Source organism: Stenella coeruleoalba, assembly GCF_951394435.1.
Source record: "Stenella coeruleoalba genome assembly, chromosome: 4".
Classification (NCBI taxonomy): Eukaryota; Metazoa; Chordata; class Mammalia; order Artiodactyla; family Delphinidae; genus Stenella; species Stenella coeruleoalba.
Window position 1 is genome coordinate 124,983,001 of NC_137149.1, and position 72,089 is coordinate 125,055,089.

At 41.8% G+C, this 72,089-nt stretch overlaps 1 protein-coding gene across 2 annotated transcripts; it reads right to left on the reverse strand.

Moving 5' to 3' along the window:
- Positions 1-17,334: 17,334 nt before the first annotated feature.
- On the reverse strand, positions 17,335-46,560 carry LSM6 (LSM6 homolog, U6 small nuclear RNA and mRNA degradation associated). 2 transcript variants are annotated; one of them, XM_079920660.1, is made up of 5 exons: positions 46,397-46,560; positions 44,890-44,992; positions 33,111-33,226; positions 23,662-23,775; positions 17,335-21,151 (listed from the first exon to the last, which is right to left on the reverse strand). In XM_079920660.1, the coding sequence occupies exons 3-5, from the start codon at positions 33,202-33,204 to the stop codon at positions 21,117-21,119; spliced, it is 243 nt and encodes an 80-aa protein (XP_079776786.1). In that variant the 5' UTR covers positions 33,205-33,226; positions 44,890-44,992; positions 46,397-46,560; the 3' UTR covers positions 17,335-21,116. The 2 variants fall into 2 exon arrangements, with proteins under 2 accessions (XP_079776786.1, XP_079776785.1); XM_079920659.1 differs by lacking the exon at positions 44,890-44,992.
- Between the last annotated feature and the right edge of the window lie 25,529 nt (positions 46,561-72,089).

Genomic DNA, 72,089 nt, shown 5'->3' on the forward strand with positions numbered 1-72,089 from the left:
GGGGCCCTTGTGGATGGCGGAAGCTGGTCTCCTCCTCACAGAGGCAGCTTGAACACAGATGCCTATGGAGGAAGCGGGGTGAGGGCCACATGCCGCAGATCACCACCGAAGCCATAAATTTCATCCTCCCCCCCCCCCTTAGATCTCGAAGTTTCTTACCCACCGGCACTTTGTTGTCTACCTGAACCAGAAAAAACATCCACTTACCGAGGAATACACTTTCCTCCAGGATTGATGCAACAGTTTCCACTCTCAGAGCTGCAGAGACACATCCTTTCAACAAGTCCTTTCTTCCCCCTTCAGTTTCTCCTCCAATGGGCAGGATAACAGCTGTTACCGCTAACCCTCAGCGTCCCCAGGAACTTTTCTTCGGAGTCCAAATCCAGCCTTAATCGCACTGGTTTCTTTAAGATCAGAGACACATCCTCATGTACAGTTTCCACATCATCATTGTTCAAGCCTGTGTGAAGAACGAGAAAGAACTGGGACTGGTTTTGCATACGACTTCCTTCGGCATTCTCAGCAGGAGCCGGACGCCTTCATCTTGGTCCCCCTGCCACGGGGAGAATGATCGAATCAAACAGATCTCAGAGATCTCTGCTTCTGGGTCAACGTGGGCTGAAGAAGCTGTCCCGGGTGAAGTGGGATTGAGGTCATGGCCAGGGTGCAAGCACACTCCCTCCCCATCAGTCGCACTTAAGCTGGAATTCACACCTGCGCATGCGTACAAAGATCGTTGGAGACGACCCTAGCGCAGAGCCGTAGATCGGCGGATCTCAAAGTGGGATCCCCAGAGCACAACACTGGCATCACCTGGAAACTTGTTAGAAGTGCGAACTCTTAGACCTCACTGCAGACCCACTGAAAAAGAAACTCTGGAGTGGGACCGTGCAATCTGTGACTCAGGTGATTCTGACATGAGCATAATTTGAGAAGCTCCCCAGGTTTCTTTCCAGACCTGTGAAATCAGACTGTGCAGGAAAGAGTTCTGGAAATCCATATTTTTACTACACACCCAGGAGACAGGAGATTCTTTGACCAGGCAAGTTAGGCAAACACTGAGTTGAAGAATCACCACCAAACCTCTAGAGGTTCCATCCCACCTGGAGGTTTATTAATAAAGAGTCAGGCTTCTGAAAAGACACTGGACTCACTACAAGCATCATGCATGCATATGGGTTATCTGAACTCTAACTTGGCGTTAGGCACTTATTTAGTCAAAAATGAAGATGAATCAGACACGAATCCCAATCCATAGATATAGCAAAACGGAGGAGACTCACAGGCTACGGAGTGCATGATTCTATTTTATAACATTCTGAAAAAGGCAAAATTGTAGAACAGAAACAGGTCAGTGGTGGCCAGGGGCTGGGGTCAGTGGGGAGGGGTGACTCCAAAGGGCAGCAGGAGAGAACCTTCTGGGGGATGGAACTACTGTGAATCTGAATCAGTTGTGGTGGTAGTTATACAACTGTACCACCTTGTTAAAACTCACAGACTGTGTACCCAAAAAAGTGGATTTTACTGTATGTACATTAAAAAAAGTAGAATAAGCAAAAACGAACGTGACAAATATACACAAGTAACTATTAGGCAAATGACACATGGGATTCCAGAAAGGACTTATGAGATTAACTCTAGGAGAACCCAACATCCCTGTAAACCTTACATTTGAACTGCACCTTAAACAGTGAGCAAAATGTTTCCTGCCAACAAAGAATGGAGAACATTCTAGAATAAGAAGGATGTACTGAATACTGTTTATTGCCTCTCCTGACTACATCCTATTGTAGAGTCTCACTGTTCAAAGTGTGGTCCATGGACCAGAAGCACCAGTGTCACCTGTGAGCCTGTGAGAAATGCAGAGCCACTGAGTCGGTTTCTGCATTTTCACAGGCTTCCCAGAGAACCTGCCAGATCTCAGCCCTTGGCAGAGACCCTTTATACTGTATGACGTTGCCCCCTCCCTACCATGACTGATTGGTCAGAGGCAGTCACTTTACCCAAGATGAGTCAATCACTGATGGGGAAGCAACCAACCAGGCTGCCTTGAGAATCCAGACTTTTCAAGAAACACATCATCTGAGCTAAAAGGATACAGAAAGTGAGCACTGGAACAGGTGACATGCCCAGCCCAACCAAATTTCACTTCTGAGAGCTCTCTCTCTGTCCCGTCCTCCTTCCCCTTTACTGCACTATGTGAGAGCGCTTTCGTGTGTTTGCTTGTTTGTCTTTGTTTTTCCGCCTCTGAGACTTGACCGTGGAGTCCTGAGAAGGGCTTGGCATGTTTGAGTCATGCCCAGAAAGAAGGTTCTGAGGGAGAGGAAAGCAAGGCTGAGAACTGTGGTAGCAACCAAACGCTGAAGGGATTTGCACGTCATAGTATTAGGAGGTTCAACCGTATTCAGTGGGAAGTAAGGAACTTCCATGGCTGTTTAAGCAGTAGAGTTTCAGGCAGGCAGTGGGGTCCCTTAAGACAACTTGGGAACAGAAGAGAGCCCAGGGGCTGTGGAGGAGGCCACTGTATTGCAGGTCAGTCAGAAAGGGTGAGGTGAACAGTGACAGTGGAGATAACGAGAGGGAGGGACTCAGGACACCATTTGGAGACAGACTTGGTAGCATCTGGTGACCGAATGAATGCAGGGTGTCCTACATAGAGAACAGACTTGTGGTTGCCAAGGGGGAGGTTGGATGCGGGAGGGATGGATTGAGAGTTCGGGGTTAGCAGATGCAAACTGTTATACACAGGCTGGATAAACCACAAGGTCCTACTGTATAGCCCAGGGAACTATATTCAATATCCTGTGATAAACTATAATGGAAAAGAATATGAAAAAGAATATATATATGTATAAATGAGTCACTTTGCTGTACAGCAGAAATGAACACAACAATCTAAACCAACTACACTTCAATAAAGTTTATTTTAAAAAATTAAAAAAAAATAAATGCAGGATGTCCTAGAGAGCATCCTAGCACCGGCGGTGCCAGGTAACAGGAAGTAGGGCTCCAGGAAGGGCAGCAGTTGGACCGTTAGGCCTAGTCTCCGCTCCAGGCAATGAAGTGAGTGACTTCATGGGCAAAGCACCAACTCGAAGACCACAGTTCCAGGCCCGTAATGTCGGTTTGGGGGCCAAGTTGCTCAGGCCGTCACGGCAAGTGCAAGACCGTCTGCCCTGCAGACGCCAGAGGAGGTCGAGCTCCCTCGGCCAGGACGCCGGTGCTCCCTGTGCAGGGTGAAATCACGTTGATAGAATCTGACTTCTCCAAGCCTCTGTCCCACCAGGAAGGAGGAAATCTCAATCTTCTGTTAAGTCAGCAGAGACTCTGGGGGGCTCAGAAACCTAGGGTGAGGGTCTTCCATCGCCGCTGCTCACAAGGTCATTTGAAGGCTCTGGCTCAGATGCTCTGGTGCAAAGAAAGTCTCAAGTCTCCAGCCAGGCTGGGCTTTGACCTCCCCAGATGCACCGTGTGTCCTTTGCCCTCTGAGGGTCTCCCACCCCCTCTGCCGGGTCCCCCGTGAGTGGGGCACAGATTCCTGCTGCTAGGAAAGACTTCTTCACCCCACTCCCTTCCTAGTCTGGGGATAACTGACTATCTCCCCTCCCCAGGCCCCTCCCCACTATCTCCAGCCAACTCCCCACCCCGGTCACCTGGTATAATCTACCTGCCACAGAGAGAGGGGTAAGGTGCCAACACTTCTGCTTTAGCCCCGTAACAAATATGCCCTCTGATGCAGTGATTCTCAAAAGGACAGCAGCCCCCAGGTTAGAGAGGGGCTGGCAAGCAGCTGGAGAGAACCCACACACGGCTCAGTAAATAATCCTGCCTTTCACCCAGGTACTAAGTGTTCCTGTTGGTGGAAACCAGGAGGACACCTTATCCAAGGCATGACCTTCATTGCCTGCCTCACTCACAGCCTCCGCTGGGTTGGCAGGACTCCCTGTGCCACATTCTGGGCATTTAGCCAGTTAGCTCACGAACACTCACACCACCGGAGGGCCGTACTACTGTTAGCCCATTTTACAGGGGAGGAAACTGAGCCCCTGTGTCTAACTTCTAAAGGTTCTAGAGCTTCCAGGCTGTGATAGACGCAGTCTCTCCCCACAGCTCTGCCACTGACCCCCTTTATAACCTCCTCCAAACATGAGGACAACCATCCTTCTTGCACCTGCATCCCCCTGTTCTGTGAGGTTTCAGTGAGGTGATAAAGAGTAAGCAGGGAGCCGTCGGCCCGGGTTGGACACAAAGGAAGGGCTCAGAGCACGTTCGTTTGCGGAAGGGCTGAGCTGCGGAGGAGAGGCTTCCTGCCAGGCAGCCCTCGGGGGGTGGGGGTGTGAGGGGTGTGACAGTGAGGAAGAGAGCCAGAGTGGGGCTAAGAAAGAGGGTATCCAGCATCTGGGCTCCGGGGTGCACAGGGAAAGCAAGAAAACATTGCTTTCTGTTTGAATCTGCTGGAGTCATTTCACACTGGCAATCTGGCTGGACTTGATACATTAAGTGACTAAGTGGTTACATTAACATCCCATGGCCCCCCAACTAGAAGAGTTACATTAACATCACACACAAGAAAATTCTCTTTCATGGTGGGTTTTATGGTTATAAATCGGCAGCTCTGTGTCCTTCGGTAAATCACTTAACTTCTCTGTGTTGCCTCCGGTATAAAATAAAAGGTTTGAATTAAATGATCCCTCAGATTTCTTCCAGCTAGAAAATTATACATATGTTTACTTTTATTTTAGTCATGAAGGCATAGAATGAGCTACCCTCAGAGCATCTTGGGATGACATGGACCAAGTCTGGCACGTGATGATGCCACGACCACACCACCTGCATCCTCCAGGTACGGGAGCAGCCTTGGAAAAGTGTTTCCCAACCTCCATGGAATCCTCAGAGATGAAGGACCTGCCAACTTCACCAGCCCAGTCCCATCCCTGGGACATTTTCTTCATGTTTAGAGGCTTCTGAAAGGGAGAAATGGAGAATGTGCCTTTGGTAACTTATTTTTTTTAATATTTATTTAGGCTGCGCCGGGTCTTAGTCGTGGCATGAGGGATCTTTTAGTTGCAGCATGTGGGCTCATAGTTGCAGCATGAGGACTCTTAGTTGTGGCACACGAACTCTTAGTTGTGGCATGCATGCGGGATCTAGTTCCCCGACCAGGGATCGAACCTGGTTCCCCTGCATTGCGAGCGTGGAGTCTTACCCACTAGACCACCAGGGAAGGCCCTGCCTTTGGCAACTTATTAACACCCTTTGTCCCTTTTTCATGCCTTGGTCGTGAATTTCCATCGACATTGATTGGTGTTTGTAGGTAGATATGGCTATGCTAGTATCGTTATTGTGGTGAGCATTGCAATATTCAGAAATAAAAATTTTATTAAAACTACAGATTTCTGGAGTTCTGGGACCATCAGTGTAAGAAAAGAGAAAAATTTTCACAATTTTCTTTGAACTCGACTTTAATTTACTTAAAAATGGGAAATTGATGGACATTTATGTAAATGTCGCAGGCTTGTCGACTTGCTTCCTTCTCCATGCTGCCATGCACTTTCTTCCATTGGAAAAAAAGAATCTTTTGGTGCTTTTTTCCTACCCAATTATCCCCTCCTATATTCTCCCTGTTAGAGAACAATACAGACGAACAGGACTTTAAAACAAATCAATAGTTGCTTACTATTTGCAAAAAAAGTACTTACAGAGAGTTGGCTAATGTGAGAAAGTGGCAGCAGTATCTCTTCTCTCTAGGAGTTAACGTTTTACTTGGGGTGGGGTGGCAGGATGTAGAAGAAAGAAATCAGACGGCAAGTTAGTTGTGTGGCCTTGGCAAGTTAATTAATGTTGGTGAACCTCAGTTTTCCCATCTGTGAGATGGGGAGATGATTAGATTTCTCACAAGGATACTGTAAGGACTAGGTGTCCTTGTATCATGATGCATAGCAGTAAATCACAGCTGTTATCAGAAGGGAGATTAAAGCCAGGCTACCAGAATTTAGAGCAGAGAGAGGTATTTCAACTAGAAATAGATGGTGGATCTTAGAGGTTAGGTGGGGTCTGGGTAGATAGAGAAGGGTAGTAGAACATTTAAAGCCAGAGAAAGAGATTGCACAATGGTGTGAAAGTGGGAAAAAACGGATCGCGTTAGTTGTAATTATCCGGAAATAAAATGAGGCATGCCTGATGTAGGGTGTTGGAGCGAGTGATGTTGTTGGGAGGAAATGGAAGTAAAGGGAAGAGCCAGGAAGATCTGGAGACTGTCTGTATGGAGACAAAGGAGGGGTTTTTAAAAATTGGTATTTAGAAAGCCTGAACGAAAAATATAACCTATATCTGAAATAGGGGAGATAGCGTTCAATCTTAGACATGCTGAAAACGCCCTCTTAGCATCATCCACTCCTCAGCCAACCTCTCCTAAATGCCTACTAAGTGCAGGCCATGTACACAGGGCTGGGCTATCAAGATGAATAACACAACATCTGCCTTTGTCATGCTGGAGATGGAGACCAAAGCATCAGCAGATAATCACAAAACTATGGGATAAATGATCAGCGGAGATAGACTCACATACGACTATGGAAGTACAGAGGAGGAGTATCTGGGGGTTGGTTAAGAATTTCCTTTTCCCTTTTCAAAAAACCCAAACACTCACATCTTGTGATTGGATGCCGAAAATCAGTCTCAAAGATCAGTCTTCAAGTAATGCGTTTATGACTGTTCTGTAGCCTTTTTTAAGTATCCTACACCATGTTTACTCTTTATCCTCATGTGGCCACTTGGTCCCCCTCCCTGCCCTGCATGGCACCTGACCGGTGTTGTGTGCTTATCTTCTCTACCACCCAAGCGCTAAACCCCTGGAGGGCAGGATTCATCTTAAAGTCGCTAAGCTCCAGTACAGAGCCCAGTACCATGCTTATTGTGAGGCTATCTGTTCAATAATTGAGCACAGACAGAAGCGAAGGTGCATGCGTCTCTGTGTTCAGAACTCTATGTGTTTCATTTATTTTAAACATCCTCTTCCAACCTTCCCAGGGAAGGAGGAGTAATAGCTCCCAATTGTTGAGTTCTCACTATGTGCTAGGCACACATCTAACTCTTGTATGTGCTCATCTAATCTTCACAACGACCCTATAAACTATGTATTAATCCTCTCCCGCTTTACAGCCTGAGGCATAGAAAGATTAGGACAACTTGTCTGAGGTCACATTGCTCCTAAGCGGAGGAGCTCTGGAACCTGTGGCCCAACCCCTGTGCTGTTACAGCTGCCATCGATGTTCCAGAAAACTGAAGTACACAGAGAGTGCGGGTTGTGAGGGTTCTAAAGAGTACATTAGGGGTGGCAGCGAGACTTCCATTTTCTGCTTCTTGGACCAGGGTTTGGAAGGCCCTCTGGGTAAGTAGGACACCCCGTGAGAACTTCCCCTCAGGGAGGAACTCGCATCCTGAACTTGCAAACCTAACATAAATGGGCAAATCCACTCCTTCAGAGGATGCAGGTAAAAAGCCCACAGCATAACTGCAGGTAAGGGCGCCTCAGTACTGCACATTGTCAAATGTTTTCCATCCTTCCATCCACGGCAGATGTTCTCAAATTAAAGAAATTTTAAAATTCTAAGGATGTATTTTCTTTTTCCCTTTTTTCTCTCCCTCTTTTCAAAATAAAGAACAAGCTTATTCTAGTACCTAAATATCATCCTTCCCTTTCTCGTCCTTCACACTGCCTTTTTCTGTCACATCACGGAAGCAGTCCTGACAAGGAGGGTTCTCTAAGTTTCCCCCTTACGGAAGTGATCCAAACCTCTTATCCAGCCTGCATCAAAAAGAAGCAGATTGTTTGATTAGCACCCTCCACCCCGCCCTCCCTTGCCAATGGAGAATACCAGGATCTTTGAACGTGAAAGCCCTTCATCAAAATTGAGAAAATTTAAAAAAACATTTTTCAAGGCACCTACAAAGACCAAACTCCAAAGACGATTCTCTGGTTCACTTTTTATAAGCAATTTCTGAAGGACAAATTCCTTCTTTGGCTTTATGACCCTCAACTCCGGAGCCGGGTCCAAATTCCCCCCAGACCCACTGGAGTTCTGTCACATTCTGTTAACACAGCCCTTTCTTCTACAAAACGGGCACCTGAAACGGACAGGCCTCGTTCACTGGCCTCCCGTTAAATCACAGTAGAAGTCAGCCTCTAGGGCAGTGCCGCACAGCCGCTAAGACTACACCTGCACTTGCTACCGGGAGACTGGCCAGTGTCTTTACCGAATCACTGACGTCCTCTGCACACACCTCTAAGACGTGAGGGGGGCCCACGTCTGCATGAGTCTGAGGCATCTTAGAGAAATGTGCTCATTTGCTTCCGAGCAGGAAAGCTGGAAGGAGAAACACCAGCCTTCCCGATTCCTAGGCCAGCACTTAATTCTCTCTTCACATGAAAACATTGCTGAAGGGGACAAAATCCATGTAGCAACAGCACCCTTCAGTTTAATGAAAGGTCTACCTTGAGCTGCGCCAACAATACCACCTTAACGCCATCATTTCACTAAATCTCCTGCTGACCTGTTTGCTTATCTCACAGGGTAAGATGGCGCATCAGTACGAATTCCTCCACCAAAGCACCTCTATCTCCCTCCCAAAGCCAAATTCACACGTGTGTTACCGAAGGATCTGTAGTTAAGCAGAAACTATTCATTATTCGAACATAGTTTTTGTCTAAACAAAATTCAAATATGGCCGCTCCTTTAGTGTTTTGCTTTTCTGCACCATGTGTATAAAAATAACTCTATTTGAAATATACAAGATAGGAACAGTCCCAAGTGGGATTTATATAGCCAGATTCTTTTAAATTACATATATTATAGAAGTACATCATTTAAAAACAAAAGCTTTTTACCACATATGTTATTAGTTTATTTCTATCAATTTTGAACGGCTTAGACCCATTGAAAATGGATCATTGGCCCAGGCTCTGAGCTTCCTAGAAGCTAAGTAAGAAAGGTAAGTATAACCAGTTGCCTACTTATTATCTTTATGGACCATAAGGAGAAAAAAGGATAACTAGAGAGACGATAAACTGGCTGCAGGATCTCCGAAAGGATACTTATTGTCGTCTCCTTCATGTCACCTGGCGAGGGGCTCCCTGTGGCCCCTTCCCCCAGTGCTGAGGGAGGGAGGTGTGGCGGGCATGTGACTCTGGCCTGTAGGTGACCAGCCCTGGGATGAGCAGGCAGACAACCCCACGACAGAATAATAATGAAAAACGATCTTGACAGGCCGGAGCAATGAGCTGAATCTAACAAGATGAAATTAAACAAGGACAAATGTTAAGTGCTTTTCTTAGGTCAGAAAAAAACCAATGGTACCAATCCAAGATGGAAGAGATATGGTTCCCCAGCAGGCATAAGAAACAAAACAAAACAAACAAAAAAACTTTAGAGGTTTAAACTACAAGCATGTCACTAAAAACAACCCAAAACTTCTTAGTGCAATTTTGTCTTTTGAACAAGAATATGTTCTTCATATTCTGAGATCACTAGTCTACATTTGGAATTAGATTCTGGGCACCCTGCTTTATTTCTGTGGAAGATGGGTCTAAACTAACATTAAGAAAAATTTTGATATCGTAAAGCAATTAAAATCCAATAAAGATGTTATAAAAAAAAATTTTGAAGCAGCAAAGTCGTTGTCCATAAGTTCCTTCACCCAACACGGCTATGTTCATTGCTTGCATGTCTCTTTTCATGTTGCATACTTACTTTAAAATGAGTATACAGAAGAAAATAAATAAAACAGAATAAACATATGCAAACTGGAGTGCATTTAGAAGAGAGTGGCCGGAGTGGCTTGTGGACTCTGAACCTGCATTTCCGAAGTGCAGTTGGATGGACGGGGAAGAAGATTTATAAGAGGTGTTTTCAAATAGCTGAAGGGTTGACAAGAAGAGATTAGGTTTGTCCAAGGTAAACTTAAGGATTATGAAGAAGAAGAGCGTTTAATCCAAGATATTTGGATATCTTGGATTAAAGACATAAAATGGTTTGAGCAAAGACCTTCTGGCCAGTATGTGGCAGGGCTGAGAGACAACGAATGTGCTCGAGCTCAGAACAAATTTAAATTCAATATTAATAGAAAAAATCCTCCTATGAGTCAAATCTGTACAAATACAAAGTAGAAGTCTGCAGATTTCATGTAGATAGTGTCTTACTTATGAAGCAATGAAAGAAAGGTATTTAAGAATGGGCCATAGCAGTGGCTTTCAAATTTTCAACCACAATATTCAGAAAATTATATATATATATATATATATATATATAATACATAGTATATGTATAATGTATATGTTATACATAGTATATATAATACACTGTTTATTAAATATTATACATAGTATATATTATAGTATATACATATAGTAGATAATATATTTTATATCACCACCATATACATGCATACGTGATTGAGAATAAAATGGAAACAAAAGTCTAACTACTACTACTACTAATTGCTATGATGCACTTTGGGTTTTTCTTCCTATTTTACTTTTTTAAAAAAATCTATTTATTTACTTATTTTGGCTGTACCAGGTCTTAGTTGAGGCATGCGTGCGTGATCTAGTTCCTCGACCAGGGATCGAACCCAGTCCCCCTGCATTGGGAGTGGGGAATCTTAGCCACTGGACCACCAGGGAAGTCCCTCTATTTTACTTTTTTTAAATGCTGCACTTCATCCACTAAATTGATTTCATCTCCAGTGCCATATCACGCGGACTGAAAAACATTGGCCTGGAGAACTATTGAGTGGGCTGCTTGGGTGAGCTAGAGAGCCAACAATTCCTTCCTACAATGAGATTCAATCATTCAATAATACAAACTGTGTTATGTAGCTTAAAAAAAACCCAAACCCTAATTGAACTGCTTTTTGTTTCCAGTTTATTGCTTTCCTTCTCTTATTCTAGATTATTAAGCTTTTCAATTCTTGATTCTATTTCTATTATCTGTTCCTGCTTATACTACATCATCTGAAAAATCTTTGATCCTTTTACCTGAGTAACTGATGAAATTATGAAACTGTATAGAACCAAGAACAGAAGATTGCAACTCATTTTAAGTGCAGTTGCTCACCCAGGTGTGTTTATTTATGTAGTTTCTTTTCCAAGAATCAGTTACACATCCTTCAAGCATACCAACAACTTCTCTATTTTATTTTTGTCCACAAGGTTGAGAAATTTTGTTCAGTGTGGTAAGATTAAGAGACCACGGAAAGACAAATACCATATAATATCACTTATATATGGAATCTAAAATACGACACAAATGAACATACCTACGAAACAGAAACAGACTCACAGACATAGAGAACAGACTTGTGGTTGCCAGGGGGAGGGCAGGTGGGGAAAGGAAGGAGTGGGAGTTTGGGGTCGGCAGATGCAAACTATTATATAAAGAATGGATAAACAACAAGGTCCTACTGTATAGCACAGGGAACTATATTCAATATCCTGTAATAAACCATAATGGAAAAGAATATGAAAATATATATATATGTATAACCGAAATCACTTTGCTGTAGAGCAGAAATTAACACAACATTGTAAATCAACTACACTTTAATAAAATATATTTTAAAAAAGAAAGAGAGAGAGAGAGAGAGAGAGAGAGAGAGAGAGAGAGACCGTGGCTATGCCATAGGGTGGTTGGTTCTGAGGATGAAATGAGGTGATGTAAGCCGGGTGCTCCAGACAGTGCCTGGCTGGATGGCCGTTAGCTGGGATGACATCGATGGTGATGATGGTGGTGTCACAGTGATCTTCCTCCAGTGTAGCTGCTCAAAACCATACTCATGTGGTCTTGGCATGCTTCCTTCAAGTGAACCCAAAGGGCCTCCTAAAAATCACCCCTTTTTTTCCTCTTTTTCTATTTTGAGTAACCTCAGAAGAATTTGAAAGGTTGTAACCTCAAGTCACAGATCCGTTGTTTTCCTAACCTTTTCTTCCTTTTTTAAAACCAGGGCACTTGCTCGCCTCTTGTTTTCTTGGATCTCACAGACTCCTAACAGTGTTTCCTCAAGGTCACCAGCAAGTTGTTCTGTGCGGGGGGACATAATTCAGTGAGCTAACTTGGACGAGCTACAGCCTCCTGTATCTTGGTGGATTCTCTTTCTCTCCTAGGAATGTTTCCAGCTTGGAGAGTTGTGTTTTTTTTTTTTGAAGAATAAAGAGTAGCCTGGTCTTCTTACCACCTGGTAGCACCCCGTTAACAAGTGGCCTGTCCCTTGGTGGTTCACTTTATTCTGAAAAGCCTCAGCTCATTTGTGGTTTGGGCTTCTTGACATATTCAGGTGGTAGGTTAGAGTCTTTGAAATCAACGGCTGGGTGGAAATCCCACCCCTGCCACTTACTAGCTGGGTGAGGCCGAGCAAGTACCTCTTTGTGATCAACTTGCTCATGTGCAAAAGGAAGAATAATGTCTATCTCGTGGGGTTGCTGTGAGCTTAGAACAGTGGCCAGCATGAAATCAGCTGCCGTTGGTATCGGTATCACGGGGAACTCTCTGAAGGCTGATCCTTCACTTTCTCTTTGGAGTTTCTGTACCGGAAAAAACTTTACGAAGGTTTCTAACCTTCTGGAGTCTCCTCTCACAAGATGATGTTTTCTCTGAACTTTTGGCTATCTGCCTTCCTAAAGGCTGGGCTACACGTCTGACTACATTCATGTTTATTTTATGTGACAAAGTCACTCTCCCCAGTTCCCATCACTTCTCTGTCAGTGAGCATTTCCTCCTCTGAGCCCAGTATCGACCCTCCTTGGTGTTTCTTCTGATTTCTAAGGGATGAAACTGTCACCCAGGCAAGCCAAAGATGTGTCAGATGACCTCCTTGTAGCGGGATGAGCTGCCAGCCAATGTTAGGAAATGAAGGAATAGCACCGTACCCTGCCTTTGCCAGTGTTTTCAAACTTCCCAATAATATATAATAGTGGGCCTGATGGTGAGGATGAGAGCATGTCTATCTGGAAGCAAAAAGGCCTGCCAACGACCCAGGTAAATTATTTAAGGGCGTCAGGACTGTGTTTCTGTGTGGTTACTTGTCATCAGGAAGACAGCAAACAAACACCAAAGAGCCAGACACTTTCAGGCACTGGAAATACAAAGCCAAACACAGCCCTACCTGCAAGGAGCCTCCAGTCTACGATGGCTCTAAAATCCATCCAGTCTCCTCGCTGTTTTCTGTCTAAACTGGAGTGGTGTGTCTCTCATGCCTCCACACGCGCCAGAGAGGAACTTCTTTCTTCATGTTTTGTTAAATTCCTAAAGCACCCACGTCAGTGACACTCACCCACCAGCCCCCCAAGGGGTCACCACCTGTGGGATGGGTCCTTCCTCCACTGAAGGTCAGCCGTGACCGCGGCACATCTCCTCCCCCTGCGCGGAAAGCTCGAGGTAGGGTCAGCTTGTTCGAAAAATACAGAAATCGACATGACGTACAGAAGAAGGGCAACTTGGAGAGAAAGGATGCCTGTATAAGCTGGGAGGGGTGATGTCAGGAACAGGAACTGTAGTCTCAAGGCTGGTCTTTCCCACAACACAGGGGAGATGGTGCAAGAAGAGAAGAGAACGCCTTAGTTTGGAGTTAAGTTTCACTCCGTTAAAGGGGAATGAATGACAATAATAAAAGGAATCATATTAAGAGTCTGTTCTGGGTTTTATTCAATAATAAAAAGAACGGTTTTTAAATTCTCTGTCTGATGGCTTGATTATTTACCCTAGTTTTCCTCTTCAGTTAAAACAATACTTTCATTTCTCTGAACGGGCAAAACAGGTTCATTTGGGAAAACACTGTTCTAATCAGGGGAAAAGCACCTATTCTCACTCAGCCTCTCACCCATTCTTAAGAAGTATTTTAAATAGTTCTTAACATAGATGTTTCTCTTTTTCTCCAAAATGCAAACACAATAGGACATTTTGATGGAGGCCTGCTACATCTCTCGACATCCTGGACTTTTCCATCACAATTCTCAGTGATCAGCTTCAGTGAAAAGTGTGTTTTTTTTTTTTAAGTTATATAATAAAGTGAAAGATGGTAAGGAGAACAGCAAAAGAGGAGTCATCAGTAAACTTGTCAAGTAAAATGTATCTAACAGGAAACACAACATGACCCGGTTGGATTCTGAGCCCCATGTGTTGGGTGTGGCGGTTTCATGGGGTGGGTCTTGCTTCAAGGGGTGGGGGGCGAGGGACCCCTAAGCTCACACTGTGGGTGTGACAGGGTGCAGAGGAGGGTGGTCAAGCAGCACGGCAAATCTCACTCTAGAAAGGGCACCAAACTGTTTCAGTCTGTATTTGACATCTGAGCACGTGTACCTGTGACCAAGGACAATGGATGCAGCCAGAGTTGGGTTGGGGAGGAAAAGGAGATCCCATTGCACACTGTCTGTTTCCATCTCTCTCATGTACTTACTGGGTCCGACAATGCAGCTTCTAACGTGAAGATGCAGCAAAGGGCTGCTGGGAAACAGCCTGGCGTGTAGAAATTAGGATTCAGGAGACTCCGGGGGCGGGCGGGGGGAACAAATTCTAAAAGACAGTCATGTCAAAAAACTCAAGATGCAGCACCTGCAGACACAGCCCCAGGGCAGCTTGTACATCGGCCGGGGTGTAAAGGGCTGTTGGCTGCCTATTGATCTTTCCTGTCACACCCAAGCGGAGCACCAACAAATCACTGTCAGCAACATCATCTTTGAACGCAGAGGACCGCACACACCTTGGGGCCTTCTTATTGCGACTACTGGGACGATGAGTAAAGAGAACATTGATTTATTGATTAAACGTACAATCAACAGAGAAATCGACGGAACTCAGCACTTAAGAGCTTGATCACATCTTGTTTATCCATTCATCCGATGATGGACACTTACAATGGAATATTACTCAGCCATAAAAAGAAACGAAATTGAGATATTTGTAGTGAGGTGGATGGACCTAGAGTCTGTCCTACATAGTCAAGTCAGAAAGAGAAAAACAAATACCGTATGCTAACACATATATATGGAATCTAAGAAGAAAAAAAAAAGGTCATGAAGAACCTAGGGGTAAGACGGGAATAAAGACACAAACCTACTAGAGCATGGACTTGAGGATATGGGAAGGGGGAAGGGTAAGCTGGGACAAAGTGAGAGAGTGGCATGGACATATATACACTACCAAACGTAAGGTAGATAGCTAGTGGGAAGCAGCCGCATAGCACAGGGAGATCAGCTCGGTGCTTTGTGACCTCCTAGAGGGGTGGGATAGGGAGGGTGGGAGGGAGAGAGACACAAGAGGGAAGAGATATGGGAACATATGTATATGTATAACCGATTCACTTTGTTATACAGCAGAAACTAACACACCATTGTAAAGCAATTATACTCCAATAAAGATGTAAAAAAAAAAAAGAGCCGATCAAATAGTGGGAACTGTTATTCTAGTCGCAGCCACTCCCCAAGTGACCCAGGCAAGTCTCGGAACTTCTTTGCTTCAGGCTTCAGCGTCTGGGAAAGGCGACTGCCTTGTTCAGTGACCACAGAGGGAGACTGCGAGGACTTGCCCAGTCGGTTCCTGAGGTCAGGGCGGAGGTGTGATCCCGCACTCCCAAGGTGGGGACATCATCCCAGAAATCTCTGCATCTGTGCTCGTGCCAGAGAGACTGGGAAGAGGGTGTGAGGCAGGCTTGCTCAGCTCAAAGGTCAGGTCCTACCAACAGGACAAATAGGAAGCACATTCGCTTTCTCAGGATAAAGATACTTAAAATGGGTTTCAAATATACTGAAAGTGAGAGCCATACCAACCTGTTTGAAAAGTGATGAGGTTCAGTTTTAGATGTAATATACCCTGTGCCTCTGAGACACAGCTGACACAGGGTATGGCTGTGATGTACATGAAAGGCTCCACGGCTCTCCACAATATGTGGACAGAAAACATGTGTCTGGCTTGGGATCATGTTTACCTGCTCCACGGAAAGGATTTTCTTACCTTTTGCATTTTCTTTTAAATCCAGAAATATAGGGAACTTTTAAGTTATCCTGCAACAAAACCAAACCAACCTATCCACACCCAGCTTCAGAAACTATGGAAGGAACGATCACTACTTTCCTTTGGAATCTAGTGAAGAAGTAGTTAAGGCACTAGGAACACAGGTCCCTCGACCCCTGTCAACGAAAAAAGGATTTTTTTCAAGGCAATAAAAATCTGAGACTTTTTGCAGTCTGTAAGAAAAATGTATAATGCAAAGGATGTAGTTAACATTCTGGGATGGCTAATTTTATGAGTCAACTTGGCTAGGCCATGGTACTGAAGTTTTTGGTCAAATATTCTAGATGTTTTTGTGAGGGTATTTTTTAGATGAGGTTAACATTTAAATCAGCAGACTCTGAGTAATGCAAAATTACCCTCCATAATGTGGCCAGACTTCATCTAATCAGTTGAAGACCTTAATAGAAAAAAACCTGACCTCCCCAGAAGAAATTCTGCCAGACTGCCTTTGGACTCGAACTGCAATTCCTCCCCAGGTCTCCAGCCTACCCTGTAAATTTTGAAATACCGAGCCTCCACAACTGTGTGAGCCAGTCCTTTAAAATAAATGTCCCCTCCCTGCCCCCCATGGACGGATGGACAGATATACACACCCCCCCACTGGTTCTGTTTCTATGGAGAACCCTAATACACATACTGTAATAAATATGAACATTGTTCACCGATATTTCTGGTCTCTTCCCCGTCTAGGTCCATGAAAAGATTATACTTTACTGAAAACTTAAGGTAAACCACGGCCATGTAACCTCCTTTGGCTAATAAGATGGGAGTGGGAGTGACTGGTGTCACTTCTAAGCAGAAGCATTTAAGAGCCAGGGCGTGATGCTTTGCGCTCTTCTGCCAGGGCACCAAGCCTTGAGTCACGCTGAGACGCTAGAAGCATAAGGTGCTGCCTCCCTCTGCCTGGGCCCCCAGGTGACCACATGAGCAGAGTCCTACCTACAAGCCCCTGTGGATGTACAGCATGAGTGAAAATCATTTGTTTCAAACCACTGAGATTTGGGAGTTGTTTATGACTGACACACCACCTGGAAAAAAAAAAAAGTTGTCCGGTATCCTAGCAACATCCACTCAACGTGCCGATTACAAATTTTTTATTTTTTCTTTATTACAAGTTCAGTAGGACTTCTATTTGATGTAAACACTGAATAGTAATTTGGAATGCTGCACATGATGGCAGTAAAACAGTTTCTCTAAAATTATTTTATGTAAACTTTTCACAAACTGGCCTCGCCTTTAATCCAAATTATTGGTAGAATATTTTGCTAAACCCTCCAGCATCCATTCCATCATGAAACTTGGAAGAAATGGAGTCCATATGGATTTGAACATTTTGTAAACAAGACCTATCTTGTTTACAAAATGTTCTATCTCAACTGCTCCAGTGTTTTATGATTTTATGAAGGTCCTAGAATATGTCCACCTTCTATTTGCTATAACTCCCAAATTACTACTAAGAAGAGATAATCTTTCAATAAGACAGATGAATCGAAACCAAAAATCTGGCTTTTGCTAGATGGAAAAAAAAAAAGTGTATAAAGATGCGAGTTTGAACCATATGGGCGTGTGAGGAAATGGGATAAACAGATGGGGACAATCAGATTTCAAAATTATCTAGTCCTGAGGTTATCTCGAATTGCAAGATATGAACATACAGTTGAGATGATCAAATCCACCTAAAGGGTTCAGATTTTTAAAGGAATTCTCAAAATTTGTCTCAATTAAAAAAAAAAAAAAGGATGACACCATTTTCTCCCACAAACACCTAAACCTGCACACTTTGTATGGAGAGCGTGAACAGGGTCACACTTACTTTACTCTCTCCACAGGACCTAGCACAGTGCCTTCCTACTGTTATCATTCCCTAAATGTGAAACTGATTTCTGCTACCACTTCCTCAAATCCCACTGCCTGGCCCCCTCCCCCATCCCCTAAACCAGGGAAGCAGGCTGAGAGAGGCGCAGAGCAAGTGTCAGGGTCACATCCACTGTCCCGCCACTTGGCATGTGCCACTCTTGCCCACCCACTTCTGTGGTCTCATCCCCACTTTGGCTAACTGGACTCCAACTGGTGAGTCAAAGCTGGTCGGTCAACAACGGAGACATGCGTGAGTGCCGCACGTCTGCTGTGTGCTGCTGTGTACTGGTACAAACTGGAATAAAAGTAGCTGCTGGATATTCAGATCCCAGAAGTCAAGCCGAACTCTCAGGTGGAGTTTAGCTCAACAACGATGGGGGCAATCTTAGTAAAGGTAGTCAGAGCCATGCTGTTGAGTGCAGGCCCTCCAGAAACAAGGTCACGGGAGATAAAAACTGGAGTTTGTTTTCCTTTCACCAACAATTTCTTTTCGTGGAGAGAAAAAGGATGGTTAATGCAGTTTGGCTGTGGAGACTAGTCCTGGCCACAGAATGGGCCAGGATTTGCCTCTGAATAGAAGAGCTAGCCAATACTTTGAGGATCATTTTCTATGAGGACAAAGGTCAGTGTCAGCCCACGGTAAGAGGACAGACTGACCCTTCGGCCTGGAATGCTGTACTAAGGTCACTTGTGAGTCAGTGTGATTATCGAAGACAATGTTTCCCCCCAGAGGTCACTTTTATTCTTATAGATTATTATAGCCTCCCAGGTGATAAACCATACACGCAAGTCATCGCCGCTGAGTTCTCAGACCTTATGGAAACCCCTTAAACACTGACTATTTGTCACGTAATGAAGCACTCCCAGCATGCACTCCACATTGCCCTGGATAAAAAAGCTGAAGATGTAAACCATCTCTCAATAGCATTCCCTTCCTGAATGCTGAGATGTGAATGTGGAAATCACAGCACATGTCTGCCATCTGTATTTGTACTTGTCAACAGCTCTGTTTTGGGATAAACAGTTTTGAAGTAAGAATCAATTCGACTTGTTGGAAGATTAACCAAGGAACAGCTCAGAAGACCAAAACAGAACATGAAGTCAGATAGTCTAAAAAAAAAAAAAAAGAAAAATCAAGCACAATTTTCTGTTTCTCGCTAAACACTGTTTTGTCACAGCCCAAGAGACAGAGCCTGGTGGCCAGAGTTTGGGGGCAGAGAGACAGGGAAAAATGTATTTACTCAAGTGAAAAATTCTTCAACCCAGAACAAATGTCTTTGCTACAGTGCAATTGGAAATCATTCACTGACCTCTAGGAGACTCCAGTTAAGAAAAAAAGTAATTTTAGCTTTTATACTTTGTTTCACCGTTCTACTATGTGAAGGTATACACAGGGGACAACTTGCATTGGTACAAGTGAATAATACAGTCCTTTATTACCATAAAAATGGTAGCACTTCCCAAAGTTGATCATGATTAAAAGTAGTTCCATGGTTGAAAACACTACTCCACCACACAGATATCAGAACAGAGAGACAGCAAGGGGAAAATAGACACATACCGAAAGGGAGGTCAGGGGAAAAGTTAGTAAAAACAGGATGCTACAGATTGGTGGGAGATAACAGTGGAACTGCTTTTAGAAGCGGCTGATGTGAGTAAATGAAGGGATGCAGTAACCTGGCAGCCCCATATTCTACAAAACAAATGAGAACATGTATGCTCCACTTGGAGGGACATCCACTTTCCCCTTAGAAGAAGTCATTTATAAAAGAGCAAATTGGTGATTTGTACTTACAGACTGGACCCTTTTCAAGCCTCTGTCAAGGAGTGATAAATTATTGAAGCATAGTTTTATTTTTGGTGTGCAGTAATACCTTGTGAAATGTTTCTGTTCACCTTTCCTAAGTTATTAATTAAAAAATAATTGTTTCCAATTACTCTGTGACCTTTAAGCTAAAACCAGACAAAATACCACACATGCCTCTCCAGACCCAGCACCGCCCCTTCCCTCCCCTCCTTCCCCATCCTGCCCGCACATCCTTCAACCAGGAAACTGTTGAAACTCACACGGCGCTCCTGGAACAGGACTGCTGCTTAGAAGGGGGAGGGGCAGAAGAGGAAGGCCAACACGATGGTCACACAATTGTCTGGTGTTCGTTCAACCGCAGTGCCCAGATGTGTTTGTTGTTCCGAGAGAAAGCGTGAACTGTTCAGGGAATACAGCAGGACTGTGGAAACGTCATGAATAGAGTGGGAAACCCTCTCGGCAGGAGCCACATGACACAGAGAGGCTGCCTCGTGCCAAGCAACATGGACACTTGTGCTCTGATGAGATCACATCAAACCCAGCTGGGACTGGAGAGAAAGGCTTCCCGGGAGCCCCTCCCTAAGCCAGAGCACAGAGAAATTCTTCCAGTCATAGCAGAGCAACTGGAACCTGAATGAGTTTACAAACTCCAGGCCTCGCTTTCCACCGTGTTCACAAAGTGAGAGGACGGCGTGGATGGCCCGGACTCCATCACCCACCGCGTGAACCACCCGGGGGAGATGTAAGATGAGTGCGCACAGACTTGGCTTAAAAGGAACGTTTACACCTACACCTAGCATGTTGGAACCTTTAGAATCTCTCCCCCAGCTCAATTCGGATTCCCACTCCTTTTGCAGAAGTGCCACGGTTAGACGCCCAATTCTATTTCCTATCAAGATAATGGAAACAGAGGCTGAGCATCTGGTCTCAGGGAACCTTTTCAGCCTGAGACTGAAACTGGATGCCTCGTGGAACATTTTCCCTCAAGCATTTTGTACGGTGAACAGAGCAGGAGAGAGGAAGCCGTCTCTACAAATGTTTTAATTGTCCTCACGTCCATCATTTCAGTCAGTCCCACAAGCAAAGCAGGCAAATCAAATGGTGTTGTTTGAGACTTCAGTTACAAATCATGTAGGGAGAAAAAGATTTTCTCTTTTTTGAAAATTCTTTTTGCTTTCTGCTCACTGACATAGAGGTAAAAGAAAATGAATGCAACTTAAATATGAAAGAACTCTTTACAATTAAATCCACAATTTTATACATTTATCTCACTCACGTGTCAGTGAAAAATCACCAACTATGACAAAATAGGACAAATTATATGACAGAAGAACCAAAAAACTTAATAAAAAACATATCCGAGTGTGAAAAGTATGGCACTCTAGGTGTCTTCACATCCTCCTCTTCTGTGTACTTATGTACAACACTGAAAAGAAAAAATGAACAAATTGAAAAAAACTTTTCTAAGTATCATAATAGCAAGTTTTAAAAGCAAGCAGATTTTAGTCTGACACCTCTGCATATTTCAAAGGATTTTCAAACCACACAATAAATTCTAGAACTATTATAAGACTAATTTTATGACTCTAGACCTGGGTTTGATGTCTTAGAGGACTGTGTTCTGATCTTAGCTATACATCTGACTGGATTTGCAAATCGCAACCAAGGGGATAAAATAAAATGTGAAAGTCTCTGGAATCTTCGAATGTTTTATAATTCTAGGTATAACAATTATGATTGGTGGTTAAAGCAAATTAGTAAATCTACCAGGCCAGACTTCAGATTCAAAATAAAGAATAAATAAAAAATAAATATTTTCATCCATCTCCTCGATATAATCACTAAACTTCCTGTTTACTTTTTTAATTGCATCAGGATAAACAAGAGCTGAGGAGTTTGTTATTTTGTCTTATTCTGAATTCCCTGTAAAGTATCAGCCTTTGGTTTATCCGAAGTTTTGCTCAGCTAGTCCTCTCGTGACCACCCACATGAACTCTTCAGGGTATACTGAACATGTAGTACATGAGAATCAGACCACATCTAATGTCTTGGTCACTAGAGACCAAGCTTTCCCCAGAGGTGTACCTCCCCTCCTACTACCCACGCCTACTCACACTCTGACAGGTTTGTGCAAAGTGAACATTAAGAGACATCCTGATCAAAGGACATAGCACAGATTAATTAAATAAGCCAGGATCCTCTTTAAGAGCCTAGGATGTGAATTATGGAGCCGATTACCCCATGGAAAAAGTTATATAAAGGAAAGCATCAGAATGACAGTAAAAACATCCCTAGGAAACTGGCCAAGTCCAAGATGTAGTCTGTACATGACAAGATGCATCCTATCACCTCTCACAGAACCTGCTGCTAGCTGACTGCTGTTATCAGCTGTACTGAGATGGGGAAAGATCATTAACATTTCTTAGTAAATGGAGAGAGTCAAACAAGAACAATATTAAAAATAAGAAAAGAAATTCTACACATTGGAAGGACTAAAAAGGTATATATATAAAGATATGATGTGACCCCAATGTTCACAGCAGCACTATTTACAATAGCCAAGACATAGAAGCAACCTTGGTGTCCACTGACAGAGGAATGGATAAAGATGTGGTACATATATACAATGGAATATTACTCAGCCATAAAAAAGAATAAAATAATGCCATTTGCAGCAACACAGATGGACCTAGAGATTATCCTACTAAGTGAAATAAGTCAGACAAAGACTAATATCGCTAAATGATATCGCTTATAGGTGGAATCTAAAAAAATGATACAAATGAACGTATTTACAAAGCAGAAATAAACTCACAGACAAAGAAAACCAACTTATGGTTACCAAAGAGGAAGTGGGGGGAGGAATAAATTAGGAGTTTGGGATTAGCAGATATAAACTACTATATATAAAATAGATAAACAACAAGGTCCTACTATATAGTACAGGGAACTGTATTCAGTATCTTACAATAAACTATAATGGAAAAGAATCTGAAAAGAATATATATAGTCAGTTATATATGCACACATATATGACTGAATCACTTTGCTGCACACCGCAAACTAATACAACACTGTAACTCAACTATACTTTAATAAAAAAATTTTAAATAAAATAAAATGAAGATATAATGTGAAGCAGCAATATGGTATTGTAAGGACAGGAGGTAGAATAACTACAATGAAAGTCAGGATGTTTAGTTCACAGCAAAGAGATCCAAGGGTTATGGGGGCTGAAGAAGTTATCCGAACTAAAGAATACACATCAATAAAAAACCCCGAATCAAGAGTCACAGAGCTCCATTTGGGGGATGGGACCAAAAAGTGGGGATGAATCAAGGGATAATTCCCCCAGTTTTGATGTCTTCCCCGCCCCCACCCCAAAATTCAAATATGACTTTACTGATAATGTGTTTTTAAACCAAGTACTTGAAAGTAACCATAATAATCATATCAATAATAAGTTGTTAAAAAAGCTGGGTAACTTCAGAACCATATTTCCTCTTTTGTCATTTCTGCCAAACTAAAGGATGCAAATCTCCCACAGAAAAAAAGCATCTGAATGCTTAATAGAGAAACAAGACAAGCTAACTGCCAAACCAAAGGTAGCAGGGAAATAGTGGCCATTCTCAGAGCACCAACCGCCAGTGTGAGAGGCCGTGTTGGGGGAATATAACACACTGTATTCGAGAACAGAGCTCTGGGTCAGTGTACCGAGGCCCCTCAATTCACCATCAGCAAAGGGAGGGAAGAAGAGAATTTCTAGTTCCAAAATGCCATGAAGCATCCAAAAAAGAACTAGCCACACCGAAGATCTGAGATGTAATAAGAATTTAAAAACAAAGCAAAACTAAAACTGAACTTTTAAGTCATCTAGAAAACATGCTGGTGATCCTGTTTTGGATGCGATATAACTGTAGAGTGGAGGGCTGTTACCATTGTTTCCTCGGATAAATGCATCCCCGTACTTATTCTTCAGCTGTCCATTTACATACTCCTCTGTCTGCTCCAAGGCTATATTCATATAGCCATCCAGGCAAGCCAGGACCCCTGGAGATGGATTCAGACAAAGAGAAGACATACAAAGCAAAGAGTTGAAAATTACAGGGTATACCTTAGAGCTGACAATCTCTTTACTCATTAGCTCTTACATGCTTAATATAAAAACTCACACCGTAAATGAAATTCAATAGAGCAAAGCACAAAAGTCTTTGCTCTCTGCCCGTCTGAATGAAAGGCTAAGACGCGTACAGCACGAAGGCCGTCATGCACCCACTGCTGGCAGGGAAAACAATGGGCTGCCGCCTCCCTCATTGCATGTGTGGCAACAATGGCAACTTTTAAAGCCTTCACAAAAGTAACACGGTAAGAATATTCCAAGTACGACACCATTCTTTGAGCGCTAAAGACAGGAGTGGGCAATTATGCAGGAACAAATGATCCCTAGCCATGACTCCTCATGCCCAGTGGCATTTCTGACTTTGGGCACTAAGTGAAATACGGGTCTGGCAGATTGATCTCGTTCTTTCACAACATCTCCTGCAGCGGATGAATGTACTACTCCAAGGTTAAGAGGAAGGCTCCACAATCTGTCAGAATAATGGAAAAGAGGAAACAGCAGGTGCTCCTGAAAGAACATCTTAAAGCTGTGACTCCCAGTGAGGAAGAGCTTGAGAACACGGGCACCATATTGCTTTATAGCACATGCCTCTCTGCGCTGTTCCAGTTAGAATATTTGCAGAACCACACTAATAAGAAAAACAGTAAACGTTCCAGGCAGCTTTCGAGGAAACTGTTCAAGTGAACCTTTTTAATTGTGTTAAGATGGTATCAATTCTGCAAAATTGGACCTGATGATCCTTTTTTAAAAAAGACGAAGATATGTAAACCATTAACTCTGAGCCTCTAACTTCAAGTGGTATTTTCTAGATAGACAACTTAAGTAAAAACAAATACTACAAATGTGATTCAATTAACCAAGTCGATAGCCCCATGTAGTCTCAACTTCATTAATATGCTTCTCACTCCCTGCCTCTGCCCCCATTATCCTCTCAACAAAAGTTTCTTTTCAAAATTTTGTGTGTGTGTAATGAGAGCTCAAGACAGTAAGCTAACAAAATTCTGCTAGAAGCTGCAAACTTTCGAAGCATCAGAATGCATTGTGAATAATAATAATTGTTTCCTATCAAAAGAAAGCTGAAGCCACAACTTTAGTTTCATTCCTGCTGTATTACTTTATATCTAAACCACAATCATAAATGAGCAAGAAACTTCTGAGACATGATATGCAAATGTTTGAAAATTAATTAAATGCATTTAAAAGTGAAATGTTCCCTTCTAATAAAAATATTCTCATAGCAAAGGTTTTTTAACAAAAAAGGTTCTTGGAGGTTGGGATTATAACCCCCTCCCTTCTCTAAGGGATTAAATTACAATGAATAACAGAAAACAAGTTTCTTCAAACTTGAAGGGAAATTGCTACAGAGAACTGGGCTGTTTCCTTGTTTGTTTTTATTTAATCACATTCTTTATAGTATGCTCTCAATAGTGTACAACGTTTTGCTTTAATAGTATAGAAGCCATGGCCAGACAATCATAAACGGAGAAAAATTAGGGTTACTACTACCCATGTGAAAGGTTGTTGAAACTTACTAGTAAACAAGGAAATATAAATTAAATGAGATATTACTTGTTGCCAATTAGAATGGAAAAGTTGACATTAAAGGCTAACACAAGGGTTGATGAGAACGTAGAGATGAATGAGCCACCCGCCCTGATGCAGGGTCATCTACACCCTCTTTGACTCTGAAACCGTACCCCAGGGAATTTATTATAAAGAGACACTTGGACAAGGGCTTGAGATACATGTTAAAGGAGCAGTCATTTACATTAGAAAAAAGATTGGTAAACACCTAAATGTCCATTAATAGGACACTGGTTACAAACAAAAACAAAACTGTGGTCCATCCACTCATGGTATTCCTATGTAGCCATTAAACACTCCATGTTGTCAGAAAACTGAATGCATTTAATGTTAAAAAAAAATCAGAATGCATGTACAATTAACTGATCCCACTTATGTAAAATTATGCTTATACAGAGACAGATCTAAATGGGTAAGGGTGATTATCTCTGGATGGTAGAATTTGGGGAAGATTTACCTTTCTTCTATATACTTTTCTCCATTATTTGCTTTGAAATTTCTTAAAAAAATATATATATGTGTATATATATTTCCTTTGAAAATAGAAAATGTTCCCCTAAAGAGTAGGCTGGTGGATCTCCTCAATGAAGGGGGTACTGAGAAGATACTGAACACATGTCGCCACCCTAATCAGCTGCTGGATATTCTCTACGAATCTATTACCTCCTCTGGGCCCATCAAAAGCCCAGGGGTGAGAAGCGGCACACAGAGATGTTATAATATCTCAGTATTCAGTATAAATCCATTGATTCCACTGTAAAAGTCAAATTAAACTGGAGCTACATTATTAATGTCAAGAAACTAAAGCAGTACATAAAAAGCAGAGTATTTTTTAGGAAGGCTTTTGAAGCAAGCTTGAGTTTGAGTCCTAGCTCCTCCCTTACTAGGTGGAGATAATCAACAGAGATCTCAAAGGATTTATGTGAAGAGAAAATGAAAATTAAAGTGATTCATGCACACGGGACCCACAGTAAGCTCTCAATAAAATTAAATTTGCACATGTGGAAAGTGGAAAAATCTCAAGAGATTTCGATCATCACTCAGGAAAGAGACCAAGAATTATTCAGGAAAGAGGCCAAAAAAGGCTTTAAAACTTTGCTAATCAATTAGTTATCCATACCTGTGAAATATTCCCAGTAATTTAACATATCTTAATTTTGGAAAATTAGGAATTTAGTTACTTCAAAAAAATGGAATTGGATACCATTCCTTACACGAAGTTAGTTTCAGTAGTGTCAAGCCTCTTAAAAAGAGCATTTAATTTTCTACAAGACCAGAAAGGTGTCTTTGGATACCCTACATATTATATGAGTGAGAAGTTTATGCTGAAAAATGATACTGTCTAAATAGTTGCTTGCCAATCTATTTTTTAACACTTTAATTACAGTATAACTGCTTTACAATGGTGTGCTAGTTTCTGCTGTATAACAAAGTAAATCAGCTATACATATGCATATATCCCCATTTCTCCTCGCACTTGGGTCTCCCTCCCACCCCACTAGGTGGTCACAAAGCACCCAGCTGATCTCCCTGTGCTTCCCGCTAGCTATCTATTTTACATTTGGTAGTGTATATATGTCCATGTCACTCCCTCACTTCGTCCCACCTTACCTTTCACCCTCCCCGTGGCCTCAACTACATTCTCTACATCTGCGTCTTTATTCCTGTCTTACCCCTAGGTTCTTCAGAACCATTTTTTTTTTTTTTTTTAGATTCCATATGTATGTGTTAGCATACGGTATTTGTTTTTCTCTTTCTGACTTACTTCACTCTGTATGACAGTCTCTAGGTACATCTGCCTGACTACAAATAACTCAATTTCATCTCTTTTTATTGCTAAGCAATATTCCATTGTATATATGTGCCACATCTTCTTTATCCATTCATCTGTTGATGGACACATAGATTGCTTCCACGTCCTGGCTATTGTAAAAAGAGCTGCAATGAACACTGTGGTACATGACTCTTTTTGAATTATGGTTTTCTCAGGGTATATGCCCAGTAGTGGCATTGCTGGGTTGAATGGTGGTTCTATTTTTAGTTTTTTAAGGAACCTCCATACAGTTCTCCATAGTGGCTGTATCAATTTACATTCCCACCAGCAGTGCAAGAGGGTTCCCTTTTCTCCACACCCTCTACAGCATTTATTCTCTGTAGATTTTTTGATGATGGCCATTCTGACCAGTGTGAGGTAATTCCTCATTGTAGTTTTGATTTGCATTTCTCTAGTGATTACTGACGTTGAGCATCCTTTCATGTGTTTATTGGCAATCTGTATATCTTCTTTGGAGAAATGTCTATTTAGGTCTTCTGCCCATTTTTGGATTGGGTTGTTTGTTTTTTTGGTATTGAGCTGCATGAGCTTATTCTATATTTTGGAGATTAATTGTTTGTCAGTTGCTTCATTTGCAAATATTTTCTCCCATTCTGAGCATTGTCTTTTTGTCTTGTTTATGGTTTCCTCTGCTGTGGAAAAGCTTTTAAGTTTCATTAGGTCCTATTTGTTTATTTTTGTTTTTATTTTAATTTCTCTAGGAGGTGGGTCAAAAGGGATCTTGCTGTGATTTATGTCACAGAGTGTTCTCTCTATGTTTTCCTCTAAGAGTTTGATAGTGTCTAGCCTTACATTTAGGCCTTTAATCCATTTTGAGTTTATTTTTGGTTATGGTGTTAGGGAGTGTTCTAATTTCATTCTTTTATATGTAGTTGTCCAGTTGTCCCAGCACCACTTTTTGAAGAGGCTGTCTTTTCTCCATTGTATATTCTTGCCTCCTTTATCAAAAATAAGGTGACCATATGTGCATAGGTTTACCTCTGGGCTTTCTATCCCATTCCATTGATCTATATTTCTGTTTTTGTGCCAGTACCATACTGTCTTCATTACTGTAGCTTTGTAGTATAGTCTGAAATCAGGAAGCCTGATTCCACCAGCTCCATTTATCTTTCTCAAGACTGCTTAGGCTATTCGGGGTATTTTGTGTTTCCATACAAATTGTGAAATTTTTTGCTCTAGTTCTGCAAAAAATGCCACTGGTAGGTTGATAGGTATTGCACTGAATCTGTAGATTGCTTTGGGTAGTATAGTCATTTTCAGAATGTTATTTCTTCCAATCCAAAAATGTGGTATATCTCTCCAACTGTTTAATTTCTCTCATCAGTGTCTTATAGGTTTCTGCATACAGGTCTTTTGTCTCCCTATATAGGTAAATTCCTAGGTATTTTATTCTTTCTGTTGCAGCGGTAAATGGGAGTGCTTCCTTAATTTCTCTTTCAGATTTTTCATTATTTGTGTATAGGAATGCAAGAGATTTCTGTGCATTAATTTTCCATCCTGCAACTTTACCAAATTCATTGATTAGCTCTAGCAGTTTTCTGGTAGAGTCTTTAGGATTCTCTATGTACAGTATCATGTCATCTGCAAACAGTGACAGCTTTACTTCTTCTTTGCCGATTTGGATTCCTTTTATTTCTTTTTCTTCTTTGATTGCTGTGGCTAAAACTTCCAACACTATGTTGAATAATAGTGGTGAGAGTGGGCAACCTTGTCTTCTTCCTGATCTTAGTGGAAATGGTTTCAGTTTTTCACCATTGAGAATGATGTTGGCTGTGGGTTTATCATATATGGCCTTAATTAGGTTGAGGTAAGTTCCCTCTATACCTACTTTCTGGCAGGTTTTTATCATAAATGTGTTGAATTTTTTTGAAAGATTTTTCTGCATCTATTGAGATGATCATACGATTTTTCTCCTTCAATTTGTTAATATGGTGTATCACATTGATTGATTTGTGTATATTGAAGAATCCTTGCATTCCTGGGATACACCCTACTTGATCATTGTGTATGATCCTTTTAATGTGCTGTTGGATTCTATTTGCTCGTATTTTTTGAGGATATTTGCATGTATGTTCATCAGTGATATTGGCCAGTATTTTCTTTCTTTGTGACATCTTTGTCTGGTTTTGGTATCAGGGTGATGGAGGCCTCGTAGTATGAGTTTGGGAGTGTTCCTCCCTCTGCTATATTTTGGAAGAGTTTGAGAAGGATAGGTGTTAGCTCTTCTCTAAATGTTTGATAGAATTCGCCTGTGAAGCCATCTGGTCTTCGGCTTTTGTTTGTTGGCAGATTTTTATTCACAGTCTCAATTTCAGTGCTTGTGATTGGTCTGTTTATATTTTCTATATCCTCCTGGTTCAGTCTTGGAAGGTTGTGCTTTTCTAAGAATTTGTCCATTTCTTCCAGGTTGTCCATTTTATTGGCATATAACTGCTTGTAGTAATCTCTCATGATCCTTTATACTTCTGCAGTGTCTGTTCTTATTCCTCCTTTTTCATTTTTAATTCTATTGATTCGCGTCTTCTCCCTTTTTTTCTTGATGAGTCCGGCTAATGGTTTATCAATATTGTTTATCTTCTCAAACAACCAGCTTTTAGTTTTATAGATCTTTGCTCTTGTTTCCTTCATTTTTTTTCATTTATTTCTCAAATGATCTTTATGATTTCTTTCCTTCTGCTAATTTTGGGTTTTTTTTGGTTCTTCTTTCTCTAATTGCTTTAGGTGTAAGGTTAGGTTGTTTATTTGAGATTTTTTCTGTTTCTTGAGGTAGGATTGTATTGCTATAAACTTCCCTCTTAGAACTGCCTTTGCTGCTTCCCATAGGTTTTGGGTCGTTGTGTTTTCACTGTCATTTGTTTCTAGGTATTTGATGATTCCCTCTTTGATTTCTCCAGTGATCTCTTGGGTATTTAAGAGTGTACTGTTTAGCCTCCATCTGTTTGTATTTTTTACAGATTCTTTTCCTGTAATTGATATCTAGTCTCATAATGTTGTGGTCGGAAAAGATACTTGATACAATTTCAGTTTTCTTAAATTTACCAAGGCTTCATTTGTGACCCAAGATATGATCTATATACTGGAGAACATTCCATGAGCACTTGAGAAGAAAATGTACTCTGTTGATTTTGGATGGAATGTCCTAAAAATATCAATTAAGTCCACCTTGTTTAATGTGTCATTTAAAGCTTGTGTTTCCTTATTTATTTTCATTTTGGATGATCTGTCCATTAGTGAAAGTGGGGTGTTAACATCCCTTACTATGATTGTGTTCCTGTCGATTTCCCCTTTTATGGCTGTTAGCATTTGCCTTATATATTGAGGTGCTCCTATGTTGGGTGCATAAAGATTTACAACTGTTATATCTTCTTCTTCGATTGATCCCTTGATCATTATGTAGTGTCCTTGTTGCTTGTAATAGTCTTTATTTTAAAGTCTATTTTGTCTCATCTGAGAATTGCTACTCCAGCTTGCTTTTGATTTCCATTCGCATGGAATAACTTTTTCCATTCTCTCACTTTCAGTCTATATATGTCCCTAGGTCTGAAGTGGGTCTCTTGTAGACAGAATGTATATGGGTCTTGTTTTTGTATCCATTCAGCCAGTCAGTGTCTTTTGGTTAGAGCATTTAAGCCATTTACATTTAAGGTAGTTTTCAATATGTATGTTCCTATTACCATTTTCTTAACTGTTTAGGTTTGTTATTGTAGGTCTTTTCCTTCTCTTGTGTTTCCTGCCTAGAGAAGTTCCTTTAGAATTTGTTGTAAAGCTGGTTTCCTGGTGCTAAATTCTCTTAGCTTTTGCTTGTCTGTAAAGGTTTTAATTTCTCTGTCTAATCTGAATGAAATCCTTGCTGGGTAGAGTAATCTTGTTTGTAGTTTTTTCCCTTTCATCACTTTAAATATGTCCTGCCACTCCCTTCTGGCTTGCAGGGTTTCTGCTGAGAGATCAGCCGTTAATCTTATGGGGATTCCCTTGTATGTTATTTGTTGTTTTTCCCTTGCTGCTCTTAATATTTTTTCTTTGTATTGAATTTTTGATAGTTTGATTAATATGTTTCTTGTGTTTCTCCTTGGATTTATCCTGTATGGGACTCTCTGCACTTCCTGGACTTGATTATCTATTTCCTTTCCCATATTAGGGAAGTTTTCAACTATAATCTCTTCAAATATTTTCTCAGTCCATTTCTTTTTCTCTTCTTCAGGGAGCCCTATAATTCGAATGTTGGTGTGTTTAATGTTGTCCCAGAGGTCTCTGAGACTGTCCTCAATTCTTTTCATTCTTTTTTCTTTATTCTACTCTGCAGTAGTTATTTCCACTATTGGACCTTCCAGGTCACTTATCTGTTCTTCTGCCTCAGTTATTCTGCTATTGATTCCTTCTAGAGCATTTTTAACCTCACTTACTGTGTTGTTCATCACTGTTTTTTCCTCCTTAGTATTTCTAGGTCCTTGGTAAATGTTTCTTGTATTTTCTCCATTCTATTTCTAAGACTTGGGATCATCTTTACTATCATTACTCTGAATTCTATTTCAGGTAGACTGCCTATTTCCTCTTCATTTGTTTGGTCTGGTGGATTTTTACTTTGCTCCTTCATCTGCTGTGTATTTCTCTGTCTTCTCATTTTGCTTAACTGCAGCCTGCAGGTTCATATTTCCCATTGTTTTTGGTGTCTGCCCCCAGTGGCTAAGGTTGGTTCAGTGGGTTATATAGTCTTCTTGGTGGAGGGGACAGGCGCCTGTGCCTGTGTCCTGGTGGATGAGGCTGGTTCTTTTCTTTTTCGTGGGCAGGTCCGCATATGGTGGTGTGCTTTGGGGTGTCTGTGAACGTGTTATGATTTTAGGCAGCCTCTCTGCTAATGGGTGGGGCTGTGTTCCTGTCTTGCTAGTTGTTTGTCATAGGGTGTCCAGCACTGTAGCTTGCTGGCTGTTGAGTGGAGCTGGGTCTTAGCGTTGAGATGGGGACCTCTGGGAGCGCTTTCGCTATTTGATAGTACGTGGGACCAGGAGGTCTCTGGTGGTCCAATGTCCTGAACTTGGCTCTTCCACCTAAGAGGCTCAGGCCTGACACCTGGCTGGAGCACCAAGACCCTGTCAGACACTCAGCCAGGTACGTGGGGAGTTTCTTGCCTTTTGGGAAGTCTGAGGTATTCTGCCAGCGTTCAGTAGGTGTTCTGTAGCAGTTGTTCCACATGTAGATGTATTCTTCATGTATTTGTGGGGAAGAAGGTGATCTGCACATCCTACTCCTCTGCCGTCTTGAAGGTCCCTCCCGTTGCTTGCCAATCTTGACTGCTTCCACAAAAACAAATGCTGCTGGGCCAAGGAGTTCTTTAGTATCCAGTTATTCAAGCCTGGCTGTCACCAGGGGATGCAGGCACACCAATCTCAAAGCAAAGACAGGAGACAGGAGCCCCAGATCACGCAAGTCAGAGGAACAGCTCTGCTGTCAGAGTTGTCTCTAAAATGAACCATCTCAGAAGTAGAAAAAGAAATGGGTATAGGGGCATCCCTGGTTGCGCAGTGGTTGAGAGTCCGCCTGCCAATGCAGGGGACACGGGTTCGTGCCCCAGTCCGGGAAGATCCCACATGCCACGGAGCGGCTGGGCCCGTGAGCCATGGCCGCTGAGCCTGCGTGTTCGGAGCCTGTGCTCCACAACGGGAGAGGCCACAGCAGTGAGAGGCCCACGTACCGCAAAAAAAAAAAGAAAAAAAAGGAATGGGTATAGAAACTGTTGACAACCAACGCTTTTTTGGTCTACTGGGTACTTCAAAGAGGTTAATAAAAAGCAGTTAAGTCACCTTTATTTCTTTAGTGAACACCAGTAAGGATGAAGCATGTAAATCTTACCTCGGTAATCCACTCCGGAATTTAATTTTACCACGACTGGTCGTCCGATGATTTGCTTCAGGAAGTCACTGGGTGTTTGCTTCCGCAGACTCATTTTAACAATCCTGATCAGAAATCTGAAAGGGAGAAATAAAGGTAAAGACAAAAGTTAATTATTCAACAAAAAAGCCTGGAAGCCCTTAATGTACTTATAGGAAATCAAGTGTCAAAGGACAACGTGCAAAGAGCCAACACTGCTCCACCACCACACCCAGAGCACGGCAGCTAACGTGATTCCAGTTCTTACCTGGAGCCAGATACTAAGCTAAGCGTTTGACACACGTTACCTCATTAGGCCCACAAGAATCCTCAGACACAGCCTCACCACAGAAGAGTCCTGTGATTCCAGAGCCCTTGTCACCACTGTGTCCACAGTCAACATACCCACGACCACCATGACCACCACCACCACTTACCCAACATTCACTTCATGCTGAGCGCTCTGCTAAGATCCCTAGAAATACTGTCAAATTTAATCTTTACAAGAACTCTGGGAAGAAGGTCTTCATATCCCCATGAAATTAAAGGCTGCTGATGAAATTAAAGGCCCAGAGGATGAAATTACGTGCCCACAAATGTGAGGGGATCAACATTCAAGTTCTAATCAGGCATGTTTTTTTGTTTGTTTTTTTTTGGGGGGGTTCACGGGCCTCTCACTGTTGTGGCCTTTCCCACTGCGGAACACAGGCTCCGGACGCGCAGGCTCAGTGGCCATGGCTCAAAGGCCTAGCAGCTCTGCGGCATGTGGGATCTTCCCGGACCGGGGCACAAACCCGTGTCCCCTGCATCGGCAGGCGGACTCTCAACCACTGCGCCACCAGGGAAGCCCTCAGGCATGTTTTAAAGCCACAGTTTACATAATGTTTATATAGTATTTACAACATCTGATTGTAAATACTATATGCCAAAACAGTATCTCCAGAAAGAATAATAATCATAACTGAGAGCCAATATTTGAGTGTACTACAGGCCGGCACTTATGTAAGCACTTTACATGTATTAATCCACTTACAGCTCACTCATTTTACAGATGACTAGACACAGAAAGGGCTAAACATCCTGGTCAAGGTAACATAGCCAGTAAGTAGATGGCCAGCCCATGTCTTAATCACACCTTTATGCAGCCTCCTGAAAGCTGCTAATGTAGCCAAATATTTTTATTATATTATGTATATTATAATTATAGCAGATATACACTCTCTATAACAAAGAAAAAGATCTTAAAAATCAAGTATAATAGGAATCTAAAATAGGGAAAGAGCATTACGTACCCAAATCAATCACAGACATACATAGCTACCCATCACTCCTTTCAAAACTCATCCTGTTTTGTAAGTTCTCTATCTCAAAATATTTTGATAAACAAACGTAACAAAACGTAACTGTTACTTAAATAAAAGCTTTGGAAATTAATTATTCTGTTTCATCAAATTCAGCATCAATTTTATTTAGTAGCCATATAAACATTCACATTTAAAAATTAGTATGAATACAATACTTGAAGGACCCTCCTCAAGAACTCAAGTTGTGGGGTTTCCCTGGTGGCACAGTGGTTGAGAATGTGCCTGCCAATGCGGGGGACACGGGCTCGAGCCCTGGTCCGGGAAGATCCCACATGCCGCAGAGCAACTAAGCCCGTGCACCACAACTACTAAGCCTGCGCTCTAGAGCCTGCGAACCACAACTACTGAGCCCGCGTGCCACAACTACTAAAGCCCACACACCTAGAGCCCACACACTGCAACAAGAGAAGCCACCGCAATGAGAAGCTTGTGCACCACAGTGAAGAGTGGCCCCCGCTCGCCGCCACTAGAAAAAGCCTGCATGCAGCAACAAAGACCAAACACAGCCAAAAGTAAATAAATTACTTTTTTTAAAAAAATCAAGGTTTTTCTTGTTTTGTTTTCTATCAAAACTTTCACTAAACATTCTTCCATAAATAGCACTGGTTATTTCACTCCAAGTCCATCCACTCAATGATCTGAATTCAGGTTTAAGATGATTGTTTGGAGATTTTCTCAATGTAAATCCATGCAGACTCAGCAGTTTGGATAAACTAGAACGCTAGATTATTGGCTTTTCATTTGTTTAACAATTATGTGTATGGACACGCCCTGCAAGAAAATTTTTTAAATGTACACAAAGGCTCTGACCTTAAAGAACTTAGAATCTAGAAGAACTTAAACTCTTGTTTAAAGGGCGTGAGTAAACAAAAATGATCGTAATTTAAGTAAAATAATTTTCTTTAGGGCTTCCCTGGTGGTGCAGTGGTTGAGAGTCCGCCTGCCAATGCAGGGGACACGGGTTCGTGCCCCGGTCCGGAAAGATCCCACATGCCGTGGAGCAGCTGGGCCCGTGGGCCACGGCCGCTGAGCCTGCGCGTCCGGAGTCTGTGCTCCACAACGGGAGAGGCCACAGCAGGGAGAGGCCCGACTACCACCAAAAAAAAAAAAAAAAAAAAAATTTCTTTAAACAAGAAAAGTCAATATCTCAAATTAAACAAAAGAAAATACAAATTTCAAAATCTATTCTTCAATGTGGGGCTGACATTTGGTCCATCCATTCCATCTCCTCAAGGTTTGAAGGATTTTTTAAATGTGATCAAATAATTATTCTGCTTGGCAAATTTTAATTTTTCCACTGAATTGCCAGTTTATTTGTTTAGCTACACTGTCTCAACAGATGAATGAAATTACGACTACTATTCAGGACAATCACTATTCATTCATGACTCAGATCACACAACATTATTTATGGTGTTTTGAGCTCACGAAGAAAATTACAAAGTAAATACTGTAGCAGATTCAATACCTTTAATGACATTAGTAAAAGGAAACACATCTTCCCATTTATCTACAAAGTGCTTTATTTCTGTCTTCAACATGCATTGTTCTGTAGTTGGACAGGTCTACAGACATGCTGAAGGCCCCACAGAGACTCATTCACTGAGACTTAGGTTCATTTCCCATCAGATGCTAAGTCCCATTGTGCCAGCTTCTTCATCTACAAACTTGAGAGAAAACTAGTTTATTTTGTGCTAAAAAACCCACTAAGATGCATTCTGATGTGAAAATCTATTATTAACTACCTTGTCCAAAGTTAAAAGTTAATGACAGCAGATGACAGAGCAAGGTAAAAACCCAGCAGACCAAACAAATGAAGAGGAAATAGGCAGTCTAACTGAAATAGAATTCAGAGTAATGATAGCAAAGATGATCCAAAATCTTGGAAATAGAATAAATACAAGAAACGTTTAACAAGGACCTTGAAGAACTAAATAGCAAACAAACAATGATGAACAACACAATAAATGAAATTAAAAATTCTCTAGAAGGAATCAATAGCAGAATAACTGAGGCAGAAGAATGGATAAGTGACCTGGAAGATAAAATAGTGGAAAAAACTACTGCAGAGTAGAATAAAGAAAAAGGAATGAAAAGGATTGAGGACAGTCTCAGAGACCTCTGGGACAACATTAAACACACCAACATTTGAATTATAGGGCTCCCTGAAAAAGAGAAAAAGAAAGGGACTGACAAAATATTTGAAGAGATTATAGTTGAAAACTTCCCTAATATGGGAAAGGAAATAGATAATCAAGTCCAGGATGTGCAGAGAGTGCAGAGAGTCCCATACAGGATAAATCCAAGGAGAAACACAAGAAACATATTAATCAAACTATCAAAAATTCAATACAAAGAAAAAATATTAAGAGCAGCAAGGGAAAAACAACAAATAACATAGAAGGGAATCCCCATAAGGTTAACAGCTGATCTCTCAGCAGAAATTCTGCAAGCCAGAAGGGAGTGGCAGGACATATTGGAAGTGATGAAAGGAAAAAACTACAACAAGATTACTCTACCCAGCAAGGATTTCATTCAGATTAGACAGAGAAATTAAAACCTTTACAGACAAGCAAAAGCTAAGAGAATTTAGCACCAGGAAACCAGCTTTACAACAAATTCTAAAGGAACTTCTCTAGGCAGGAAACACAAAACAAGGAAAAGACCTACAATAACAAACTCAAAACAATTAAGAAAATGGTAATAGGGATATACATATTGATAACTACCTTAAATGTAAATGGATTAAATGCTCCAACCAAAAGACACCGACTGGCTGAATGGATACAAACACAAGACCTATATATATGCTGTCTACAAGAGACCCACTTCAGACTTAGGGATCCATATACACTGAAAGTGAGAGGATGGAAAAAGATATTCCATGCAAATGGAAATCAAAAGCAAGCTGGAGTAGCAATTCTCAGATCAGACAAAATAAACTTTAAAATAAACTCTAATACAACATACAAAGAAGAACACTACATACTGATCAAGGGATCAATCCAAGAAGAAGATATAACAATTGTAAATCTTTATGCACCCAAAATAGGAGCACCTCAATACATAAGGCAAATGCTAACAGCCATAAAAGGGGAAATCGACAGGAACAAAATCATAGTAGGGGACTTTAACACCCCACTTTTACCAACGGACAGATCATCCAAAATGAAAATAAATAAGGAAACACAAGCTTTAAATGACACATTAAACATGATGGACTTAATTGATATTTATAGGACATTCCATCCAAAACAACACAATACACTTTCTTCTCAACTGCTCATGGAACATTCTCCAGTATAGATCATATCTTGGGTCACAAATGAAGCCTTGGTAAATTTAAGAAAACTGAAATTTTATCAAGTATGTTTTCTGACCACAACACTATGAGACTACGTATCAATCAGAGGAAGCTATCTGTAAAAAATACAAACAGATGGAGGCTAAACAGTACACTACTAAATAACCAAGAGATCACTGAAGAAATCAAAGCGGAAAACAAAAATACCCAGAAACAAATGACAATGAAAACACAACGACCCAAAACCTATGGGAGGCAGCAAAAGCAATTCTAAGAGGGAAGTTTATAGCAATACAATCCTACCTCAAGAAACAGGAAACATCTCAAATAAACAACCTAACCTTACACCTAAAGCAATTAGAGAAAGAAGAATAAAAAAAAAACCAAAATTAGCAGAAGGAAAGAAATCATAAAGATCATATGAGAAATAAATGAAAAAAAATGAAGGAAACAAGAGCAAAGATCTATAAAACTAAAAGCTGGTTCTTTGAGAAGATAAACAAAATTGATAAACCCTTAGCCAGACTCATCAAGAAAAAAAGGGAAGAGACTCAAATCAATAGAATCAGAAATGAAAAAGGAGAAGTAAGAACAGACACTGCAGAAATATAAAGGATCATGAGAGATTACTACAAGCAATTATATGCCAATAAAATGGACAACCTGGAAGAAATGGACAAATTCTTAGAAAAGCACAACCTCCCAAGAATGAACCAGGAAGAAATAGAAAATATAAACAGACCAATCACAAGCACTGAAATTGAGACTGTGAATAAAAATCTTCCAGCAAATAAAAGCCGAGGACCTGATGGCTTCACAGGCGAATTCTATCAAACGTTTAGAGGGAGCTAACACCTAACCTTCTCAAACTCTTCCAAAATATAGCAGAGGGAGGAACACTCCCAAACTCATACTACGAGGCCTCCATCACCCTGATACCAAAACCAAAGATATCACAAAGAAAGAAAATACAGGCCAATATCACTGATGAACATAGATGCAAATATTCTCAACAAAATGCGAGCAAACATAATCCAACAGCACATTAAACAGATCATACACCAGGATCAAGTGGGGTTTATCCCAGGGATGCAAAGATTCTTCAATATATGATCAAGGTGATACACCATATTAGCAAACTGAAGGAGAAAAATCATATGATCATCTCAATAGATGCAGAAAAATCTTTCAACAAAATTCAACACATTTATGATAAAAACCTGCCAGAAAGTAGGTATAGAGGGAATTTACCTCAACATAATAAAGGCCATATATGACAAACCCACAGCCAACATCATTCTCAATGGTGAAAAACTGAAACCATTTCCACTAAGATCAGGAAGAAGACAAGGTTGCCCACTCTCACCACTATTATTCAACATACTATTGGAAGTTTTAGCCACATCAATCAGAGAAGAAAAAGAAATAAAAGGAATCCAAATCGGCAAAGAAGAAGTAAAGCTGTCACTGTTTGCAGATGACATGATACTGTACAAAGAGAATCCTAAAGACTCTACCAGAAAACTACTAGAGCTAATCAACGAATTTGGTAAAGTTGCAGGGTACAAAATCAATGCACAGAAATCTCTTGCATTCCTATACACTAATGATGAAATAACTGAAAGAGAAATTAAGGAAACACTCCCATTTACCACTGCAACCAAAAGAATAAAATACCTAGGAATAAACCTACCTAAGGAGACAAAAGACCTGTATGCAGAAAACTATAAAACACTGATGAGAGAAATTAAACAGTTAGAGAGATATACCATGTTCTTGGATTGGAATAATCAACATTGTGAAAATGACTATACTACCCAAAGCAATCTCCAGATTCAGTGCAATACCTATCAACCTACCAATGGCATTTTTCACAGAACTAGAACAAAAAATTTCACAATTTGTATGGAAACACAAAACACCCCAAATAGCCAAAGCAATCTTGAGAAAGAAAAACAGAGCTGGTGGAATCAGGCTCTCTGACTTCAGACTATACTACAAAGCTACAGTAATCAAGACAGTATGGTACTGGCACAAAAACAGAAATATAGATTAATGGAACAGGATAGAAAGCCCAGAGGTAAACGCACGCATATATGGTCACCTTATTTTTGATAAAGGAGGCAAGAATATACAATGGAGAAAAGACAGCTTCTTCAATAAGTGGTGCTGGCAAAACTGGACAGCTACATGTAAAAGAATGAAATTAGAACACTCCCTAACACCATACACAAAAATAAACTCAAAATGGATTAAAGACCTAAATGTAATAAGGCCAGACACTATAAAACTCTTAGAGGAAAACATAGGCAGAACACTCTATGACATAAATCACATCAAAATTCTTTTGACCCACCTCCTAGAGAAATGAAAATACAAGCAAAAATAAACAAATAGGACCTAATGAAACTTAAAAGCTTTTCCACAGCAGAGGAAACCATAAACAAGACAAAAAGACAATGCTCAGAATGGGAGAAAATATTTGCAAATGAAGCAACTGACAAAGGATTAATCTCCAAAATATAGAAGAGGCTCATGCAGTTCAATATCAAAAAAACAAACAACCCATCCAAAAATGGGCAGAAGACCTAAACAGACATTTCTGCAAAGAAGATATACAGATTGCCAACAAACACATGAAAGGATGCTCAACATCAGTAATCACTAGAGAAATGCAAATCAAAACTACAATGAGGAATTACCTCACACCAGTCAGAATGGCCATCATCAAAAAATCTACAAAGAATAAATGCTGTAGAGGGTGTGGAGAAAAGGGAACTCTCTTGCACTGCTGGTGGGAATGTAAATTGATACAGCCACTATGGAGAACAGTATGGAGGTTCCTTAAAAAACTAAAAATAGAACTACCATATGATGCAGCAATGCCACTACTGGGCATATACCCTGAGAAAACCATAATTCAAAAAGAGTCATGTACCACAGTGTTCATTGCAGCTCTATTTACAACAGCAAGGACCTGGAAGCAACCTAAGTGTCCATCAACAGATGAATGGATAAAGAAGATGTGGGATATATATACAATGGAATATTACTCAGCAATAAAAAGAAATGAAATTGTTATTTGTAGTGAAGTGGATGGATCCAGAGACAGTCATACAGAGTGAAGTAAGTCAGAAAGAGAAAAACAAATACCGTATGCTAACACATACATATGGAATCTAAAAAAAAAAAAAAATTGGTTCTGAAGAAACTACGGGCAGAACAAGATTAAAGACGCAGACGTAGAGAATGGACTCGAGGACACGGGGAGGGGGATGCGTAAGCTGGGACGAAGTGAGAGAGTGGCATGGACATATATACACTACCAAATGTAAAACAGATAGCTAGTGGGAAGCAGCTGCATAGCACAGGGAGATCAGCATGGTGCTTTGTGACCACCTAGAGGGGTGGGATAGGAAGGGTGGGTGGGAGACACAAGAGGGAGGAGATATGGGGATATATGTATATGTATAGCTGATTCACTCTGTTATAAAGCAGAAACTAACACACTATTGAAAGGAATTATACTGCAATAAAGATGTTAAAAAAAAAAGTTAATGACAGAGAACAGTTCTGAAAGTTTCTGAGATGCTCTTCCTGGGTTAGGATCCTCAAATAAAATTTTCCATTGTTTAGAAAAAAGAAAAAAGTTAAAGACACATGAAAGAATACAAACCTAGACTGATAGTTGCTTAACTGATGATATTAGTTATTTTTAAAATGTTACTAATACTATCTTTCGTCACCTTTTAAAAAAGCATGGACATATTCTTGTTCTAAACTCATCAAAGATCATGCCTCTGCCATTAAGTCTCATCTCTACCCCAATTAACATCAATCTCTTCCTGAAGGCATTCAACGCTTCAAATTTTTATGCAGCATCTACCTGCCAGGCACTTAGGCTGGGGATGTAGCACCTATAAGATGTGGCCCTGGGCCCTCAGAGTTGATACTCCAAAGGGGACAGAAACATACAAATGGCGAAGTTTTTAAAAAGCTGTATGCATTTGGATAAAATGATGCAGAGAACAGCACCTACGGAAGAGTGGCTTACACCAGGCCCTGGAGATCAAAGGAAGGTTTCGGGAGGTGAACCTGAGCTGAGTATGGAGGAAAAGGAGTCCACCAGCCTAAAAGGAGAGAAATCTTAGCAAAGGTATTAGACAGTGTTTGGGTTTGAGGGGAAAATGCCACCTTGGCAAGAAGGACAAGCAGCAGCTGCAGAAGGGAGCAGGGCCACCATCATGGGATCAGAGCAAGTCAGACTGAGAGAGCGCAGCCCTGAGCCTCTAGGCCAGTTTCCCAAAAGTGAATCATCTGCATCACTTGGAGATCCTGATTCGGTAGTTCTGGGGCAGGAACCAGAATCTGTCTGCAAAAGCGCAGGAGACGCCTATGAACTGGCAAGCATGGGAAATACTTGTGTCAGTGATGGGGACCCTGGGGAGGTCTGAAGCAGAGACTTGCATGATTGGAGACAGGCCCTCTCACTTAGTTCTGGCGTCAGAGTTTCCCATATGGTTACCTGTCACTATTTACTCTCTTTTACATGCTTTACTTTTTTTAAATAGGAGTCTTTGCTCCCTCACAAGACTGGAAGCCACGTGAAAGGAGAGACTAGTACCAAGCTTCTCATTTACTCTCTAGAACATCGACATTGTGCTAAATCTCTTGAAAAAAAATTTGTTTTTATTTGTAAAGAGGATGGTTGCTTCAAACACATTTTATCCATCACTTTAGGAGAGTGTATCTTTTACATCTGTCTTCATTAGGCTTCCGTGGTACTCCCTGTTACTTAATGACTCGTCCATAAATCCATTTTGTATGAGTCAATTGGTCTCGACACCACAATTTTTCCCATGACTTGCCTCACGTAAGTTTAAGTTTTCATCTTTTAAATTGGATAAGGCAGAAGGAACAGTTCTGACTGTTTCTGAAGGAAGAAAAAAGCCTCTTGAACCATAAACATATAAGAGGAAAAAGGCTTTCTTGCTTCAGGGTCACCTTGATAAACTTCTCTTCAAAATTAAAGCCATAATCACCCTCTAGGCCTCCTCTCCCTTCCCTGACTCCTACTCGGGGTTTTAAATGACCTATTTTCATAAATGGCTATTAAGTCAAAAGCAGTATATTTTCTGGCAGAAGCTACTGAGAGGTCTGGTACAAGAACATCTGCCTACTGCCTTGCAGAGATTTTTAATTAGAAGAATGGGGAGGAAAAAAGAAACAAATTTTATTCATCCACTATGTGCCAGGCCACACTAGATTCCTCAGCAATTCACATAGCAACCCTGTGAGGGGGTGAGCAGAACTAAGGCTTGACCCCAAAGCCTTTCAGAGGTTCAGCTGCCCTTCTGAATAGGTGTTAAACCTGGGGAATGGCCATAGAGACAGTGAGAGATCTATCTGGAGAGTAGCAGTACTGAGGGGCAAACACCGAAAGTGACAAAGTCCTGTAAATTAGCCTGTGACGATATTTAAAAATGGTCAAACAGAAAGAAATATACAAGGAGACTTGCAAATCCTTGTTTCTTGGCAATGTTCACTGTAAACCTTCACCTACTCTTGAAGTATTTACAGTTTAGGGTGAAAAAAATTGAAAAGGAAAAAAACTGCAATGAAACCCAATACTACAACCCAAGTAAACGCAGCTGTAGACTAACACATCATTGTCAGAGAGGGCATGAGACACGGAGAAACACAGCTCTCTCTATATCTCCCTTCCGAGACAGCGGATACGCTGCCCTCTTCCGAAGGCTGCAGACCAATCCCTCCTCCCCACCCACAGGGAGCTACCTTCCTCCCCTCTCTCCCGGGGGCACGCTGAGCTGGCCCTCTGCGCACCCAGAGCGCCTCTCTCCACTCGCAGTCACTGCCCTGGGCGGCTGTTTTGCAGTTTTCCTGTTTGCTGACCAGTCTCCCACACTGGGTTCTAAGCTTCTCCGGGACGAGGAAAATGTGTTCCTCATTTAGTAACCCTGGTACCTAAGCACACTGCCCAGGCCTGAGGAAGCAGCACTTAAGGGCAGTGCCAAGGAAAAGCCCTGTCCCTTCCCCTCCTCTCCCAGCTATGGGCACAGAGATGAGTACAGCATCATCCATGCATGTGAACAGCTCTAACCTAGTCATATCTCTATTACTGACCACCAAATTAAAGAGAGATGGAGAAAACAGAAACGTTTCTGTGTTGTCCAAGAAACAGCTGCACCCGCATCAACACAGATGGCTTGTTAAATGCAGATTCCTGAATCCAACTCCCAGTCAGACTCTCTAGGTAAGGAACACTGTAATTTATGTTGTACAAAGGTCCCCAAATAATTTCCATAAGCAAGTGGTTCTCCACCAGCAGCGCTTTTAAACCCCACCCTCAGGGACATTCAGAAATGTCTGAAGACATTTTAGATTCTCTTGACTGCGGAGCGCGGTGCCACTGAGGTCTAGTAGGTAGAGGCCAGGGATTCGGCTTAACACTCTACAAAGCACAGGACGGCGGTCCTCCACAACAAAGGACGATCTGCCCCCAGATGTCAGCTGAGGTTGGGAAACTCTGTTATAAGCCCTAAAACCATTGTTCTCTGATCTTAAGGCAACAAGTTTTTGAAAAACCTTCAAGGGTTAACAAATGAGAACCAACAGCTAGGTTCTAACCACATGACAGAGTATAAATCATAACTTACTAGATATTTTATTCCAACATATAAAGAATATGAAAACAACTGTCAAAAAAAATCTTGACGGGATTGCCATTCCAAATAATGAATTTCTAGTCCTGACCGTGAAAACGTCACTTTTCCCATTTTTCAGTGCTACAGATCACTCAGATGATTACAATCTGTTACCTGGCCCAAATCTGAAGCCGTAGAGTATGAAAAAATATATATATATATTATATATAGATACAAATTATATATACATCGCTGAATCACTTTTGCTGTACACCTGAAACTAACACAATATTGTAAGTCAACTACACTTCAATAAAAAAAATAAACTGTTGAATAATCCAAGTGATGTAAACATCTTTTAAAATTCTAATACTAAGAACGTCACAGTTCAGTGAGAGACCACCTGCTGCAGCATAAAGAGTACTCACTTGGGATGCGGGAACCCTGAGTTCTAATCCCAGCTCTGCTACTTAATTAGCAGTGTGCCTTGGATAACTCATCATTTCACCTCTCAGGCCCCAGGTTCCTCATCTGCAAAATAAAGGAGTTATGCCGGACGATCGCTTAAGGGATCATCCTGCTCTAACATTCAGTCAGGGCCTATGCAGCAACTCCAAAAATACAAATACACACACACAATAACATCCTCTGAAGAGTCCTGCACAAAATTCAAGCAAGTGGAATTGCCACGTAACACTATATTAAAAAAAAAAAAATCCAAAGAGGCTCAACCTTGCCAGTTGATATCCTAGAAAAGAATTACTTTTGGTGAAAAAGGCACAAACGTGAATGATGGAAATTGCTAAAACTTTTTTGGCAAACAATCTGGCCATGTGTATGAAGACCTAAAAAAGACCCCACAAGATCACAGCATCTATTCTAATAATTTCACTCCTCAGAATCAGTCCAAGTTAATCATCTGAAATATTTTTTTAAAAAAATGTTTATCAAAGTATTACCTGGAATACTAAAATGAAGCAAAAATTCACAAACACCCTAAATGCCCCACAGCCGGGAAATGGTTAAATAATGGGTAGGACCTACACAATGATGATTTAGGTAGCCAATCAAAAGAAAATACAAAATTAGAAATTATACTTAGGAATGATTTCTAAATGAAAGTGAAAAACTAAATATACTGTTAAGTGATAAAATGGGTACAGCCTTAGCTCAAAGACAAACTAGCCCAGAACAGACTGTAGGCGGAAGGGTGCCATGAACGTTATTTTCTTCACTAAAGGTTTCTGTATTTTCAATTTTTCTATAATCGTCTTGTATTAATAAGGGGTAGGGAAAGGACACACCAAATCCCTCTCAAGATTATCTGCATCATCCCAGTTTTAGACACCTTAAACGAAAATACGGGCTGACCGCGCGCGCACACGCCTGCTCACAAAAGCCGTGGTGACAGGACTTAAAACCATGCAACTGTGGGCATCCCCAACCTGACAACTCGGGAAGGTGGGCTAGTCCAGCTCTTAATTCCTGGGAGTCAGGCGCAGCCACCCCGATGCAGCGGAGGCCAAGCAATCCCAGGCGAAGCCTGGCCCTGTGTTCGGGTCCGCTTTCCCGCCGAATCCCCGGGCTCATGTCGGGCTTCCCAGCGTACTTCAACCACCATGAGCGGTCTCGGAAGCCACCTCGTGGGGCCCGGCCAATGCCGTTCCTCCCCGCGCGATCTAGGCTGCCCTCGGGGTGGGGTTCTCAGGACCGAGCTCGGGAAGCCCGGCGCCGGCGGTCCCAGATCTCCCGGGCACGACAGGCGCCGAGGACCGAGCGTGAGCGCGGGACCCGGCACCCGCAGGCTCCGAAGTCCGCGCTCGCTCCCGGGCCCTCCAGCGGCTGCAGGCCCGGCCCGGGGATGCTGCTCACTAACCCTGCCCGGGACGACGGAACACTGAGGCCTCGGACTGCCCGCGCGGCCGCATGGCTCACCTCGCGGCCGGGATCAGCACCCCGACTCCGGGCACCCCACAAGCCCGGCCTCCGCCGACCAACCAGGCGAAACCGAAACTGAAATCGCCGAAGCTGCGGCGCTTTTCTGTCTCAGCCAATCATTGCTTTCCATGACTACGGCAGCCCGCGAGGACCGAAAAGCCTCACCGCGCCAGAGCGCGCTAATCCCAGAATCCTGGTTTGCCTGAAGGTGAAGTTGGCGCCCCGGAGTCAAGGTGGAAAGCGCTGGGGCTCTTTTCTAACAGAAAGCAAACACCACCAGTCTTCCCTCCCCCACTCCCGCAAAGGAAAAAGCAACACTGGAAGGGATATTTTAACCAGGATTTCTTTTAGGCAGAAATGTTAAAAAATAACTTGAAGGCATAAGAAACTGGAATTCACTGCGAAAGTAATGTCTATACATACTCAAGAAACGTCCTGAATTTGAATAATTAAATACAAATAAATAAATAAGACAAGCAGTCTCGGACCTTTAAATCCACTTTTGGATTTTGCTTAAATGTGTGAAGACGAAGTCTTTCTTAGCAAGAGATTGTTTCCATAGCGACGATAATCGACACAAAAAATTAAAATCACTGAAGTAACTCGTATTATAAAGGCATAAAGTGCGTTGCATTACAAACTAGTTCTAACTGGAAATGGTGTACAGACATTATTTAAGTGCTGCTATGGGAACTTGGTTTGGAACTTTGCATGAATTCTCAATATTCTTGCTATTCAAGGGAGAGGAAAAAGAAGAAAACTAATATGCCAGGACTTGATTCCTTTTTCCCCTACACACATACCCTCATCAGCTTAAAATTTATACTTTACTTCTATTCCAAATTTGTAATGCTATAAACAAAGCGATGATATCTTTAAGCAGATCTTTAACCCTGTTTAAGTGTTACAGGATCTAAAATACAGATTTTTTTTCTAAGACAAAAATGAGTTCACCCTCTTGTGAGCTTCTCTTAGCTAAAGGCAGAAGAAATGAACCTTTGATTGACACAGGGGACAGAGAATGACTAGGTGTGATTTGGTAGAAAGGAAGGACTTCCTTATATGCTTTTATAAGAGCTCCCTTTGGGTAAAGACCACATAATTGTAGATTTATTTAAAAGAGCTGTATTTGAAGTTCTTGCAATATAAAATATAATGTAAATTTAAAAAATTTAGGTAAAGTGTCATTTAAATAAATTAATTAGCTGCCCCCCAAAACCCCACAACATAATAGGATATAAAGCCCCATCCCCAAAAACCTTCACAGAAGACATCAAATTGTACTATATTCTGCACCGATTGTTTCAATTATTTAAAACAGAATTTTTTATTCATAGCCTCTTTCGCTTTACCAAAGAGCCTCCATGGAGTCATTGTGACTGGTGGGCAGGGGACAAGGAAGAATTTTAAGGACACATTTCATCTGCAGAGCAGCTGCAACATTTTCAAAGGGGCAAAGATTTGTAAGGTCCCAAGCAGATAAACATGGTGGGCACCATGAATTAGTTCACAAGCCAAAAATGTTTACCAAAATGTAGTTGTGCCCAGAACCCCCTCAGCAGCTTAGAATTGGCTTTCACTAACCCACAAAGCAACCTTCCGTATTTTACAGGGCTTTTTCCCCCCAGCATCTTTTATTATACAAAGAAAACACGTGCAAGGCTTTTTCGGAATAGTAGTCCACTGAGAACACGTCTTCAAAACCCTGAACACAAACATTAATTTATTAAGGAGTTTTAAAGTCATAAAAATAGCATGACAAGATTTAGTTTAGCTTACATGGTTTAGTTGTGAGAATTGATGAACCTACACTGACACATCATAATCACCCCAAGTGCATAGTTTATATTGGGGTTCACTTTGATGGCGTACACTCTATGGGTTTTGACGAACATATAATGACATGTATCCACCATTATCGTATCATACGGAGCAGTTCCAGGGTCTCCAAAATCATCTGTGCCTCGCCTGTGTGTTTATCCTTCTCTCCCCACTGACCCCTGGCAACCACTGATTTTTTTTACTGTCGTCATGGTTTTGCCTTTTCCAAAATATCATTCAGTTGGAATCATACAGTATGTAGCCTTTTCAGGTTGGCTTCTTTCACTTAGTAATATGCATTTAGGGTTCCTCCATATCTTTTCATGGCTTGATGACTCATTTCTTTTTAGCTCTGGTTAACATTCCATTGTCTGAATGTACCACAGTTTATTTACTCGTTCACTTACTGAAGGATATCTTGGTTGCTTCCAAGTTTTAGCAGTTATGAATAAAGTTATTATAAATGTCTGTGTGTGGGTTTTTGTATAGACATAAGTTTTCAATTCACTTGAATAAATACCAAGGAGCGCAATTGCTGAACCGTATGATAAGAGTGTGTTTACTTCTGTAAGAAATGGCCAAACTGTCTTCCAAAGCGGCTGTACCATTTTGCATTCCCACCAGGAATGACTCAGGGTTCCTATTGCTCCACATCTTCACCAGTGTTTGGTGTGTCCAGTATTTTGGATTTGGGCCATTCTAATGGGTATATAGTGGTATCTCTTCGCAGTTTTAACTTGCATTTCCTTAATGACATATCATCATACGCTTATCTGCCATTTGTACATCTTCTTTGGTGAGGTGTCTTTTCCGATCTTTTGCCCATTATTCAACCAGATTGTTCATTTTTTAAAATTGAGTTTTAAGTGTTCTTTGTATATTTTAGATAACAGTCCTTTATCAGATGTGTCTTTTGCAAATATTTTCTCCCAATCTGTAGCTTGTCTTTTCATTCTCTTGAATTTATTATTCTTAAAATAGGCAAATGCTAGCATAAAAATACTGAGATGAACTTTTGCCACTCTGTTTTTTTGTTCCAAACTTCTATAGTTCTTTGTACTTAGGCCTTTGAAAAACCATGTCCTTCAGTGTTTCATGTGCATAAGAGAAGGTATTTGAAATCAAGGGCAGTCGTCAATTAGCCATTAATAAATAATAAACTGTAACCTGACTTCATTGATCAAACTCACTTTGTCTTTACAAAAACTTGCATGTCCTCCAAGCATCATGTAGCCTAAACAATAAGATGTTTGCCCAAGTATTTTTTTTAGAAACTTGGAGTCACCTGTGTCTCCAGTTCAAACTCAGGTAGGTTAAGACTGGTTAGGACCACTGACCTTCCCATTAGGCTGTCCAATAGGTGACCTGTTGACATCAGAGGATCCAAAACTCCACCCTCAAAACATGCTGGCACCGCCACTCTCTGAACACGTGTCCCATGTAAAAGCCTGTAGCATAGTTGCGCTTGCGCAGAATGATGATCACCTCACCTTGTTCTTATCTCCAGGCACCTCTCTCCACGCTTCCTATGCCTCAGCTTTATCCCATAAATATCCTGAGCCCCTCGCCTTTGAAGGAGGCGGTTTTAAGATCTGTTCTCCCTTCTCCTCACTTGGCTGCCTTGTGAATAAACTTTTCTCTGCTGCAAACCTCATCATCTGAGCATTTGGCTTGCTGAGCCTCAGGCAAACAAACCCAGTTGGGTAACAATATCACGTCTAGCTTATTTTATAAAACACCCAACAGCCCTGTGGACATGTGGGTGATTGTGTTATGCTCATGACACTGATGATGAGAAATGCAAACATGAAACTGGATTGGTCAACAGTCTCCAAAGCAGATTTTAATATCTAAATTAGTTATGCTTCTAGTAACTTTGGCCGTCTTGTTCCAGCAACGCATTAACTCTATGAAGTGCTGGCTTGCACTTGGAGCTTCAGGCTGGACAGTAGAAACACCTGTCACATCCTAGATTTGGGTATTTGGACCACTGTTATCTACCTTTTATCATGGGATGTGAAAATTTTTTGTTAAAGACAATAAGGAAAAAGATACTCTTGTCGAATATCTTCTGAGAAGTAATATAAGCTTATTGACTGTGGGCCAAATTTCTCAGAAAAAACCGTGGTGTGCCTTTTATTTTTCCCAAAAGGTGTGATATATTCTACATCATGGGCACTGGGTTTCAGATACAACATTTGAGATGTTTAAATAAATGTTCAGACGTCATCGACCATCATTTTGGTATAACGTGAATTTCAGAAGAGATGGGCTCAGGGTCTGAACTCCTATGAGGAAAGTCTTCCAAATGCAGCGATGCTTTACGCTCCACTCTGAACTCTAGAAAACCGCTCTCAGTAGTAAAATTCAGTGAAATCGGTGTGACGCTGCTCTTGGATTTTTTTTTTTTTGCGGTACGTGGGCCTCTCACTGTTGTGGCCTCTCCCGTTGCGGAGCACAGGCTCCGGATGCGCAGGCCCAGTGGCCACAGCTCACGGGCCCAGCCGCCCCGCGGCACGCGGGATCCTCCCAGTCTGGGGCACGAACCCGTGTCCCCTGCATCGGCAGGTGGACTCTCAACCACTGCGCCACCAGGGAAGCCCTGCTCTTGTATTTTAATCAAGATGAACTTGAAAGGTGAACAGTATACGTGGGAGAAATTATTTATAATTTAGTAATAAAAGTTTATGTCTAACACTCCAAATTTCATACATCTGCCAGGTGCTGGCCCTGAGATATAAAACAATTGAAGTTGCCTTTACATTTGGCCTTATAGGAAAGGTCATAAATTAGAATGATAGCGTTCGTCTTCTTTCCTAGCTCACAAAATCTCCATATTAACATCTTCACCTCAGACATAAATGGTTACCCAGCCACAAAGAAAAGAGTTGTATTGGCCTTTTCTGAATTATAGTTTATGTTGGAAATCTGTGGTCCATAAGGCTGCTGTTCATCTTGCAGTGGAGTGAATCTACTTCAGTGATCTAATTCGACCACAGTGAAACTAATTAAAACTGTACAGCCAGTTGAAATAAACAAATTACAGTCTATAAAAATTCAGGAATAGTTCAGATATCAGCAAATGATTTCCAAGGTATGTGGTTCTTTTCTTTCTTAAAAATGCACATCTACATCTCTGAGGGATTTTCTCTGCTTGAATACTTGACACCACATTTATTTAAAATAAATTCAATTTTCAAAATGTTTCTTACTAACGTGATTTTAACTGATAATGTGAAAATTTTGATCTTTTCAACTACAAAAAAACACCACAATCCATTTCTATTATGACACATAACTAAATTCATTCCAAAATATTAATGAATTGGACCAGTGCTTTATGTTTAGACTTTCAAAAAATGTTTACTGCAAAAAAAAAAACCAAAACCAACAGGTGTCCTTGATTTCCCAGGGTGGGTTATCAACTCCATATGCTTTTTTGATGTAAATGTTTCTTTCACCAGCACTGTGGTGTAGTTAAAATACAGCATATTATAAACGAGCAGGGTCAAGTTCAAGAACAACTTCAGAATCTCAGGCCTTCAATACAGGGAGAAAGTAAAAATTTAAGAGCAGATGCTACCTCTCTGTAACTTTTAGCATGAGAAGCTGTTTTTTCCCAGTTCTGGATTAGTGAACATAATACAGCTGGAAATTACCAATATGGTAGCATAAACTCTTTCCTTCCAATTTTGTTTTTCTTAAAACAAAAGAGAAAAAGTTGCCTTTTTCTCTCACTGAAGTTACTGCAATAAAAAACACCTCTGTGGCTACCTAAAACTCTGAGTAGCAGACTGTCTAGTTCTTTCTGGTGTGACAAGACCTGCACCAACGTCTGGACACATTTCTAGAAGGTTACCCATAGGTAGAGGGTGATCAGCTGCCTCAAAAACACAACACTGTCCTCATTTCATAACATTCCCAAAAAAGAATTTGGGGAACTGACAGCCATCTTATAAATTGTAACTAGAGCAAAGAATAATACCCTCTTTCCCTGAGGGTCTTCTACAGACTCAACTGAGGAGAATCCTTTCTGCCTTTTTATTTATTTATTTATTTATTTGGCTGTGTTGGGTCTTCATTGCTGCACGCAGGCTTTCTCTAGTTGCGGCAAGTGGGGCTACTATTCCTTGCGGTGCACGGGCTTCTCATTGCAGTAGCTTCCCTGTTGCAGAGCAAGGGCTCTAGGCACACGGGCTTGAGTAGTTGTGGTACGCAGGCTCAGTAGTTGTGGCGCAAGGATTTAGTTGCTCTGTGGCGTGTGGGATCTTCCCGGACCAGGGTTCGAACCGGTGTCCCCTGAATTGGCAGGCGGATTCTTAACCACTACGCCACCAGAAAAGTCCCTTTCTGCTTTTTGTTAGAAGGAGAAAAAAGGCCTTCGGATTTACGCTGAAGAATTGAGACAAATAGGTCGCAGAGGACACAAAACATGGTGAGGACATCACAGCGTCCAATTTAGTCAAGAGCCAGGATGTATACTACAATTGCTGGATATACTCTTCTCACACCTGGTGGAGGAGATACTGAAAAATTAATGTAGGCATTTGCTAGATTAAGATCCATCCTAACATTATATCCATATGACAACCTGTTCCCTTTTAAAGTTTTATGTCTTTGTTCAGTGCCTGGCAAAGAAAAGGTACTCCTAAATATACGTGGATGAATAAATGTGGCTACGTGACACATCCTCAGTTGGCCCCAGAATAAGACCCTCTGAGAACCACAGCTTGAATAAATATTAAATAAAATATGAAAGAATATGAAGTTCCTTACTGTGAACTCTACAGGAATCAGAATTTCAACACTTCTTGAGCCTTATTCTCCCATCCCCAAATCACACAATTAGTTAATAAACATTTCTTCGTCAATGATTAAGTACCTGAAATGGGTAATGGCTTCCGAATCTGACTTTCTGCATCCGTTCCTCTTCAGGGGCAGCAAAGATCGCAGAACCTTCAATGAAGCTTACTTTTCACTTTCCTAACTGGATAAAGACCACGCCAGTGCCTCCTTCAGCACGTAAGTTACTTCCTAACTACATGTGAAGGAAAACTAGAGTCTTACGGATGCCAACTGCCCCACCCCAAATCACTTAAGGAGGGTTTTCAAGAATAACTTACTGTGAGCAAAATTCAATAGTACACTCCTAAAAATTCAAAAATCAAGAGAAAAGAAGATTCTGGAGGAAATCTATTATAGAGAAAATTGATTGTTCTTTCAAAATACAAAGGTAGATGACTTTTGTATTCTTAGAGTGTATGCATGTGTTCTAAACAATAATATTTTATTAGTCTCCACTAGCAAAGGAAGCCTTGGGTAAGCTCTGTGCGTGGTCTCTCTCCATCATTGAAGTTCCTTCATTCCTAAACCTCTGGCAACTTGTCATTGGCCCAAGAGTGCTCACCTAACTTAGAGGTATTGATTGATAAGGTATGAGGCTGTGAATTTCACACAAACCTGCACCAAGTGCCGTATTAGAAAGAGTGAAACTTTTCGCCTGGAAACAGCTGCTGGACAAAACTCGGGCAGGGATTAATTTTCGCCTTTGACCATTTGCAAGACTTACCCAGTACTAAAGCTGAATATTTGCATCTGACAGGGATTTGCAAGGATGGTTAGAAAGGTGGCAATCTTTAGGTAGGCCACCATAGCTCACCACCCCTCAGTCCGAGAGGGACCTGGCAAGTCAGCTATGGTGCCACAGAACAAGAACGTCCACTGGAAGACACACTAGAAGCAAGGTTTCTGTAGAGAAGGGCATGAGGAAGGGGTGAGCCTTGCCTCTCAGCTGGGGAAATAAGCCTCTAAGATGACACCCTCAGCCTCCCATGTGAATAGTGAGTGCCAAGGGAAGAGCTGTCTGAAGAAAGTTGTTGTCATTGACATCTTCCCAAAGTTTCCTTGCCAAGATTCTCCTCCTTCTGGTCTCCTAGGCCATCCCCTGACAACACTGGAATTCTTTTCGGGCTGTTTCTCTCAAGTGTCCCCAGGAACTGAGCCTTGGCTCTGAGTTTGCACTTCTACCCTCTAAATGTTCCCCAAGGTAATTCCTGTGCTTTCGGTCTCTTCCCCAGGTTTTCAGCTGAACGTCATCATAGCAAAGACCTTATAAGCTCATTTTTGATAAAGTGATAATAGCAGATCCAATATGTGATTTTGCTCGTGTGCATTTGTAAGGTGGAGTTCTTTAATAGCTTAGAGTCATAAATCTCTTAGGAAGCGTTGGCATCAGTGCCAGGTGTGGGGACAGTGTGCAGGTATTTATAGGTGCAATGCTTTCCCAGACAAGCAGGAGACGAGCCCACTTGCCCAAAGACGCAGAGCAGCCTGACTGCCTAGCCCTCCTGTTGTATAGGGCTAAGAGTGGACCACATTAGACTCTGTCCATCTCATTCAAACCAAGGAATAAAACAGCACCTGTTTGCAAAAAAAAAAAAAAAAAAAAAAAAGGAGGGGGTGGAGAGGAAGGACATGAAGGTGGCATGGAATATAATTTATTTAACTGGAACACTTTCAATATTTATAAGCCCAAAGATTTAAGCCTCTTATTCCATCCCTGAAAAATGAAAGGCTTCTACCCCCCAGTTAGAATAGTGGCAGCTGTCACGAAGGTGAGCCACAAAGATGATCGAGATGAACGTGCCTGATTACTTCCAAGGAAGTCGATCCAGTTAAACCACAGAGATGATGCGTTATTCTCTATCAATACTGTTAACATTTTATATCACACTTCAGATTTTAGTTACGCTCCATTAGTGAATCTGGATGTGGAAGCGCAGAAGGTCGTCCAGGAAGGGCGTGTGTTTTCTTAGCTCATGTCCGGTCCTGGCTAACAAACTTGCACTTCACCTCCTGTTCCAATACATCTCCATCCAAGCCAGAAGGTGATTCCAAGTCTGCAAAAACTAATGCTTTATCAAATATGTGTTTTTATTTAAGGTGGACCAAGAAATGAGGGCAAATATGAATATTTAATGAGATGGGTTTGTTACTCTTCAAGAAAAAACACTGAGTGAAATGTAGTCATTCTTTTAAAAAAATTATCTATTTTTTAAAAAACACAAATATGACATGTTTTCTGTAGGTAAATACAGATGAAAAAGAGAAAACTCAAAATTTGCCTGTTACTTCACCACTTCCGAGCAAACCAGTGTGCGAGTACAGAGCTCCCCTGGGCCACTGCCATTGTCTGTGTCTCTCGCTCTCTCTTACTCCAGATGACACTCACTCTTGTATAACTTTTTTCTCATTTAATTAGACTTAGTGAAGATCTTTCCATATCAGTGAATATAAAATCATTTTAATAACAGCATAACACTCACGTCACAATTTAGTTAATCCTGTCATTATTAAACAACTTTGTATTTTAAATTCTTTGCTACAATAGCAACATATATTTAAATATGTGTGCGAGGTTTTTTGTGTTTTTTTTTAATGCTTATCTATTTCCTTAGATAAATTCCGCAATGTAGAATCAGTATTTCCAAAGATTTGCGTGTTTTAAAGGATATTTTTCTACAACTGTAGCCAGATGTGTCTCCAGGAAGACCAATTTATACTCCTCAAAAAATAAATAAGAGTGCCCAAAGATAGATGTTTTCCAAAATAATCTGCCTCGTTTGTAAATTTCTGTTTATTTTCCTGCCTTCCCTTGTGGTGTATAAGCTCCTGGAAGACAGCGAGAACTCCTGGTTACTACTATGTCCCTAGCTCCTGGAACATGCCTAACCCAGAGTATGTCTAGTATTTGTAATTTTATGTATTTGGAATTAAGAGAAACCAAATTGGGGCTTCCCTGGTGGCGCAGTGGTTGAGAGCCCACCGGCCGATGCAGGGGACACGGGTTCGTGCCCCGGTCCGGGAAGATCCCACATGCCGCGGAGCGGCTGGGCCTGTGAGCCATGCGCATCCGGAGCCTGTGCTCCGCAACCGGAGAGGCCACAGCAGTGAGAGGCCTGCATACCGCAAAAAAAAAAAAAAAAAAAAAGAGAAACCAAATTGTATATGCTTCAGGCCCCTGTATAACCTGGACTTCTCCTACTAACACTTACTCTTTGCCAGGCACTGTCCTATGCATTTTATGAGTATGAATTAATTTAATCCTCACACAGACCCTGTGAAGTTACTACAGCTGTCATCCCCGATTTGTAAATGAGTTGATTGAGGCTCAGAAGAATAATTTGCCCAATATCACACAGTTGTGGATCTGAGCTTTGAACCCAGGTTCTTCAGAACCTTTTTTTTTTTAGATTCCATATATATGTGTTAGTACACGGTATTTGTTTTTCTCTTTCTGACTTACTTCACTCTGTATGACAGACTCTAGGTCCATCCACCTCACTACAAATAACTCAATTTCGTTTCTTGTTATGGCTGAGTAATATTCCATTGTATATGTGTGACACATCGTCTTTTCCATTCATCTGTTGATGGACACTTAGGTTGTCCTGCCTATTGTAAATAGTGCTGTAATGAACATGTCCTGCCTATTGTACATAGTGCTGCAGTGAACGTTGTGGTACGTCTTTTTTTTTTTTTTGCAGTACTTGGGCCTCTCACTGTTGTGGCCTCTTCTGTTGCAGAGCACAGGCTCCAGACGTGCAGGCTCAGTGGCCATGACTCACGGGCCCAGCCACTCCGCAGCATGTGGGATCCTCCCAGACTGGGGCACAAACCGGTGTCCCCTGCATCGGCAGGCGGACTCTCAACCACTGCACCACCAGGGAAGCCCCATGTCTCTTTTTGAACTATGGTTTTCTCAGGGTATATGCCCAGTAGATTTCTTTTAAATTGCAGATACTAATCTGTGCACTGCAGTAGTCATGGGCCAAATAGCTAAGTTCTTTTCTGTTATCTATTGTTTTATAACAAATCACCCCAAAACCTAGTTATTTAAATCATAATCATTTTATCTCCCACAGTCTCTGTGGGTGAGAATTTGGGACAGACCTGGGTGTCCCTAGCTCAGGATCTCCCTCGAGGTTGCAGTCAGATGGTAGCTAGAGCTAGAACTACAGTGGGCTTATGCAGCTGGAGATTAGCTAGGTACCTCTCTCTCTCTTTCTCCATTCATGTGGTCATGAGTCCACTCTATAATGGTCTCTGAGCATGAGCTAATTGTGCTTCCTTCCAGCATGGCAGACAACTTACAAGGTGGTTAAAGACTTTTTGAGTGAGTGTTCCAGCAAACAAGGCTGAAGGCTTTTATGAACCAGCCTCAGAAGTCACAAAGCAACTCCACTTTTAAGGGAGACTCCTCCCCTCAGTGGGAGGTATGTCAAAGTCACATCGCAAGAACACAAGGGATGGGAAATCTTGTTGCTGCCCTCTTTGAGTGATTTGTAGTGAGGTGGATGGACCTAGAGTCTGTCATACAGAGTGAAGTAAGCCAGAAAGAGAAAAACAAATACCATATGCTAACACACACGTATGGAATCTTAAAAAATGGTACTGATGAACTTAGTGCCAGGGCAGGAATAAAGACGCAGGACACGGTGGGGAAGGGGAAGCTGGAAGGAAGTGAGAGAGTAGCATTGACACATATACACCAGCAAATGTAAAATGGTTGGCTAGTGTGAAGCTTCTGCATAGCACAGGGAGATCAGCTCAGTGCTTTGTGATGAAGACCTAGAGGGGTGGGATAGGGAGGGTGGGAGGGAAGTTCAAGAGGGAGGGGATATGGGGACATATGTATACATATAGCTGATTCACTTTTTTATACAGCAGAAACTAACACCACATTGTAAAGCAATTATACTCCAATAAAGATATTTTAAAAAAGTAAATTTAAAAAAAGGGAAATACAATCTGCCACATAACTAAAAATTTCTTTGCCCATAAAACGTGCTTTAAAACTCACAGGGCTGATAATGTGGGCGCTGATTCATTCTTGTTTGTCAGCAACGCACTCTTCTGACTGATAAAACACGCCTATCAAATGGCAAATTGGCAGAGTATATTTACAGAATGGAGGTAGAGTTTGCGGCTCTGGACCAAAGAGAAATGACCAGACTTTATATAAATTGAGCTTGGGACCCTGACCTAATGTCCAGGATTTTAATGCAGAATTTCAACTAAATGGGAAAGATATACTTTTTCTGCTTCTAAGAAATTATCCTTATCACAAAACTGTTTTTTATTACATACACGAATTCGATTCAGTGTAGCTGACTTTACTGTGCTGGGCTTTCTATATAGGATCACCGGTGTCCAGGCAAGTGCTGGCCTCTGGCAGCAGGCCAGCAATAAAGGGCTGGGAGCAGAAGGGCGAAGGCAACGTGACCCCCTCCCCATGCAGTGATGTCCACTGCAATGGCCTGTCCCCTTTCAGCTGTGATTTCATTTACCAAACAAGGCTGATTTAGGAAGTCGTTAGGAGGCCCGAGTAGTGACAGCTAGAGATTTCAATCCTATTTACTTCTTGGCTGTAGGTAACAAAGTAAAAGTCCCCCCAGAGGAAACCAGCTCGGAGTGATTCAATCAGCCCTCCATGACGGCCTTGGGGATATTGGGTGCTTACGGTTGGTTTGTTTGTTTTATAAAGCCTGTCATTGATTTCAAACTGGTGGAGTCTGAGAACACTGCGTTTCTGCGTAGGTTAGTGTCTCTGGTTGTAAGTCACTACGGCCTGTCTGTGCTAAATTGTCCCACCTGTTCTGGACAAGTCCAAAACACTCTAGTGCGTGACTATGTTCAGTGGCACAAAGTAGCTTAGGCCCATTTTATGTGAGCTTGTGATTATGACTTCAAAAGGAACCGACAGCCAACATCTGTGAGTACAGACTGCCTGTAGCACAGCTAGGGAGAAAAGCGTCCCAGCCCCAAGCCAGACTCCGAGAAATTCCCAAAAGGCCAAGAGTCTTTCCCCCTCCTCTCCTTCAACAGAAGGATTATAAAGTAAGGGATCCCCTTAAATGCTCATTGGATCTGATGATGAGCGAAGGTTTGGTCTCCTTTTGAATTGGCACAAGGCACACCGCTATTGGTGGGAGGTTGTTAACTTTTGTAACATGGTCTAAATTTTCTAAGGGCGAGGGTGGAGAAACAACAGAACTTGCCCTTGAGAATTTTGCTGATAACTGAAAACATCACTTCGCTTCACTAGATAGTGGAGTGCCCCAAATTCCTTGACTTATAACATTGCCGGAACCAATTCTTTGCCGCTAGGAACTACAGAGCCTGTTCCCTGACTTAGTTTTATGTCTGGGCATTTGCGATCACTGACTAATCTCAACTAGATTTCCTCCTCTACCGAGAGAGCCACAGAGCAGGCCCCAGCAAGCCAGGCTGGTGTTGAGACACACTGCACAGAACACAGCAAACAGAGGATGTCTGGGCTTCAGCCACTTCCCTGGAGGTTTTCTTTTTTGTTCATGGTAATTGGATAGCTTTTCTCATACCCAAGCCTTTCCTGGGCTTGTTGAGTCTGGTTATTTTCATTTGAATTAATCCATAGAAAGTCACCAGTCATAGGGCCTAGACTTACTGAATTACAGATAAACACATCCATAAAATCATTTCACGGCTTACCTTGGAAAGTGATAATGTACAGTCCACAGCGTTGTGTCAAAAGCAAGAGAGGGAGCGTTGTGGCATTTCTATTCATTTGTCAGTGGGATGAATATAGAGATATTGATATTTTAGCCTTTTATGAATGAAAGAGGAGTTCATTCCAACCTATGAGAAGTTTTTGATTTGTCAGCTTTGAGAAGCTGAGTTCTCAGAGTCTTTAAGAATCCACAGAGTAGCTGACAGCCAGACACAGCTGTGCCACTTGTTTTTCACTAATGGGATGCCCTGAATAACCGGCATTGATCTTAATGGTCACTTCTGCAGAGAGAAGTAATAGTATCTGAAATCTAAGTTCCTCTTCACGAGCTACCAAGTAAGAATAAACTTCAGAGATGAACCTCAAAACCAAATTGAGAATCATTAGTTTGCTTCACAGACAGCTGATGAAACCCCACTCCTGAATGCAGCGGTGTTTTGAGAGTTTAATTTAGGTCTTTGATTGTAAGACCTTTCAGAAAATGCAAATGTCCCTGCCTGGAAAGTGTTAATTTGGAACCTGAAGCCTCACAGAGGCAAAGGTTTATACTGTAGTTTCCTCAACCATTTTTCTCTATTTTATGTGTTTAGGTAGAAAGGAAACCCCACCTTCCATGGATAATGCTCCCTAAACTCACTTTTGTCAACTGAAAAAAAAAAAAGCACAACATAAGAGTTGTGAGTTACGTTGGTTTTTTTTTTTTTCTTTTTTTTTTCTTTTTTTTTTTTTTTGCGGAGCACAGGCTCCGGACGCTCAGCGGCATGTGGGATCTTCCCGGACCGGGGCACGAACCCGTGTTCCCTGCATCGGCAGGCGGACTCCCAACCACTGCACCACCAGGGAAGCCCGTGAGTTAAGTTTTATTGGGGAAAAAATGAGGACAATAGCCCAGGAGACAGCATCCCAGATAGCTCTGAGAAACTGCTCCAGAGAGGCAGGGGGGAAGGTCAGTAAAGATGTGATTTTGGTGAAGGGGGAGCACATGCAATCAATCACATATTTTTTGCAGGTTTCTGCCAGTCTCGTGAAGGTTACTGCGAGTCACGAGGAGCAGACGTCACCATGAAGGGTTTTAGTGCTTTTCTATGTACAAGGAGATTGCAAGAATTGGGCTCATAAAATCTTCCCTTGAAAATATCTAACTATCTAAAGACCTGTTCTACCAGTTTTTCCCAGAGCACAGAGGGCCTCATTCCTGATCTCCACCCTGAACTCCTTCCAGGGGGTGTTGAAAGTCAGCAGCTGCAGCGGCTCATGATTTAATCGTTGTAGAGGTAGATGACAAGTGCCAGTCTGTAGTTGGCACCATCTTTTTCCCTGTGCTGGAGAGAGGCCGTCGTCAAATAAGTTCTACGAGCAAGAGATGATTTGGCAAGTCTTTAAAAATGTTAAGGAAAAGCTTAAGTCCAACACAATGGCTACTTCATTTGTGAATTACAAGTGACTGGTGGGTTAAGTATTCTTTGGTCACTTTCGAGACTGGACAACAAAAAATGAAGGGCTAAAATCATTGAAAACGTCTAATGATTTGCTCTAAGAGTAAGTGTGAAAAGCATGCATTAATAAATCTTACTCCAGCTATATATCCTATCTGAGCTATGCCAGCCCGCTTTCTAAGCCTGAATTTTTAAAACTTAAAAAAAAAAGCGGGGGGAGCTATCTTTTCCAAATGTGCTCCTGTAACACTCAGTTAAGAAAATGTATATTTATTTTTTAAAGTAATGTCATTACCAGAAGGCTTACCTTTTTCCCTTTGACAGGAAAACAGAGTGCTTACCTTTGTATTTTCATAATGAAAACTCCCCAAGCTCAGGCGACTCTGGCAGATTTACAGCCTTTGAGCAAGAGAGCTGACAGGCATTTTAATATGAAAGGAGATATGATGTCTTTAGTGTACAGTGATGTCACTTCTAACGAGGGAGAAGCCGCTTTCTGCAGTGCCGTCACCGTAACAAGGCCGACCTGGCTGCTTCCTAGGAGACCTTCTCACCTAGAGAAAGGTCACAAATAAGACAGAAGGAAGGGGCTCTCCAGATTTAGGTGGAAGGGCGCCCTGCGAGGTCCTGGGCACAAGTCTATTGTGAGTGTGCTTAAGCTACCAGAAGTTGAACTGTCTAGACAGAGCTGACCTTGAGAAGGGAAAAGGTAAGTCCTGATACTGAAAGGGTAATGAAAATCCTCCGGGGAGGATTTCAATGAAAGCTGCATTGCCTGTTGACCATTTCCTCTCCCTGCTCTCCTACCTGGAAGAGGTCTCGTCACTTGAAAATGATATTGACAGCTCCTCTGTCATTAGGAGGGTGCCTGACGATTGTGCCTGGAGAAACGACAGTAAACAAATGCTAGAAACTCGCCATCTTTTTGTTTGCAAATGAGGCCTTCAAGGTATAGCATTTGGTGTAGAAAATACTGGTTCTGGTTTTGAAAAGAGCGTTGCATTCTCAGAGGCAGATATTCAGATGTCCTTGTCCTAAGTCCTCTAATTAACACTGCTACCCACTCCTAACTGAGCAGGAAGGATTTTTATCAAATCATCTGAGAACTGCTATGTTGCTAAATCCCGTGTACCTGGGAAAGGGGAGAAGGGACCTCCTGCAAGCTACTTCCCCGTGAAATTCTAAAAGCACCCTCCATCACATCAGAGAAAAGTCTGTTGCAGCTTAGCAAGGAAGACCCTAATACTGTATTCCAAAACCAGAGGGGCTCTCACTATTCAAATCAACTTTCATTCATTAAGCAAAATTTCTGGAAGTCCGAGGGTTAACTTAAGAACTTAGGAGGTCTTGCCAGCTCAGAGGAGAGCCGAGCATTTAAACTTTGCCAGCGCAATGAAACGTACTTCTCTTTAATTAAATGGAGGTACGTTCAGCCATCTACACACTCAAAATTAAGTATCAAAGATTTATCGTGTAAAGGAGCCAAACGGTAAAGGCAAGGGTTAGAAATGACCAATATCACAAAGGGCTATAAATTTTTTTAATATGTTATTATCTAATTAATTTTACTGCAGTGAAGCAGTGGTTATGAGCCTGAGCAGGCAGTCCTGGGCTGTATTCTGTCTCTGCCACTTACAGGTTATACGATTTGGAAAAGTTATCTAATTTCTTTAGGCCTCAGTTTCATTATATGTGAAATGGGAATAATCGTTTTACTACCTCACAGTATCTGTGAGAATTAATTGAGATAATCACTGAAACCCACTGACCGCCATGCCTAAAGCATGGTTAAACACTCATGGGAGTGCACAGGAGTTTGGGATTGCCATGTACACACTATTATATTTAAAATAGATAACCAGAAAGGACCTACTGTATAGCACAGGGAACTCTGCTCAATATTCTGTAATAACCTAAATGGGAAAAGAATTTGAAAAAGAATAGGTACATGTATATGTATAACTGAGTCAGTTTGCTGTACACCTGACACTAACACAACGTTGTTAATCAACTATACTCCAGAAAAAATAAATGATAGCCCCTATCACCACTATTATTATTATTAAAATAATTAAATTAAATATTAATTTAATTTTAATCAATTTTATTTAATTGTTAGATATTTAAGTTAAATTATTAAAATAAGATAGTTATCCTAAGTAAAAAAGATACATATAATAAGATATTGATCTTAATTAAAAGAAGAGAAAGATCCATATTAGTCATGTGTCTTGCACTAAGAGCTCATTTGTAATACTTCAGAATATATAAAATTACCTTATGTATAGAGTTTGTAATGGAAATTTTTTCTTCACGGTTGCTCAAAGGATCATACTTCAAGCTCTAAACGACTACATGTGGCCCTAGGTCCATGGGCTACTGATCCTTGAATGATGACTTTGACATAAAAATGTGTACCCATTCAAATATTAATGGCGACTACTACCCCACACGCCTGCCCTTCCACCCGCAGGCTACTATAACCCAGTGGTTCTCAAACTCTGATGTGCACAAGAGAATCAAGGGAGCACGTTATTAATGTAGACATGCCGGTTTGGTAAACTTGGACAGAGGCCCAGGCATGTGCGATTTTAGTAGGTAGACCATTGATTCTGAGGCAGATGGTATATAGAGGTCCTAATAGCTCACTGGAGGATGATGCCCTTCCCCTCACACATCAAGGATGAGAGGATGTACTTTTGGAAGGATATGTAGTTTCCCTTCTCTTTCTTGGTAAGATTGGTATTGCCTTCTGCTTAGGAGGTACCTTCAGATCTAGAGGCCTGAAGGGGGCCAGGTGAGGGTCGAGAGAAAAGAGACAAGGCAAATTTCTCAGGCCACCTCTTTCCTGTTTTTTAAGGGCAAGGGATGAATGGCTTCTTGATGTCTTGCTGGAGTAGGAGAGGAAATGAGGACATGACTGGAATCTTGGCACAATATTCATGGCTGTGCATATGGCTGGAACATCTTTTGTTGTTGTCTCTTAGTTTCTAAGTGTGACAGGAGGTAGTGGGTGAGATTTTGGATTCAGTCGAGGCATGGGAACCAAACAATATTCTTGGAATATAGGCGGCAAGGTCATAATATACTAGAGGGGCTCCTAAACTAGGACCCTGGCTCACTCAGGCAGAGCGCAAGACCTCATGGCACACAAACCATACCAGATCTTACCTTTCATGTGTTATTAGTTCCATTTTCTGTTTTTCCTCATCTGCATATGTTTATACACACACAGGAAGAATTTCACAGTATTGCCAGGCGTGGGAGGCAGGCTTATTAGTAAAATATTGAGTCAAAACTTTCATTAAACTTTATTAACATAAATAAAGCAGAAGTTATCATACCTAGTCACAAAACAAACAAACAAAAAACACTGAGCAAGTGGAACATCAACAACTGTTCTTAGATCCGTCAGAGAACTGAGGTCACAGGGCAAACCTCTGCCCCCGAAGTTGGAGAAGCAGAAAGGTGGCTAGAGAGTGAAAGCTTCCCAGAGCAGAGAGCTCTGCAAAACCAGAGCAGGGGGCAGGAAACCTAAACTGTAAGTAGGTAATTGCTGGCAGTTCGGCGTGGACAAGTCTGAGAGTTAAAAATGCCAGGGTTTCCCAGTCTTAGGTGGTCTCCACACTTTGGTGGGTTTTACCTCCAGAATCCTGAACCAGTTCTCACAGTGAAGAGTAGAGAAAAATCCCCTTGTGCTTCTACCATGGAGAGGGCAAATGTAGCCATTTCGAAACAGCCCAGAACTCCCTGTTCTTAGTAAGTCCTGCCCTCAAGGAAAATATTTTACAAAAGCCTAACCAACATGGCTTTTACCAGAGCCTAATGACCTAGGAGTAGGGAAATACCCAATGTCAGTCCCATCTAGCCTTCCTGTCTCATCTAAGAGGGAGAAAATAAAAACCTGAGAAGCCCCTGTGAAGGTCACAGCTCAGGGGCATGGGCTCATTAAAAGACTAAGACCTAATCCTAGGACCATAGAATGCTTTTCCTTCCCCCACATCTTACCAACACATAAGTAGGGCTCCGGTATAATATCAGGGGATTACGACTGAAATAACTGCACACTTCAGACTTTATTTAAGAAGAAGTCTCTAGGAAAACACAGAGGGGAAAGCAACAAAGCCACCAGAGGAAATTTTAGCCTTGGATACCTACAGCTATAGCAAACAGTAAACATAGCCTAACTCCCAGCCCGCTAAACATAAAACTTTATACTAAAGGTCTATTTACTTTGGTCCTTTTTATCCAGTAAATTGTGTTCTTCTTTAAACAAAAAAATTACAAGGTATACTAAAAGACAAAAAACACACCCTGAAGAGACAGAGCAAGCTTCAGGTCCACACTCAGATATAACAGAGACTTTGTTTGTTCGTTTGAAAAGAGGTATTAGATGTATTTATTTATTTTATTATTTTTTAAAGATTTATTTATTTATTTATTTGGCTGTGTTAGGTCTTCATTGTTGCGCCCGAGCTTTCTCTAGTTGCGGAGAGCGGGGGCTACTCTTCGTTGCGGTGCGTGGGCTTCTCATTGCGGTGGCTTCTCTTGTTGCAGAGCATGGGCTCTAGGCGCGCGGGCTTCAGTAGTTGTGGCATGCAGGCTCAGTAGTTGTGGCACACAGGCTTAGTTGCTCCATGGCATGTGGGATCTTCCTGGACCAGGGATTGAACCCGTGTACCCTGAATTGGCAGGCGGATTCTTAACCACTGCGCCACCAGGGAAGTCCCTGGCAGAGACTTTGGAATTAGCAGATTAGTAATTTTAAACAACATAATTAATATGCTAAGGGCTCTAATGGAAAAGTGGACAACATACAAGAAGAGACTGGTAATATAAGCAGAGAGATGGACATTCTAAGAAAGAATCAAAAGGAAATGTTACAAATCAAAAACGCTGTAACAGATATGAAGAATGCCTTTGATTGGCTTAGCAATAGACAGGACACAGCCAAGGAAGGAATCAGTGAGCTTGATACTTGAGTCAATAGAAACTTCTAAAACTGAAATACAAAAAGGAAAAATAGTGAAAAAGATAGAGCAGAATATCTAAGAACTGTGGGACAATTACAAAAGGTATAAATGCCAAGCATTAGTTACCATGGTGAAAGGAGGATAAAACTCTCCTGACCTCACATGTCCTTGAGGCAACATAGGACAGAATCTCTCCTGGACTGTCATTGCCCCTTGCTCACATGTCCCAACAGAAGGAGAAGTAAATAATTCGATTGGTGAGTTTGGGAGAAGGAATTAAGTATCTCTGACAACACCACTTCTTTCTGTGTTCTACACTTCTCTACCATGAAAAAGGTGGCCTGTCTCAACTGGCAATACCATATTTTTCCACTTCTGCCTTTTATTGGATGGGTAAATTTTATTCTGATAGAAATACTCAGAAACTTTTTTTTTTAATATTTATTTATTTGCCTGTGCCAGGTCTTAGTTGCGGCACTTGGGATCTCCATTGCCCCTTGCAGGATCTTTGTTGCAGCATGCAGGATCCTTAGTTGTGGCATGTGGGATCTTAGTTGCGGCATGCAAACTCTTAGTTGCGGCATGTTGGATCTAGTTCCCTGACCAGGGATCGAACCCAGGCCTCCTGCATTGGGAGCATGGAGTCTTAGCCACTGGACCACCAGGGAAGTCCCCAGAAACTTATTTTTTTTACAATTTGTTTGTTGCATGAGTTTCCTAGAAAACAGAACCTGAGATGAAACCTACAGGCTAACTTTTATTGGGAAGGGGTGCAATCCCATGGCAACTGGAATGAGGGAAAACGTGTGAGGAAGGGAAGAAAGGAGAGCCAATATAAAGTGGTAGGTGTATCACTAAGCTGGCCATGGCGTTACAAAAAAATTAAAACACAGCCAATTACCTTGTCACATGTCACAAACTGTGTGGAACCACTGTCTCAGAAAAGTTCTTTGGTGGGAGAAGGGAGAAAAATTATTTACTAGTTCATCCCCCTCCCATTCTGTATACTGTCTCGCATGGGTCAAAGTTTGCTCCAGGGCTTCCCTGGTGGTGCAGTGGTTGAGGGTCCGCCTGCCGATGCAGGGGACACGGGTTTGTGCCCCGGTCCGGGAAGATCCCACATGCCGCGGAGCGGCTGGGCCCGTGAGTCATGGCCGCTGAGCCTGCGCGTCCGGAGCCTGTGCTCCGCAATGGGAGAGGCCGCAACAGTGCAAGGCCTGTGTACCGCAAAAAAAAAAAAAAAAGTTTGCTCCAGATGGCATGTACTCCCTAACACTTGGAGGTTGTATCACCCACACTTCCAGGCAACTGATGGGGAAGTCAGATCCCACACCCACTGGGTGAGAAGAGCTAGATCCTCAGCAAGTCCTGTCAGTTTAGTTCTAGGGACCAAGGCTGTTATGGCTTTCATTGTGACGCTCATGACAGAGGTAGTGTCAGAGCCTTAGAGGCGTGGCGGCTGAGGCAGAGACACCACATCTGGCACAGTAGCTGTGCTCAGCTCTATCACTTGTTAAATTTGCAGTAGTTCACTGTCATGCCCTATGTTCTCTCTGATTTTCACAGAAGCCAGAGAGTTGACTCAAAAGAGAATGTTATGAGAACCCCTCCATCTTTAATGATGGTGTTAATCTCTGTCATTCTTCAAGGACTGTGGTATTACTCCTGCAAATGACAGGGGATAAGGGAGTTTCAGGGGCTTACACATAGCCAGTGGTTCTAAATCAGGGGCGATTTTGCCCTCCTAGGGGATATTTGGCAATGTCTGGAAATGGTTTTGGTTGTCACAACTACGTCTCACTGGCATCTAATGGGGAGAGGACAGAGACATTATTAAATATCCTACAATGCCCAGGGAATACCACACAGCAAAGAATTGTCTGGTTCCAAATGGCAGTAGTGCTGAGTTTAACCGTTCCTACCACAGTCACGCTAATTCACAGGACAGGTCGTTGATTTGAGGATGCTGCCAGAGCTAAGTATATCTGTCTTGATTATACGTTCAGAAACCAGGGAAGTAATCACAAAGCGCGTATCCAAAACCACTGAACCCACCATTAGATGGACTTGGTCTCCGTAAGCCTCTGTTTTAACCAAAGGACTGTGTTGGTCCTCAAGTCTCCTGATATCAGGATTATCTCATGCACTGTAGCTAATGGCCCTTGAAAAGTCTAGGTTTGACCCTTTCCCCAGCGTATAGTTACCCGGGCAAATTGCCTCGGTTCCCTCCGGGGAAGGATCAAGTATATATACTTGTATATACTTTCAGTGGCATTAGAGGATCCTTCCTCAAGGGGATCCAGCATCTCCTTCAATCAATGGGCTCTGGGTTTGTTAACTGACTTAGATCTAGAAACTCAATGATGGAGTACAGTTTTCCCTCGTGGAAGGCAATGATAGCCTTCTGCTCAATAATTATTGATTTTTTAAAGTATTCAAATTAAGCAACACCCTAGTCAGCTTCCCAATGCCATATATCCCTGAAAGTAGGCACTTCTAACAACAGTCTATTGAGGGCAGTGTTCCGGTTTTCTATTGCTATATAACAAGCTACCCGAGAACCTAGTGGCCTAAAATAATCATTTTATTCTGCCCTGATTTTGTGAGGAACCTGGGAAGGATGGGAATGAGTGATCCACCTCTGCTCCACGTGGCATCAGCTCTGGTGGTTGGGATAGACGATCCACTATCAAGATGGCGTCCCCACTCACATGGTCTGGGATCGCTGGTAATTGATGCTAGCTCTTGGCTGGGAGCTCAGCTGGGCTACGTGGATTCTCCATGTGGATTCTCCATGTGGATTCTCCATGTGGTGTGGGCTTCTCTCAGCATTATGGTTCCAGGAGAACCAGGCAGACATTGCAAGACGAAATCCAAGAATGTTGCTCCAATTACATTCTATTAATCAGGCAAGTCCCTAAGACCAGTGTAGATTCGAGGGGAGGGGAAATTAAACTCCACTTCTCAATGGAAAGCATAACAAGAATATGCTGCCATCTGTAACCTACCACAGGCCACAGGCGGGGAAGAGGGACAGCAAATATAAGATGGTACGTGACTGACCTGGCCAGGGTTATACAAGAAAATACAGCCAGTTATTTGAACATTTCAGTCTCCAGATAGGATGTTTGGAGAAAACCACCTCAGAACAGTCTATTGGGAAGAAAGAAGACTTTATCTGCTGGTTCCTCACCCCCATGTCGTCTGTTGTCTTTCACTGTCAAAGTTTGCCCTATGAATTGACAACCCGTACACTCCAAGGTGGCTGCTGGGGAAGCCATATTCCATAATCCACTGTGTGGCCCTTCATCTGAGTCCAGAAGTAAGTGGGATGATCCAGAGCGTCCAGCCCTTGGTGGTAAAGCTGCTGTAGCTCTTGCAGTGGTAGGCAGTCTGGGGCACTCTATAGCCAGGGGGGCAAGATAACTAGTGGTGTTAGAAACTGGTGCTGCTTAACTTAGGTGACAGTGGTGGTGGGCAAGGCTCTCCAATGAGGGCAGGTGAGGCTGTGAGTCTGGGGACATGCGTAAACCTGGTTCAGTGCACACATCAAAACATTGTCACTGAATGCAGCTTTCATAAGTAATAAAGCAGATATTTTTATAACCATCTAAGGTCTCTCGTGGTTGATTTAGAACCATCTGTGCCTCTCTCAATTGGTTCCAACTTGGGAGAGGTAGTTGGATATTTTCTGTTGCCTCTCCAGATCTCCTACCCATGTTTATCCAAATGTCTGAGCTCTGGAAGGCTGCCTATAGAGACTATATCTAGAGGTTCCCCAGTTTTCTAGCTTCTAGTTGGTTTAGCCAATGCGATACACCAAGAGATCAGAGGATAGGACCGGAGTAATGTTGCCACTGTTGGCTGTGTCCCTTTAACAAAGAGCACAGCTCCTATCAAACAATCTTCTCCTACGGCAACTCTCAAATAGTTCCAAAACCACCTTCTCCCTTGCCCTATCTGGTCCAGGAGCTCACCTCTGCTTCTGACCCTAGGATACCCACCACTCCTAGTAGGTTTCCTTTAACACAGCCCACACATTTGTAGAGTGTCCTTTTTAAAATTCTCTTTAATTACAGCTTTGCGTGTGCCTTCTGTTTCCTATTGGGATCCTAACTAATACAGGTGGGGACAGGAATGTAATTAATTATCACCTCTAGATCCAGAAAAGTAAGCCCTATTAACTGTTAGTAGATTACTAGTAAACACTCTTCAGTCATATATAAAAATAAAAGTTTTGGGCTTCCCTGGTGGCGCAGTGGTTGAGAGTCCGCCTGCCGATGCAGGGGACGTGGGTTCGTGCCCCGGTCCGGGAAGATCCCACATGCCGCGGAGCGGCTGGGCCCGTGAGCCATGGCCGCTGAGCTTGCGCGTCCAGAGCCTGTGCTCCACGACAGGAGAGGCCACAACAGTGAGAGGCCTGCGTACCGCAAAAATAATAATAATAATAAAATAAAAATAAAAGTTTTACTGTTGACTCATTGTGCTCCTATAAGTAGAAAATAAAGGACTTCAGTTTTTTAATCAGTCTGAGGCTCATCAGGAGAGCCCCCAGGGCTCAACCAGACTATTACTGGGATGGAGTGACGTGCCAACGCATTCTCAGGGGAAATAGATGAAGCTCTCATTTCCTACCATCTGCCAGGGAAGAATTGGAAGTAAAGAGGTAATGAAAACAGGTAATTTACTCTTTTGGGGAAATTTGGCAAGTCCCAACGTTGACTTTATTAAGGCAAAAGGAACATTACTAAGTGGCAAATATCCATGAATACTTTCATCTGAATATAATTCAACCGATTATAACTTTAGAGCTGTGAGTTCAATCAGTGGCTACTGGACACATGTGGCTATTTAAAAGTGAATTCATTAAAATTAAATAAAATTTAAAATTCAGCTTCTCAGTCACCCTAACCACACTGTAAGTGCTCAACCGTCCCAGTGGCTAGGACTACAGTATTGACAGCACCTATATAGAACTTTCCCATCTTCGCAGAACGTTCTGTGGATAACTTTGCTCTTAAGAACTAAGCCCCAAAAATGTTGCATTTTTTAAACTACCATGTTTATTAAACTTTGGGGGCACTCAATAATCAGATGCCTGAGAACTCTATTAAGTGTATGTCATGTTATCTGGAGAAGTAAAAAGAGTTCTGGGTTGTGATCCTTTTGAGGAGAAAAGACTTTGACTTACTTCAGAAATTTTTTTTTTTTTTTTTTTTTTTGCGGTACGCGGGCCTCTCACTGTTGTGGCCTCTCCCGTTGTGGAGCACAGGCTCCGGACGCGCAGGCTCAGCAGCCATGGCTCACGGGCCCAGCCGCTCCGCGGCATGTGGGATCTTCCTGGACCGGGGCACGAACCCGTGTCCCCTGCATTGGCAGGCGGACTCTCAACCACCGTGCCACCAGAGAAGCCCTTTCAGAAATTTTTAAAGTATGTGCTTTAAATTTTGTTAAACTTATTAAACAGAATAGTGAAAAAAGATAGTCGCCCTAATTGAATGAACTATGTGTGCTTTTTTCCCCTCAGATATTGGGATCAACATTATAGCAATTTGTTTTAAAATTAATTCTTGGGATAGAAATAAAAATCTTAAAAGCCATGTATAGTATTTTCAGAATTACTTCTGTTTTAGCATATTGAAAAGGAAAGTACTTTTTAAATAAAAACTTGAAAATAAATAAGTAGAGACATATACCTACCTCCTCCAAGTAAAGTAAAGAAAAATGAACATTTTAGGTACTTAGGCTTGAAATCTGTTTGAAAAAAAAAAAAAAAGGCAAAGTTAATCATTAAGCATTCCAGCCATAATAAGACCACTTATAAAGAAAAAAAGGGGGGGGAAATCCATGCAGAAATGATAAAATATCTAGGCTATTAGAATGGGTTGGGTATACAAATAAATCCAAAT

What these genes read in the sequence shown, in the direction of transcription:
- LSM6 (XM_079920659.1), bottom strand. Translation starts at nt 33,204, where the DNA reads ATGAGTCTGCGGAAGCAAACACCCAGTGACTTCCTGAAGCAAATCATC. An exon ending in TTCCGGAGTGGATTACCGAG is followed by an intron (nt 23,776 to 33,110) that starts GTAAGATTTACA and finishes ATCCATCTCCAG; the next exon opens with GGGTCCTGGCTTGCCTGGAT. An exon ending in ATTTATCCGAGGAAACAATG is followed by an intron (nt 21,152 to 23,661) that starts GTAACAGCCCTC and finishes TTTTCTTTTCAG; the next exon opens with TGTTGTACATAAGTACACAG.